The following is a 66,102-nucleotide window of genomic DNA, read 5'->3' as shown; positions in this document are numbered from 1 at the left end:
CAAGATCGAGGCTCATGGAAGAACAAGGTAACAGAGGGTAAACAAGAGCGAGAATTGCTTTGTAATACATGTCCCCTACCAATGTGATGTTTTCTAAGTCCAAAAAGAGCATAACTCTGTGAAAAATTGACAAAACACCCTGGAATTCGAACTTGTTCTGTAACTTATCATAATAAAGCCATGCACCAAGGGTCAGTTGAATATGTTAAAGGGTATGGGAAAAAAAATTCTGAAAAACCACGAGTGCGGTGGACAAACAGATAAATGGGTGAAACCGTTAGGGGACTAATAAAATGGCACTCGATAGAGGGCATACCTCCACCAGGCTGAACAGTTTACTTTTTGTGTCCCACTGAGAGGCTGGATCTGTATCCAGACCTTAACCAAAATCTCATCAACTTGTTCTTGTCACCTACCCAAGATATGCACAAAGTTTTTACATAGTCTGTCCACAACTTTTTGAAATATCCTGCAATATATTGTTTTTACCCCCATGGTCTAATGGTTTACACCCAGCATGATTGAACTGTTTTATGAAGTCAGTTCTACAAATAGGAGAAAGAGTTGAGGTGTGCCGTCCACCTGGATTTGGGGAGTTTAACTCAGTTGAGAGGGTTATGGAAGAACACATGCTGGGAAGAAGTCAGGGGGCAGAGAAGCAAGATCTGAGGAGAGGTGGTAAAAAACAGAGGCTTCCAACTGGTACACGATGTGCAACCTTTTGTAGTACTCCCATAGACACCACATTGCAGACACCTAATGATCAGATAGGCCATTATACTCAGAACAGATATACAATATAAAGTCACCTCTGTGTGTGTGCCTAGTGTTGGCTTAATGGTTTGGGTGGTGGGCTTTGGATCCTAGGGTCCTGAGTTCAAATCCCACTCAGATGTTGAATTAATACCAGGTGGGGTTAACTCGGCCTGTCATCCTTCCGAAGTCGGCAAAATGAGTGCCAGCATGCTGGTATACTGTGTTGGAGTGGCGACCCGTCCAGGATTGTGTCCAATAGCCAAGGAGACTGCTTAAGCAGCACAGAGTATGGTCCCAATCTCCTCCTCCTCCTCTGTGTGTACTTTCCTGTCCTTGCTTTAAATTAAAAATAAAACCCAGAAGGATACAGGTATTGGAAGCAAAACGTTGTGAACGAGCGTTTCCTCATTCCTCGACTGATCGTACTGTTGTACTTTACATGGTTCCTGCATAATCCATAAAATTCAGAACCCTTTCTGGTTATTCAGCTTTTGTAAAGTGAATATGTCGATGTCAAACATGCAACACGATTCGGTTATGTTTTTTTTATATTAAATCATTCCTCAACTTGTTATTGAGCGGCTTGTTGGTGGAGTGGGTAAAGCCTTGTTGCTTTGTCCTAAATGGTGTGGTGGGTTTGATTCCCGCTGCTGTTCGGGAGAAGACATGGGCACTACCGGGTCTACTTGCCCATATAGAAACGTCACTATGGCACTCAAACGACCCCCACACTGTTATGGACCACCACCCGTAGTATTCGAATTTTAATGTGATAATGGATCCTTTAAACTGGGGACTTCAATGTGGTTATAGACTATCAGGGTGATCATGCTTGTTGATTCTACACTGGACCCACAGGCCGAAATAGGGTCATTGTATGGTTCCAAAGACCTCTTCAATACTACATGCTCGCTAATGTCCAGTAGCAAGTGCAAGAAGAATCTTCAACCATCTTGACATCAATTTTACACCACAGCGTACCTCATGATGAAGCACCATGGTTCTCACACCCTGACTGTATAACTTAAATATGCACAACTTCCGTTGAGGTATTCCTCAAACAATAACAATAACATTCAAATTTCAGTCTTGTAAATTCCAATTCAATATAAATGGGACAGAAAACGAATAACCACCATTTTACTGATTACTTTTTAGTTAATGACCTAATTTAATATAATTGCTATGTAGGGTAATGAGATACACAATGCTTGCCAGCTTGAACAAAACACTGAATTTAAATGAGTAAAACAGATAAGTTCCTTAAGAAAATACAAAAGGGGGTGTGCTGGTGGAGAGACCTATGGTTGGTTGGAGGGTGGTGGAGTTTTCCGAGTGGTATCTTTCATCAGGAATGAAAAACTTGTAAAATAACTAATAAAATATGATTACAATTACAATGCAAAGGCATCCATTTTATTAAAATAACAAAAAACTTATCACTTGTTCTTGAAAAACTTAATGAGTGAAAAGTTGTTTATTTTCAGTTTATAATGCACCACCAAAAGCTTTCTCTTACATTAAGTTTGGCTTATTAAATAATGTTATATCATTTCATGGTATAGAATACCGGGCTGGTTGGTAATTTAACCCTTTGAACCCTGAGCTCCTTGGACTTTCAGATACCCAACCTTGGGCTCCCGGAAAAAAAATCAGACCACTTAAATATATGGATGTTTGAATAGCGACCGGTAAAACAGCTGCAAGGGTTCAAAGGGTTAATGATGATGTCACAGTCAGATAGTTTAAAGACAAAGCCATGTGATGGTGAGTGGAACTATAATGACTCATCTTGCAAGAGTTCAAAGCATGATTTCCAAATTCAAAGGTAAATGTAGGAGACAGGCAAGTGTACAGTAATTAAATGTTTTATGATTTAATTCAAATTCAAAATTGGCAGGAACTGAGTGAACAGAATTAGATATTAACCACGGGAATTGCAGAACCTTTCATTCCATTTATGATGTTGCAGGTACATCAAGACATACATTGCGCCCATGTCGGATTGCTAAAAAGTGAACCAAATCACTTTCGAGTAGCTCTCCTGATGTATCCTTATGTTCATCCATTCAACTATGATGCCATTTTCATAATGATTTCACTGCTTACACTTTTTATAGATTGCTAATATTATTTAGTTATTATGTAGTTAGTTAGAGCAGCCTGGTTAAGTCAGTTATTAATTTATTTAGTTTATTATTTTCCTCTATATAATTCTACAAGAGTGAAAGAGACGCACAGCCTTATGGGCCACTTAGCCCAAAGAGGAGAGATGATGATGAAAGAGACAAACCAAAACTTACTGAAAAATAAGGATCCTTTGGCTTCCAAGTTTGGAGGAAACGTTCTTCCAGCCTGTCACGTCGCCTTTTATACTCATTAAGTCTAATGTAGTTCTCTCTGGTCTCCTTTCTCCACCCTCTTCTCACCCTTCTCTCCACCACCACCTCCCCCTACAGGCCCACAGTAACTCTCTTCTGCCATTCCTCCCACTTCCCTTTTACGCTTGCTTCTCCTTCTTTTTCGGCTCTTTCCTTATTATAATTTTTTAAAATTTGTTCAAGATAAAATTTGTAAAACCTAATTCGTGCCGAAGTAAAAAGGTTTACAACAGACTCCAGACTTCACTTCAAATAGTGAAATGTTTAGTTTAAAATGGTCTCAGATGACCTCTTTGCCCTTTAGAACCAATAATTAAGACATAACATGGTTTGCAGAGAGGATAGAGGGGGAATGTCTATTGCACTTATCCATTATACATTTTTAAAGGCCTTAGGGAAGGCCTAATATAGCTTTTGATCGGATTGTCAGTATGGTCTCTAATCTGGGGTGGGGGGGGGGGTCTTACAACCAATTGGAACAAAATACAACTCGACAGCCTTGTCAAAAGTTGGGATTCAGTCCTTAATTCCTTGGTATCTTCATTTGGGCACCTCAATAGTGCCTGAGCCTTGTAGACCACATTGAATTACTCTTAACAAATATAAATGATCCACTTAATGGAAACAATCCACACTCCCATGCAGATCAAGTATTTTCATTGTGAATTAATTGTTTGCCAACCCTCACTTAAGTGATCCATGCATTTACAAATACATGTTGTGTGAGACAGCCCCTCCAGATGTGCTGCTGTAGTTCATTAAGCAAAGTGAGGGTGTGAAAACAAGCCTAACAGGAAGAGAATTTCCTTTGAACCAGTTACCAAACTCACACTGCCAACTTGACTAAGAGCGAGAAATGAACTTCCATAGAGTTGCACCAGGAATGAGTCAGATGTGGATAACAGTTTCATTGCTTTCCATTGCATGATAAGATTATTCTAGTAGATCGACTGTCTAATAGCCATGCCGTCTGGTCTGGTAAACGTACAGTATGTTTTGAGGGTTGTTTTGTCACACTAAGTCAGACCCTGTCTCACTTTTTTGTCCCTCTTTCTCTGTGACCATTCTTCATACCACCCACATCCTCGTCACCCTCATCCCTCTTGTCATTGACACCTGAACCTTTTCTGCCATGAATGCCTGCCTAAAACTAATGAATGTTTCCATTCAAATTATTACATTATATATTCAAAGACACGTCCGGTGTGACAATGCCATTGTATTATCAGGACTTATCATGCCTCGTGCTTTATCTCCTTTCACCTTTTTCCTTTCCCTTTGACTGTCTTCCTCTTTGGTGACATGCAAACATCCCCCAGACTATCCTTCTTCCCCTTTCGCTTACTGAGCTAACCTGACATCTGAGGTTTTCAGGAGGAAGTTCTGCTTACCAAGTGAATATACTTGTATCACCTGCCTCGATTCACCAGGAAGTCAATTGACCTATATGGTCGTAAAAGTCAGTGAAGTTAGCAAGCAGTGACTGCTTGGTCTTCTTGCCAAGGGCTATGCCGAAGAGGTCCGTTTGCTTGGATAACCGAACGGCATACCTTTTATGTGTTCTATCATGGGTATAAAGATTGCCATCTTGCCATTTATCTTACAGAAGGCTACATATAAGTGGCCAAACAGTTTACATATTTTACTCATCAACTAGGCCACAGCTCATATTTTATGTTCATGGCACAGTAAACAAAGTAGGGAATTACATTTGAACATGAAAAATGAACAAACACCATCAAGAAACGGTTTGCCATAGTTTTCTACAACCTGTGGTACTTGAGTCAGATTTGAGGTGCATTCATTTTTAGACGAATCTTTTTAGGTTTTTTTTTCTATTAAGAGGTATTTCAATAACAGTTATTTAATTCTTTCCCCAAATACTTAAATCTTTGTTGACCTAATTCACCTGCTCACCAATGCAGCTCCAGATACAATAATTTATTTCCCAACATACATCTGATCACGTTACCTTCCTTCAAGATTTTCCCTCCATGCTTTTCACAGGCATGGTTCATGTCCAGAAGATGATGGCCACTGCTTATGTACAGAATATTGCTTCCCCCTTGAGTCCCAAACTAGACCCCCAAGCTAAGGATCCGTATCAATCACCTTTAGCCTCGTGTTTCCTTCTGCAAGAGGTTTCTGTTTCCTTTTGTACTTCATTGCTACTCCAACAAATATAACGATGACATCTCAACTCCACCTCTGATGTAGACCCCTGATCTTATCAACCTACTTTTGTTTTCCCATTGTACTTTGCTTATCTCTGCCACCAAAGGTGGATGGAGGTTATGTTTTCACCCCTGTCTATTTGTCTGTCTGTCTCTGTCTGTCTGTGAGTACGATATCTCAAAAAGTTAAGAATAGATTCGGACGAAACTTGGTGAATAGGTTGGGTGTGTGACAAGGGCGAATTGGTTAGATTTTGCTGAAGATCCGGATACGAGAATTTTTCAAGTGATTCTTCACTATTGAGAGATAGGGCCAAAAACGATGTATAGCACGATATGTCAAAGCATAGGCTCCATTGAGTGCCGTTTTAGTTACCTCGACCAACAAAGGTAGACGGAGGTTATGTTTCACCCCTGTTCGTTTGTCTGTCTGTGTTTGTGAGCAAGATATCAAATTGTCCCATTGTAGTTACCTCCAACACCAAATGTTATTACTCCATCTGGCTGGGCGTTAGATCACTGACCTCTAATCACTAAATTTCTGCAAAGGCCTTTTGAGGGGCAACGGATCTCACATGATAGATCAACATCATGACCAAGATTCCTCTAAAGAAACTGCATCCACATCCTGCACTTGGAAATGTGTACCTTTCATTTTGATCCAACATGTTTATTTTATCCTGTTGGGTACTCTGTTTTTTATGGAAAGTGGTTGTAGGGTTATGTAGATTCATTGTCTACTGCAGGCTTGTCACTATGCCCCTCCATATAGAATCCATGAAGCACACATTTCCTATATAGTCCATAAGGAAGACCACTTTGTTACCCTTTTTCGGTTGTAAGAACAACAGTGCAGAAAATGCACAAGTATAACAAACTTTAGATTTTGTCTTTACTAACAAAACCTTAAGTTGATGGTGTTTTTGCATTTTCTGCATTGTTTGTGTACAAAATGAAGACTTATGGAAGAGTGACGTGACAAAAGGTGAAAAGGCAATGTAGTGAAAGTGGGGCAGTGTGGCCGCAGTTGGATACAACAAGAAAGGGAATTAACAAACAGCAAAAGAGAGATCGGAGAGAAAGAAATGCAGTAATCTGCAGAAAAGAAGGTTGGGTTAATGGGGATATAGAATATCATGGGTAATGGTGGGGGGTGACAAGATACCACCGACTTGGAGCTCTGGAGGGAAGAGTGCTGTTGACCCATCTCCAGAAGGCAGTTCGACAGACAGGAGAAAAAAAGGAAAAAAATAGTGCAGGTGTGTGGTATGCTTGGATTTTGAAGTTGTGTGGAAAAACAGGGTGCTGTTCTTGCAGCTTTTGTAATAATGCAATGACATCCCAGGTACAAACTGTTGTTGAAGGTTGCATCCTCTTATGATCTTGCTAAATATAAGTAAATACATTAAATTTTACATTCTATCCACGAGGTTGCCCTCATAAGATGCTCTGTCAGCCATGTTCACTACTCATAGATGTTAATAATAAATAAAAGATAGGACCACTGGACCTATTGCTTATCTGGGCTCTGGCCTAATGTTGTAACCGAAATTTGGTAGCATTGTGACTGGTGGTGTTGGAGAAGATTTTTGTAGAAATTTACTAAGTCGGCCATTTTGACCTGCTTTAAGTCATGTGACTGGAACGAGCTTTGCAATTCCTATTGACAGTCATGAGAAGAACGTTGTTGCCAAATTTCAGCCGGATCAGCCCAGCAGTTTGGCTGGAGAAGGTGAAAAAGGAGACAGATGAACGGATGGACTGTGTGTGATGACAATACCTTATCTGGAATGTAAATTTCAGGTAAGCTAATAATATGTCCTCATGGTGCATGTGGCAAAATATACTTGCTGTCTCTCCTTATGACAAATCATGTGTTCCTTTCTGGACCAATGGCTCATGATGCAAGAAAACCAGGATCAAATCCCAAACACTATTAATATATTTGTCCATTGTTTACTAATGTCCTTGTACTCATTTCAACAGTAACCCACTTCTTGCTAATGTACACTGATATTCTATGCCCTGCTCAAACTCCTCCATGATCCCTCCTCAATTAAAAACAAACAAACTCATTCTCCAAACTTAATCATTGATTAATGATGTCTCACAGTCTTTGATTGGAACACAAAAGTATCTCCCATTTGTTGATTGTTAAAAAGCCTTTGGCAGTGTGGAAACAAATACCTTCATGAAACTCATATCCGCTAGATATTTTAACTCGTACATAAATACCGTTGCGGGCCGGGGGTCGGATGAGAAGACCACTCGGGGGGGGGGGGGGGGGTTCCCACCAGACTCCCCCAGAATTGTCGGCCGTCGCACACGGATAATTCCGTGACGCGGTGGGTCGCTCTTAACCGACCGTGGACGCCAATAACTCAACCACGTGACTTTGAGTCCTCCGTCTAGTTAATCCGGTTACCTAAAACTAACCACGTGATTTAATTACTGGGGAACATGCCCTCAATACACCTTGTCCGAACTGGATCACTCTACTGGATCGGATGCAGCTGAGCGACACTGCCAAGAATGTACTGGCTAAGAGGAACGGATCGTTGGGAATAAAGTCCTGGCTAAGCTAGGATTTGTACCATGCTGGATCAATGGAGGAAAAGACAAAAACGAGCAGGGAACATTTCTAATCGTAATTTATTAACAATGTGGCGAGGAAAGGTATGTGGTACGATTAATAGATTTATTGGGGTGCGCAAGCAGAGATATGGGAGAGAGGTGTGGTGCAAAAAAAAACAAGCAACTTATAAAAGCGGACGCAGAGCGGACCTAACCTGAAAATAATAATAACAATCTTCTGCAGGCTTACTTACATAGACAGGTGCCAGGAAACACACACACACACACACACACACACACACACACACACACACACACACACACACACACACACACACACACACGCACAGACACAGAAAAACCTGATGAAGAGGGATTGAAGCAAGACAGGAGAGGAGTTGAGGCTACGGTCTCTCTGTACCTTTGTATAATTGATATGCAGTTCCCGAACGTGCCACTAATATGTTTGGGGGGAATGCTCCATGGTGCAGTAGCCCCACTGACAGCTGGCGCGTTGTCTCCTGCTTCGGGCAGCTCACGTCGAGACCGTGGGCGTGAAGGAGGGGCTTGAGTTGGGAGGGTGGAGTCAGCATCGTGTGGGTGGAGAAGAGGAGGAGGAGCCCAGCGATGACGACAGAAGGCGGAGTCGAAGTCCAGCTTGAGCGGGAGGCGAGACAGGGCAGAGAGGAGAGGAGGAGGAGTCCAGCGATGACGACAGAAGGCAGAGTCGAGGTCCAGCTTGAGTGGGAGGCGAGGCAGGGCAGAGAGAGAGAGAGAGAGAGAGAGAGAGAGAGAGAGAGAGAGAGAGAGAGAGAGAGAGAGAGAGAGAGAGAGAGAGAACGGACCCGCTCCGACCTTTATAGGCCCCGCAGTGTGGGGCGGGCCACCCTAAAGCATTGTCGCCACCTGAATCGGGCGCTCTGATTGGCCCCGACCCCCTCCGTGGCCTGGCCACGATGGCCGGAAAGATGATCCTACGCCACAAGAATATCTTGCTCCGACCTCACTACATGATACGAATTGCCCACACCGAACTCCGCGCCATGAATCGCCTTGCACGAACCCCTGGGCCATGCCCTGACGACCGGCCGAGAATGGCGTCAGTCGCGCACCCCCGCTTGTATGCGCCAACGTGGCCCGAGCTGTACAACATGCCTCCACCCGATAGCAGCTTCGCTGGCCGTAGAGGCGAGAAGGTAAGATGTTATGGTAAACCCATGCACAGACAGTAAGATGTGGCCATTCATGCCCGGCTCTGTACGATTACAGTCGAGAGCGGCGCACGGGTCTGCCTTTGAGAGCACGTTCCATACAACATCTTCTGTTCCAATCCACCATTACGCACGTGGCCAGCGCTCGCCCAATTCTGCTGTCGTGTGCGCGAGACGAAACCCGATCGATATAATTCATCCAGAAATGGGTTGAAAGGAACGCACCGCTTGCACCTTAAACACTCGCATCCCGCGCAACGTGGCGTGGGGTTGCCTTTCTATTATCGGCCTCGGTACGCGTTACGTGCATCGTGAGCGTTGTGCTAGGTGTGTTTCCTGTCCATTGGGTGGAAATGACTGCTGTGAGTGCGTTTGGCAGGCTGTGTTTTCTATGGAGGGGTGTGGGTGTAATGCTTGCTGGCCCTTTGCTGAGGACCCATCTCACAGCGTAGGGCGCACGTGGCTCAGATTTACTTCAGGATTAATCAGAAAAGAAGAGTAGAAATGACGTTGGAAATGAAATGAAGAAGAAATGATGTAAGCAAACCTAGCTCTGAGATCCTCGCAACGCACGCCCCTGTTGTCCCGCAAGACAAAAGGGAAGGGACTATCGACACATATAATAATGGAATAACTGTCTTGGGACCACTATCCGAGAACCGCAACAATACATTAAATGAGATATACAATGGCGGAACAATGAGTGCTCTTAAAACTGCACCGAAATCGTAAGAGATCAATATCGAAAGCGGTGTCAGACAGGGAGACAGTCAAAATTGTTCACTGCAGGCCGAGAAGGAGTGTTGAACAGCTAAATTAGGTAACTAGAGCGATAAATGTGAATGGAGAATGAGTAAACCATCTATGATTCATGGATGACTTTTAATTTTAAAAAATGTTTAATAATTGGAAATTGTGATGGAAAAGCTCAATTTGGAAAGTCATAAGATTGGATTTAAAATTAATACGACAAAGATATTGTGATGGATGTTGTTACAGATCACTCCGAAAAGTGCAACGGATGTTAATTGGCCGAGCGAACCAACATGATGTGCCGGCCGCACCCTATCGTCTATCAAAAACCAATGAAGCGCTCGCTATCTCTGGCCCAACCCGAACAGGATAAGTCAATGACGCAATGCTAAATCTTTCACAACTTTATTACAAGCAGGACAGAAATTTTCAGGAGAAAATGCGGTTTGGATTCAAACAAGGAATTGGTTGGAAAACACAGGAATAGGCGATGCAGGCAATTTTCAGGCACGTACACATTTCCCCTTGTCTCCTGCGTTGGAGATGAGTTTCAGGACAATGGTATTATTTCTGATAAGTGGTGGTGGTTTATCTTCGGCCCCAGCCAACAAAATCAAATTCCTGAACTCAGAAACAAGAAATCCCTCAGAGGAAGATGCCTTAAAGAACAAACCCGCCAGCAGATGCCTTAAATCAATCACTTAGCACTCTTAAAAAAAGGCATCAGTCACCTGGGAAAACAAATGAGAGCGTGAGGGAGGATGGATGAGAAGTGGTGGTGAGAAAGAAATAGTGTGGGGTCGTCTAAGTGCCCGACACTCCTTCCACAACCTGGCTGCATTGTGGCTGCCAAAAAATTTGGTGGTTTTGACATGCCTACCCCACACTCTCTCCCGGGTTTCTCCTTCCATTCCGTTCATGCCCTGGTCTTCTAGGGGGCCATCTTGGATTTACATTTCTGGACTTTGAGCAAAAAAATTGTAAGGGTTATACCTACCTAATTTGGAGTTATGGTCCAATACAAGGTACCCACATGAAAGCAAAAATAGCTTGCCATGCTGAGTGCGCCTATGTTGGCCCCCTGGATAACAATATGGCGTCGAAATGCATTGAACAGAACAGGTGTTGAGGGAGTTCTTGGTCCTGCAGCGGACTACATGGACTCGTTAAGTCACCAAACACAAATGAATCTGTGCATTGAACCGAATACATCGATGCCAATCGTGACCTTGTTTTATTTTATTCCCGTGAAATATTTTATTTTGTAAAAATTTATTTATTCAAGCATTGTGACAGATTTTCAAATCAATCTCATCAGCTTCTGTTCCATGAATGAGACAGTTCTACCGTTGTAGACTAGTTGACCTCTAGTTAAGAAGGCCCCTTTAAAGAGCAATGGCGAAGGATGACGCTACCTGTGACCATAACCGAAAGCGATGAGTGAGCTCATGGATCCCTGAGGGTGTTTACCTGTTTGTTCAAGTAGGTCGTCACTTGTGTCTATTTGTGATATTACGTACTGTCACTTTAATATTCATTTGCTTATGTACAGTTAACTTAACTTGCGTGTTTTAATTACTAAGTTCCTCGATGCCATAATCAATGAGAGAATTTATCCAGATCAAGCACACCTTTTGGAAATGGTTATAGGTGCATTACCTGTATTCCCCATTGTGGAATACTCTCATTGTGACTAACATACCAATAAATACACCACCGTAAGTGTGTAAAAGCAGCCGACATGGTATACCGTATGCGAGATGTGATGTAAAATGGAGCCCGGTTGGCGAGTTAACAAATAAGCCAAGTGCGGTCTCATATGTGCATGTTCAGGTGAGATATTTGGACACCGTGTTTTGGAAACTTTGAAATGAGAGAATTTTCACATCTTCAAATGGAGCTAACTTCATTCCACTTGTCTGGAGTCACCATCCTCTGATACGAAAACTGAAAACGGCATGCCATCTTGGTTTTTAAAGGTGAATGTGAGGACGATTGCTGGGAGGGTATGCGCTTCCCAATTGCTCTCGTTCGTTTCACTTCTCCTTCCTGTTTGTATCCAGTTTTTACTCATTTCAACTGTAACCAACTTCATCTGTTCCATCCGCAAGGCTGGAATGGCCAGTCTGTCCACACACTGGCCTCTGATCTAGTCATCCTGAATTTTTCTCTTCACATTAATATCATGCTTGTGGTACAGCTTGCACAGAAACCACATATGGAGGAGACAGACATGAATAAGCCATCAGTGTACTTTTACATGAATTGCAAGGACATGATTAGGCAATGGAAAAAAAGTGTATGGTACATGGAATTTGAACCTGGGTTCCCAGCATCATGAACCAGGGCTTCAAAAGGGAACGCCAAAGAGGCAAACTCTTCTTGTCTATTGTCATTCTTAAAGATCTATGAGATGCTCACACTTGATTTGTTTTCCACTTTCGTTTTTAATCAATGCAGACCTACATCAGGCCATGAAAAGAGTGAGATGATAAATCGCTTGCCTTGCAGGCCAATACACCAAAACCACATCCCTGGTAGTGGTGCAGAAGTAGATACAGTACCGAGTGTGTGCTCACAATGCACAATATATATTTCAAGTAGAAAAGAGACAACAACTACCAAATGTAAATTAGAATCAGACATCCAGACAGGATTGTGGAGGTTTTGGTGACACCCGACTGTGAAGTGTTTCCTTATTTGTTGTTTGTATAAATGTACTTCTGACCTTGTCAGATCCACCATAATCCACCCACACGTTATACTTCAATATATATGCCACCCACAAATTGTTTATTTTTCAGTTCAACAATTCTTTTTATCTTTACATTTAGACATTAAATGTTCGGTGACATTTTCTTTTTGATAGTTGGACAGCCCGAAGACCCACCTACTCTAATTATAAGAGACTCCAATACAATCTCCATTATATACAGTCCACACAGCTTGGAGGCGACGATACCAAATAGGCTACAACTGCACCCGGTGATGCCTCTTTTTCATAAGGTCATCAGCGCACATGGCTATGACTACAAATTTAACGGCCCCCATTATTTCCATATTGTTGGGTTGGTCGGTTTATAGTTGGGTCAGGAATTGAACTAAGACTGGACAAGTCAAGGGTGAATGCACTTATTATGTACCATCCTGTCATGACTAAAGTCAGCACACAGCCTTTTGTAATTTTTTTTTTTTTACCATTTAAGCCATTCTGAGCCTCAGCAATAGCTGTTTTTACATGTTTTGTCTGCAAAGTAGACATGATAGTAGAGTAGGCAAAGACATTTTTGTACACAAAGTGCAGCAGATAAGACAAAATTATTGTTGTTGGGTTGCTGTGGATTTCCTGCTTATCAAGTAACCTGTGGTTATCAGTGTTGTCTACTGTATTGTGCCAAAAAGGGATGTTATGTTTGCACTCATTACTGGACTGGTTTTGGGAACCGTTTTCAAACTAAATTGCAAAAAACATTTATAGTAATAAAAACATAAATACTTTTCGTTTAAATATTATTTTGTTTGTGTATATGGTACCTCGTCCCCCCTCTCTCCCTCCCTGTTGAGAATGAGGTCTGTGGCCTGAGATGGATGTGTTGGTCTGGTGTTTGATGTAGCACAGACATGATGGGCCAAAATGCCTCCTCCTGCGACAAAGTTGCTTGTGATTCCATAGATCCACCAGTTCACAGATGGAGTGATGGTGCAATGATGAGTTTCAGGATGATGGTATTATTTCTGATAAGTGGTGGTGGTTTATCTTCGGCCCCAGCCAACAAAACCAAATTCCTGAACTCAGAAACAAGAAATCCCTCGGAGGAAGAATGTGTTTGTGGAACAAAGCAGTACACCTGCTTCCCTAAAATACTATCATGCACACTTCCTGAGTACATGTTTTAGGACATATTAATTGAAGGACAAGGGTGCTTGAAATTTCACCTTAACTTTTTGTTTATAAAAGGCTGAGCAATGTTTGTTGATTAAAGATATTTGAGAGGGTATAGTTTTATAGTGTTTGTACACCACGACCCTTTATCACGTTTCCCTGAAATTCAAGATGGTGACAAATATGATAATGAAGAGGGAGGAACAATTGTGGAATTTATGGTTAACAGGCATTAATCCTGTGAAAATTATAAATTGGCTGTACAATATTGTGATTATGGCTGATGGAAGTCTTTTTTTTTGTACAATATCTAATATCATGGAAGAGTGAAGTGACAGAAGGTAAAAAGGTGAAGTAGTGACAGTGGAGTAGTGGGCCCATAGTTGGACACAATCAAGGGAATGAACAAATGGGAAAAGAGAGGAGAAAACAGTAACCTGCAAGTAAGAGGGTTGGTCTATGCATAGTTAATAAGGGGTAGAAAAGATCATGTGTAGGGATGGGGGATTGCATGAGATGGTGGTGCTCTGCAGGGAAGGGTGAGAGTGAACCACCTCAGGAAGGTAGTTCCACAAATGAGGGAAAAGAGGTGTGATGTGAAGTGAGCCTGGATTTTGAAAGTTGAACCATGAGGGTGTTAATGGAAAAGCCATACATTCTGGTGTAGCTGGGGACAGTCGGAGGGCTGAGGAAGCAGATGGAGCTAGACCGGAGGAGAGGCGATAAAAAGCAGAAAGACCACTGAATTCTTTGCGATGTGGCCTCATCACGGGAGATTCCATTAATATCGGGAACTTTAAATTGCACTGAATCCAGGAGAGACATGTGATATTGGGGCCTCAGCCTTTGAGCCTGGTGTTGGCTTAGCAATGAGGGTGGTGGCTTGGGATTTCAAGGTCTTGAGTTCAAGCCCCATTGGCTGCTGAATCAACACAAGGGTGTTGACTCAGCCTGTCATTCTTCTGAGGTTGGTGAAATTAGTACCAGTGTACTGGTAATAGGGGCACTGCATCAGTAGCATATCTGTGCCCCTAATCAATGATGCAACCAGCAGCCAAGAGGCTGCAGATGAAGGGAAGGGGTATTGATGGATTTATTTATTTTTAATCTGGTATTGGTGTGGCGCAAACATGATGGGCCGAATGGCCTCCTCCTGTGCATAATTTCCTTGTAATCCTTGTAAAGCCTGTAGGGAAGAGCAATACTCCATTGTTCTATAAACAAAGGCCTTGTAAACTGTGAGTAGTTCTGGTTTTTTTTGTTAAGAAATACTTGGAATAACGGAGGATGCCCAATCAGCGGCTGGCTTTGGAGGCCGGCTTTGCTATATGGTTGGCCCAGGAAAGGCCGTGGCTGATTTCTGAGGTCAAGAAGTTCAAGAGACTGAACGTTATCCAGTGGCTGGCCATGGAAATAGACAGGTGGGTTCATTTAATGATCCTTCTGGGGTGACAGGATGAGACTGTGAGATATTACAGGAATTAAATATTGTTATGAGTCAGGGTTTGAGTATGGACGAGGTCCCTACAGTGGTCGCCGGACCCGCCGCTCACCCTCTAACCCTGAGGCCACCGGTCATGGATAACTCCGTGGCCTGACCGACTGCCAAGCAACCATGGGGGCCTGCTGAATTAATTAAATTGGAACAGGGTCCACATGTTCAATTTACTGTGTTACCTTATTTTATTAATTGAATTATTTCAGCTATGGGCCACACCCTCAGCGTGCACTCGTATCACTGCCAAGCAGAACGAAGAGTGCAGTGCTGGCTAACCTGCGGAGCCAATCAGTGCGGCAAAAACTTCCCATCTATCGATTATGAGCATGCTATGTCAGATCATTGAAAGAAAGGCCAAATGAGCAGGTTTGAAAATGTAACAACTATTCACTCACTCACACACAAACACACACACAATCATCAAACATATCTTTATTTACACAGGCAGGCAATCAACAAGCAATCAAAGGTGAAAGGCAAAAAACACAAAGAAAAGACTTCCCCTAATACATATTTCCCTTTTATACACATTAACTTAGACAACAGATATGGCACCATCATTCATTCCGGAAAGAAGGAGAAGAAAAAAAATGAGAAAGAAGCAAAGTGGAGTATGGGCACAAATCCATCCACCCTTACCTCATGCAACCAAGCGGGGTTGCGTCGGGCAAAAAATTGTGAGGGGGAGGGGGGTGAGGGGTTGGGTGGTGGAACATTGGTGTTGTGGCGGAAGCATGTGGTGTGAGTGTATATGGAGCTGCGTGACATCCCAGGGACTTCACCGTGCCCTTGGCTCAATGGGTGGCTCGCCTCCGGTCCTGGCATGACTCGCTCCTGCATCATGTACCCCAGTGCAGCCGGGTCCAGTGTGACCTACACTCCAGCAGACAATCTCCCGACCTGGCAGTCTGAGACATTCTTGTGCATCTGGTGCATCACCAAACAGCCCCTGGGGCATTGACAACATCCACGGACCAAGCTGAGTCCTGAGCTTTATACATGCCACGCCAGGCCACAAACGTCAAGTCAGCATCTTCCTCATTGGTGCGTGTCTGATGGGGGCAGGTGCAACGATCGGGCCATGGAGAATCCCCATGTCGTTATGCCTGATGGCCACAGGCGCCCTCGCCCCACCTCTCTTGGCGTGGGTGCACCCATGGAGGCAACTATTTCTAATGTCCCCCATATGAGCATAATTATCCAAATGCTACTCCCCCTAACCCAATGCTATTCCCTACACTAGTGCTCCTGAGCCCCCATGGAGGAAACTGCCTCTCGTGCTCCCATGTGGGCATAACTATCCTAGTGCTACTCCTCTAACCCAGTGCTATTCCCTATGGCTAGTACTCCTGTGCCCCCATGGAGGCAATCTATTTCTTGTGCCTTCATGTGAGCATAACTATCCTAATACTACTCCCACCCCTAAACTCGTGCCCCTGTGCCTCAATGTGGAGCAGCCTTTCCCGCGTACTCCCACGTGGGTTCAAAAACTCTCCCCTCCACTCCACCGAGTGAGCCTCCCACATCTGCAGAGATGCTCGGCCTTGCCTCTGCCTCTGAGGCTGGAGGGATCCATGAGGACATCTCATCGTCCCTGTAAGGTTGTAGTCAGTCAGCGTGGATGAACTGGGGGAGGGCCCCTGGGCCCATTTTGATATAAAACACTATATTACAGATTTGCCCCAGGGCCCTGTCAAGGCGAGGTGAGCTTCGGGCATTTACTCTTTCTCCTTTGGGGATTTAGGAACCAAATCTTCATCCCCGGAGAGTACACACTTGCCTGGCTCTGATGGTCGTATCTGTGCTTCAGCTTTATGCCCGTCAGATGGAGTTGGCAGCATGCGAAGGCATGGACCCACTCCATGCCTTCCTCCTGTAACCCGACCCTAGCAGTTTATCAGAATGTTCGGGCACTGGGCCGCACAGTAGGTGATGGGAGTCCGTAACTCCTGTCCGTACATGAGCAGCACTGGGGTGCATGCGGTAGCTCTGTGCTGACTGGTTCTGTTGGCCATCAGCAAATACAGGAGATGTTCATCCAAGTCATCCTGCAGGGTGGCAGTAAGGAAGCCAATTGTTGGATCAAGGTCTTATTGAACCTTTCCACCATCCCGTCAGATTATGGCTTCAAGCGTATTGTCCTGGTTTTCCGAATTACCAAGAGACTGCACACCTCTTTTAGTAATTGGTTCTCAAAATTTCGTTCTTGACCCGAGATGTTGTTTTTGTCCTGCTCAAATGGCCGCTGGGTCAGGTACTGTGCACCTGTTTCAAAATTGTGGTCTTTAATTGGTCCGGGACTATTACAAGCCAACAAGTTTTCTCAGAGGGAATATCCACCCATTTGCAATACAAGATGTTATCTTTCAATTCCAGGGTGTTCCACTGACCCCAGTATACCTTTGTTCGTGCTCCGAGAGGGGTGACCTCCTTCACACTGGGTCATTTACCTACCCAGACCCATTTGCACACCGGTCCCAGTATGGGATCCTCCCGCTGGGCCATACTCCATGCCAAAGTTCCAAATTCCTCACTCGTGGTTCCTGGCAAAACTGGCCCCATCACCTGAGATGCACAGACTACGATCTTATGGGCAGGGTCTGTCAATGGTCCCTGTCCTCATGCCTTGTGCATGATTTATAGTTTTCCCCCAGACAAGGAGAGAGTGCATCGGCATTCAATAAAGCCTTCCCAGCTCTATGGACCACTTAAAATGGGATTGCTGCAATTTCTCCAACCACTGTGCAATCTGGCCCCAAGTTTCTTCAACAGTAAGAGCCATTGCGAGGAGGAATGGTCAGTTCTCACCAAAAATTTCCACCCATACAAGTATGGGAGGGAGTCACTCGTAACAGACAGCATAGCCATACCTCTTTCTGAGGCTATTTAAAAGTTAAAGCGATTTAAACATGTATTTTAAAATTTAAGCTATGTAAATATATTTTAAAATTAGAGCGACTTAAAAATTAAAGTTATTTAGACATATATTTAAAATTTAAAGCTATTTAACGTATATTTCAAAATGAAGGATATTTTAAAATTAAAGCTATTTAAACATGTATTTGAAAATTAAAGCTATTTAAACATATTAAAAATTAAAGCTATTTAAACATCTTTTAAATTTAATGCTATTTTAAAAAATATTTTCAAAATCAAAGTTATTTAAAAATATATTAAAAACATCAAAGCTATTTAAAAATTAATGCTATTTAAACATATATTTGAAAATTGAAACTATATATATATATATAAATTAATGCAGAAATTTGTGATTTCATCAAATAGTGTGGATTTTAGCTTGTACTCAGCAAAACAGCACATTTTACACCAGGAACGTTAGTCATGCATAAACAGTTTTATTTGCCGAATACAAACGTTTTTAACACCAGACGTTGATCTGACCGTGTTTGTTGTTCCAGCTTGCTATTATAATGCAGAAACATGCGTTTTTAATTCAATCATGTGTATTTTAACTTGTACTAAGCAAAACAACACATTTTACTCGAGGAAGCTTAATCATGCAAAAACGGTCTTCAAATGGCCTGCAAGAGTATTGTCGTGGCCACGCCGGTTAAGTTAATTCCCCTGACCCAATTGTCGTGGTAGGGTGGTAACACCAACCTGGCTGGATAGCTGAACGATTTCCCTTGGAGGCGAACAGCCAAGTTCCTTCGAGATTATAGCGCATGCAGGACAGGAGGCGTCAAAGCATATACCAGAGGCGTTCACGAAGTCGGCAGCACAAGGGTTTATACTCGAACCCACGACAAATGGACAACACAAGCAACTTAAAATAAACACGGGAGTTTAATGAAAATAAATCAAATATTTACAATAGTAATAATTCAAATTGTAATAATACACCGTGAGGTAAATTAAAGCCAAAAGTCGAGGTGCATCTCCACACAAACTTTAATACAGACAAGGGGAAAATAAAATAAAAGCAAGTCCTCCCTTTATTCTGGCTCTTAGCTTTTCCCAGAGATGGTCTTTTATGAACTTGGCTGTCGAACTGTAGCATCCTGTGTGGGAAACAGCACCCAAAACGGCACCAAGCTGCTCTCTGCGGTCAAGTACATGAGGTAATTTGTGAGGCAGTATTCAACGCCAGGTCTCACCAACCGCCAGGCGGCTTCTTCTCATGAATGAACATGCCAAATGTTCCTCTCTTCCATGAGGTCTGCTCACAATGATAGCCACCTTCCTCCTTGAACACACAATGGGATAATGCCAAGTTCACTGAGGTGCGCTCCTCTTCCTCCCTCTCTTATAATCGTACAACTTTGCAGCTCAACCGAACAGGAATGGCGCAGGTCTTGCTCAGCACATGGGAAAATTCACACGGCACGAAGACGAGAATCACACAGCCTTCTTCACCATGTCGAGAAGCAACCGTAATGCCCTTCTCTTCCAACCGCCATCTCCTCACTCGCTTCTCTCTGAAACCTACTGACGTCCACCACTCAATCATAAGCCTCGAGGCGTGGCTTGTTGGCACAAAGCCGAGAAGGCGGGGTTTCTGCCTGCTCGGAATGTGCAGCTTGGTTGTTGTTTTAAGGATGTGATTCCTGTTTATCGCCGGTCTTGTAAATGCAACATAGGAAAAGATCACAGGGGGCAATCACATACTGGGAGAAATTGGCCTTAATCCCCACCGAATTAACACAGCACCGCCCCCGTGCAGTGACACGTAATAACTTAAGCTGACAGTTTCCCTACTTAAGTTACATTGAGACGTCTTCTGCTCATCCACGGGCCATGCTACTCTATACAATCCTACCTTTGCTATGAAATTCCTCCATCTACCCTGACTACCGTAACACAGCCCCCTCCCCGGAACCGTAGCTCCTGCAACGTTCAATGCAGGTGTTTCCATTCCAGCTTTACCACTCACCAACCCACACCTAATTAGCCTGTGAAATAAATTAGGAGGGGCTGTGGGAAGCAAGCTGCAGCAAACTTACCTATTCTCCTTAATGTTCTACACCCCTTAAACACAACAATTCAAATATTTGCAAATCTCTTGGTTCCTCGCTCCTGGTACCTAACTACTGGGGCAGGTAGAAAATGTCAGAAAACACATACAAAAATCAACAGTAACAGACAAAACCTTATCCAAAAACTTAACGTTTAAACAACCCCCTTCCTAAAGACTGCGTTCCCCGGTGGATGCCACAATAACCAACGTTACCTGCGGAGCCATCCCAATTTATCGAATCCAAATTTCCGTGGGCCCTGTCTTTCTGGTACAGGTTAGTGACATGGTTTGGGTGGACCTTCCCTCACACAAACCCAATAACTGATCATTCATTCCAACCCTGCAAGACCATGGCTTAAATGTTATTACACACATGTGTGATCCTCAATTAGGCAGCAGGGAGGTGCCACACAACAAAGATGGTGGGGGCGCTTCCGGTTGTGGTGCCTGCAGTCCAAAAATAAGTCGCCCGACTTACGACTTCTTTCCCCCTCCTCCCCCCTCAACTATTCGGTCCCTGACAGCCAAATAGCTCATTTGCTGTACGTCCCATGGGGAGGGTCTCCGCACCATCCAGGCTCTCTTGGCCTCATCTGGGTCGCCAGGAGTCTCCTTACCGCTGGTCACCCAACCAAACCCCCCTCCTGACATTTCCCATTTCCAGACACTACCAGCGGCCAGGGACAAATTACCTTGGGGGGTGGGGAGGGGTGCAGTCTCCGCTTCTCCAGAGCTTAATCCATTCCTGTGGACCCACATATCTTCCCCAACCACACAATCTAACATCTCATTTCCTCCACTGTTGCCATTCAGTTCTCAAACATTGCAATGCAAAATGGCGATTGTGTTCCTATTCTGCCATGGCCTGCTTACATGTTATAATCCACATTCATTCCCCAAACACAACTCGGTTCTTTACACATAACAGACATCAACACCAAAAGACAATTCTGATTTCCAAGTCGATCCTTTTACCGACCAATGAGTCACTCTCGCCCGCTCCCATCCTAATTGTCCATGTCCCAATTTCTAGCAAAACTGAACCCTTGAGAGAGTAAGCACCAAGGCACCTTGCCCTAAGTGCAGGTCAGCGCTCTACCAAGTGCCATTCTAGTTTCTGACTGTCACACAAGGGAAGATGAAGGATCCTTTTGGGATCAAGCTGGAATTCCCAGTCGAACAACCCAGATTCTGTGAGTAAAGCAGACTTGTCCCGTCGTGGTTGTATTGGGAACTGGCAGAGTCACAGTTTACCCAACCTTCAGGTGGATTTTGTATCTGATTTATTTGCTGAATAAAGTACATATGCCGTATTGCAATGAAACCTGATGGATGGACCTGTTGTACTTCCGTGCATGCAAAGTACCATAATCGTGTGAAACACCGCTTCCTATGGGAGAGTGAAATAAGGATCCATTGGCGATTCATGGACGATTCAGTGAGTCCAGCTTGTCCCTTCATAGCTGTTGTGTTGGAAATGGAGTTCCATCGGTGATTCATGAATGATTCAGTGAGTCCAACTTGTTGCTTCATGCCTGGTGTGTTGGGAATGGAGTTCCCTTGGTGATTCATGAATAATTCAGTGAGTCCAACTTGTCCATTCATGACTGATGTGTTGAGAATGGAGTTCCATTGGTGATTTATGAAGGATTCAGTGAGTCCAGCTTGTCCCTTCATGTCCAGTGTGTTGGGAATGGAGTTCCATTGGTGATTTATGAAGGATTCAGTGAGTCCAACTTGTCCCTTCATGCCTGGTGTGTTGGGAATGGAGTTCCATTGGTGATTTATGAAGGATTCAGTGAGTCCAGCTTGTCCCTTCATGTCCAGTGTGTTGGGAATGGAGTTCCATTGGTGATTTATGAAGGATTCAGTGAGTCCAGCTTGTCCCTTCATGCCTGGTGTGTTGGGAATGGAGTTCCATTGGTGATTTATGAAGGATTCAGTGAGTCCAGCTTGTCCCTTCATGCCTGGTGTGTTGGGAATGGAGTTCCATTGGTGATTTATGAAGGATTCAGTGAGTCCAACTTGTCCCTTCATGCCTGGTGTGTTGGGAATGGAGTTCCATTGGTGATTTATGAAGGATTCAGTGAGTCCAGCTTGTCCCTTCATGTCCAGTGTGTTGGGAATGGAGTTCCATTGGTGATTTATGAAGGATTCAGTGAGTCCAGCTTGTCCCTTCATGTCCAGTGTGTTGGGAATGGAGTTCCATTGGTGATTTATGAAGGATTCAGTGAGTCCAGCTTGTCCCTTCATGCCTGGTGTGTTGGGAATGGAGTTCCATTGGTGATTTATGAAGGATTCAGTGAGTCCAGCTTGTCCCTTCATGCCTGGTGTGTTGGGAATGGAGTTCCATTGGTGATTTATGAAGGATTCAGTGAGTCCGGCTTGTCCCTTCATGTCCAGTGTGTTGGGAATGGAGTTCCATTGGTGATTTATGAAGGATTCAGTGAGTCCAGCTTGTCCCTTCATGCCTGGTGTGTTGGGAATGGAGTTCCATTGGCGATTCATGAATGATTCAGTGAGTCCAACTTGTCCCTTCATGCCTGGTGTGTTGGGAATGGAGTTCCATTGGTGATTTATGAAGGATTCAGTGAGTCCAACTTGTCCATTCATGACTGGTGTGTTGAGAATGGAGTTCCATTTTTTTTTTTTTTGTATACCTTGGTCGAGGCTCGTATGAGAGCTAACACACAACTCACAGCAAGGACGCATGAGACAAGAGGGGCGGGAGTGGAAGGGACAAAACAGTGGGGAACAGACACATTAGGTGAACTGTGGAAGGGAGAGGGATGGGGATGGGACGGGGAACATGGCGAAGAGAAGATGGACATTTCAGGGACTTTCAGGAAGGAGAGCAGGAGAAATGAAGGAAGTGGGCTTGGGTGGATTATCGGGAGTAGAAAAGATCGAGGATTTGGATGGGGGAAGATAAGAGGTGGTGGTGAACAGCTGTTTTGAAAGCCTGGAGGGAAGAATGGGAAAGAATAGAGTGAGGAAGTTTATTCCAAAGGCGGGAAAAAAGAGGAATGAAAGAGTGAAGATGAGCAGTGATTCGTGATTTTGGTAGTTTTACCAGAAGGGGGTTGTTGGCGGACCTTGAGCGCCCTGTGGAAATGTGGTGGGGACAAATCGCAGAGAGAGCAGGGGGGGCAAGGCTGGAGAGGAGTCGGTAGAAGACAGAAAGACCACCGACCAACCTGCGGTGATTGAGTGAGAGGCCCAAAGACTCAGCTTCATTGCGGGAGATGCTGATGATCTTAAATGCCCTGGTTTCGACAGCGTGAAGCCGAGAAAGGTGGGAGGCAGGAGCACCAGCCCAGAGGGGAGAGCAGTACTCCATCAGTACTCAATCAATCCATAGGTGATTTATGAAGGATTCAGTGAGTCCAGCTTGTCCCTTCATGCCTGGTGTGTTGGGAATGGAGTTCCATTGGCGATTCATGAATGATTCAGTGAGTCCAACTTGTCCCTTCATGACTGGTGTGTTGAGAATGGAGTTCCATTGGTGATTTATGAAGGATTCAGTGAGTCCAGCTTGTCCCTTCATGTCCAGTGTGTTGGGAATGGAGTTCCATTGGTGATTTATGAAGGATTCAGTGAGTCCAGCTTGTCCCTTCATACCTGGTGTGTTGGGAATGGAGTTCCATTGGCGAATCATATAAGGGATACGTGGTGCATTCAAAATGTTCTTTGAGAGAGATACAACAGTGCAAGAAATGCAGTTAATTTTTTTCAAAAAAGTGTAAATATTTAGTAAAGCAATAATCTTGCATGAATTAGGTATTTACTGAACGACGTTATCTCGTTCTGATGAGTGTTTAAACCTTAAGCGGCTCTCGTGTGACGTAGTTCTGAAAATGGACATTCAGTCCCCATGAGATTCCTTGTGATTCTTCTAACGTTTTGTCCCAATCGTCTCAGATCGTCCACTAACCTTTTGTGTCGTCACCCTCACATCCCCCTCCCCCCACCTTTCCCCTGCAGGGACATCAGCTTCCAGGCCATGGGTTGTGTGCTTTAGACTTGCACTGTACTTCAAGTGATGTTGAATAAACAACGAATAAACAATTATGGACTCTCTTGAAGTCCTCCCTACACATGACTTCCTTGCGTGCAAACTCCTGCAATGTCACGAGCCCCCTGGTGGGCAGCAAGGGGACCATCAGGAACGTGTGTGTGTGTGTGTGTGTGTGTGTGTGTGTGTGTGTGTGTGTGTGTGTGTGTGTGTGTGTGTGTGTGTGTGCGTGCGCGCATGTTTTTAAATGCTCCAGGCAGAAAATACTGCATAGTTAGAGAGGAAGAAAAATTTTGAGAAATTTAAGCTTATTTCATTTACAAGGAATAACAAGGAAATTTGACGTAGGAGACTATTCGGTCCATCATGCCTGATTGCCTGTACTACACCAACACCAGCTTAAATGAATCCTTCAAACTGACAACTTCATTTCATTGGGGAGAGGAGTGGGGATGAGAAAAGTGTGGCAGGCTCAGTGGCATCACCATAAGGGTGTGTTCAGTCGCATAGTTTATTGTAGAGCACTCAAGCAAGTAATCCATTCGAAACCGTTGATAAAGAACGGCTGGTTTGGCAAGTGCTAGATAGCTGCTTGGTAACTGATAACACCCCCCTGGGTGTTAAAAATAATAATAAAAAATAGGGGCAATACTCCTTGGGCACTCACCTGGTAGAATAATGACACTGAGGACGTCAAAGTGGGACGGATTCAGCAAAATGTACCAATGAACCAATGTTATGGCAACAATTTTTTAATGTTGTGAACAAACTTTGGTGCATCAAGTGTGATGAAGGTTGTCGTCAAGTTTCATTGGAATTGTGTGTGTAGTTTCGAAGAAAACAAATACCACTTTTGGGGGGCAACCCCCCATAGACCCCATTATGGGCCGAGTTTTTTTTTAATGCCGTGAATTAACTTTTGTCCATAATGGGTGATGGATGTTGTGGTGAAGTTTCATCAAAATTGTGTGTGTAGTTTCAGAGAATTGCAATTGTTTCTGGACAGACAGATGGACAGAGGGATGATGCACCATCCCGTAAGCTCTCAGGAACTACGTTCCAGGTGAGCTAAACATGGGGAAATGTTTGTTTTAATATTATTAAAAAATGTGGGGGGGGGGTTGAAGGCGGTTTTCCATCCATCCACCCATACTATGTGCAGAGCGTTGGTGCTGCCTAAGCAGTCTCCTTGGCTATTGGGCACAGTCCTGGACGGGTCACCACTCCAAAACAGGATACCAGCAAGCTGGCACTCATTTTGCCAACCTCAGAAGGATGGCAGGCAGGGTCAACCCCATCTTGTATTAATTCAACAACCGAGTGGGATCACAAGCCCACCACCATAACCATTAGGCCAACGCCAGGCAAGGCGGTTTTAGTGTGAGGAATGTACAACACCGACCACATATGATGCCTTGACGAGACCCTATCACAGACATCACACTCAGCATCGATGTCCACAATCACACATCCATACTCAAGCTGCTTCCAAATTCTGCCAATATCCCTGTACCCCTCTATCTCCAACGTTAGTAAGTACCTTTCGCATTCCAATTTAAACTTATCTACTGTTTCTGCTGCCATTAATTTAATAGGTGGTTGAATTCAGTGACCTGGTGTGCAAATCTTCAAATTTCAAGTCAATTGGATGAAAATTGAGGATTTTAGAAACCTCACTGAAGTTGTTGACCTTTGGCCTATTTTGACCTTTTGGCCAATGTAGACCTCAACACTAATTGGTGGTTGAATTTTGTGACCTGATAATGCAAATCCTCTTCAAATTTCAAGTCAGATGAAAATTGATGATTTTAGAAATTCGACTGTTGGCTTTTGGCCTATGTTGACATTTTGACCTTTTGACGTCAAAATCAACAGGTTTCTTGTTTAGTATGTCCAACTCTATCATTTGGTGAAGTTTCATGATGATCGCAGCTTAAAATTGTGATCTGTTGGCAATTGACGATACAGACATACAAACACACAAACAGCATAGCACATGTGGCCAACCAATATACTTGCTCGTCTTCGATTTCGCAAGTCACAAACAAACAGACAGGGGCGGGCGCCGAGAGCGGGGCGTGGGGGGCAAGCAGGGAAACGACCCCGTGGCCCAGACCAAATAGGGGCCCGTAATTATTCCTTCATGTTTTTTTTTTCTCCTTCCGATAATGATTGTTTGTGACGATAAAACAACGGGAGCAGCTTTATTTTTGTGTCTCCCTCCAAAGCCACTCAGGGCAATTCCTTGGCATAGGCAGTGACAACCTCCTTCATAAAATAAACGACTGTGGGAACAATTCCCACGAGCCAAACCCGCGCTGAGCGCGAAGTTTCTAAAGTGAGGGTTCGTCAGGACGTCGATATATCCAGTGTTCACAATGTGATTTATAGAATTTCTTTATATACAATGTTTCTTGTTACATTTTTTGTGTCAAATGCACCTTCTGAGGAAGTCAGCATGTGCAGAAGAGGGTTTTACATTGCAGACGCTGTTTTCTAGGAGTGGCATTACGCCTCTCGGAGGTGACAGTCTGTCGACGACAGACGTAGTGACGTCAGCGAATGCCCGATGTCATGACGTCATTACGCCTCTTAGCGGTGACGCCACACGTCGCCATGCAAACGAATGTAAAAAAAATCGATAAAAATTCCCAAACCTGTCCGTCTGGCGCGATCTCACATAGCCCATTCTGTTCATTAGACCACAGAGCACCCACATGCCGAAAGTGGCGACAATCCGTCTAGCAGTTTCGGTGGAGTTACGTCCACAAAATATGGCTGAGCGTATTAATATAATAAAAATAATCCCGATCGCGGGGTAATGACGTAATGACGTCAATGAACACAGGAGTGCTGACCAGTGGTGACACCGCATTCAGGTGAAGTGTGTCGGAATAACTAAATAACAGCCCAATTTCCCTTAAACACAGCATGTGTTTCTGACGACGAAAATACGGAAACCTGTGTGGAGGTTAAAAAAAAAAATTCTCCCAGGTGTAAACGAGCTAAACGCTGAACCCTCTCCACGACAGATATGTGATAAAAAAATATATATATTTAAACAGATTATCGGAAAAAAGGCACAAAATATTAATTGATATCAATTTGAAAATACAAAGCCAAGCAGGTTGACCCGAAGTCCCGGATAATTTGATGTGTATCGTTGTTTCCGCCCTTGCCTCAGGCCGATTGGTCAGAATTATGCAAAACGTGGCAATAATATTACGATCGATTCCAACGTTGCGAAAACGGTTAACATCATTGATTGCGAACAAACACGTGACTAAAATAATTGTTTGTTCAAGCACAACGTCACGGATGTAGTTTACAGCGATCAAACGCGATGCAAACAAGCGGAAATAAGGAAAATATTACACAAACTGCATACACTGTACACGTGTACAGTGTTCTCGACAACATGGTGGGTATATCCTGTCACGTGATTTAAATTCAGCCAATCAGAACGCACATAGCGAGAAAAGGACACTTGTGTCACGCGGGTTGGATACAATATTATTATAATTATAAAATCAATATAACGGCCTTTGTCATAACTATGTTTCGATAATAAATAGGTCGTGCGGGAATTTCAATGAAAAAGACGAAGTAAACCAGAAAAAAAAATAACGATCACGTGGCGCCGCAAGCGAGTCAGCGTGAGAGGGCGTGAGGCCTTTGTATCCTGTTCGAGTCGTGACGTTTTGTGTTGAACAGCAGTTTTATTTTCGCTTCTTCGTTCGTGTTCAACGAGTTTCTCTTTATCGTCGGCTGTATATAATATAAATATATATATATATATCGATTATTTAACGGCCGTCTTTACCACAGCCCCTGCGTGTCTGCAGCAGATTATTTATTTATTTATTTATATATATATATATATATATATATATATATATATTTATATATTTTTTTTCTGTCCACATCTTGCTGGGTGTCCACGCATCCGCGTCTCGTTTTGTCCGAATGTCGCTCTGCCCAGCCCTCCTCGGTATGCATCCCCTGCTGCTGTTGCTGCTCGCCCTGGTCGCCCCGGCCCGCTCGTACTTCGTGAGTGTGGACGCGCACGCATCCGAGTGCTTCTACGAGCGAGTGGCGCCTGGAACCAAGCTGGGCTTCATGTTCGAGGTGGCCGAAGGAGGGTTCCTGGACATCGACGTGGAGGTGCTGAAGCCGTGGCTGTCGCGCGTATAATCTTTAATCGTGACTCGTGAGTGCGATGGAACCGACAGTGGACCGATGTAAATGTATCTCTGCTCCAGCCTGGCAGAGCACAATAAGGACACGCACTGCAAACGATTACATCCAACGTGGCGTTTTATAGTATCATGTGTGTCCAGAGGAAACTCCAATCCAACAAACGGAATTCTTTATGCACCCTTTTCCCATAAACCAGTCATCCTTCTGTTCTGCACTTAAAGTGTGGACTATTTGAGCCTCAAACTTGAAATGTGTACCTTTTGCTGATTATGTTGTGTCATCCGTTTGGCTGAATCGGCCAAATTTGTCAAAAATATGATGACGAGCCCAGAGGCGACGATGGTTCGCGGGCGTTATTGAGGAAGCCCGACCGTAAAAACCTATCTCTTCTGTCAAAATTGACCGGATCAAATCGGATTTTTTTAATATGTTGTATTTATGGACATTACGCACAGCTTCTAGGAAATTAAATTGCGAGAAAAAAAAAATCGATAAAAAGTTTAGGTGGGCGTGGGACGCCCCTCATACAAAAAGACACAACTAGACCATGATATCTAGCTTGTGTCCAAGTTTCATCAAGATCACATCAAACCTCATGGAGCTATGCTCTGGAGAGAGTCACAAACAGACAGACAGACACAACGAAAATAGTGGTCACTGCTGGCGCCCGCGAACCGACTGCTGGTGCCCGTGAACCGCAAATCTTAATGCCTCTTTTGCTTATGGCATATGACTTTTTTGGGGGGAGATGCAAGAAGCTGGCCTTGCCTAGGGCGCAAAATAGTCTTGCACCGGCCCTGGGTACCAGCAATAGCACTTCTTTTCTCACCGCACTCAAAGGAATTTCCTCCTCCCCACGTATGCCAATCGATGCAGAAAGCGGACGCTCTTACTCTAACGCTCTAAGCGGACAAACCCAGATTCAAAGCGGATGCTCTAACCCTAACCATTACACCACTGAGTGTTTTTTGGTTTTTTTTGGTCACATAACTTTAGGTATAACTTTCTTAAAAGGAAAGTTTACAGATACGGAAAAGTAAACTGTCCTTTATTTCCAACAACTGCAGTGGTCCTATCTTCTGAATATATATTCTGTGTAGTAGAAAATTTGATCAGCCATTTGTGGACACTTCCTCTCCACTTTTCACTCTCAGGTTATGACCCTGGTCCTATCGGTGTCTATTCTGCTGAAAAAGTCTTTTCATTCTTTCAATTCCTCAGCAAGGTTTTTAACCAAACTCCACTACTTCACCAAGAAAGTTGTTGCCCTCATGTTCCATATTACATCTACCCAATCCCCAAGTTTGCAGTTGTTCTGCCTTTTCATTGGGATCATCTAGTCTAGTGATTTATCCATGGATTCTAGAGATTTCATGGAAGCATTGATATCATCTTTGGGTTGTTCTTTGATTGAAACCTGCTTCAATTGGAGGGAATTGGATATATCGGTAGCAAGCAGGTAATGTGACTCCCTTAGCATGACAAAGTTAATTTTCTGAGTGTTTGGAACAGGGAGGATGCTCCTCCAATGAGCCTGCAAAATTTCCCATTTCTCTTCTATGGCGTCCTTGGAAATGAATTGTACGTGAATGCTTGCGTTTTGTGTAACTGCTGTTTCAAAGGAGGACATTGGTGTTGCAGCACGTCCGATCCCACTGCAGACCTATCGCCAGACAGAGGACTTCTAATCTACCATCCAGGCCATCTACCATACGTTCAGCTTGATGTCGAAATCCTGTTCCAATACAGCAAGGTTTGAGAAGAGGAAGCATTGTTTGAATTGTGAGCTGGTGCAGACAGTGAAGACTATTCTTTCTGCTTGACGTGAGAGATTGTCTTCCATGCACTTAACTTGCTTTGTTGAACCACATCTAAAATGATGGCGATGCTTTATCTGTCTTTTTACTGTGCTTGAATCAAAGCATGGACTGTGATTAGCATTACTTGACCTTGGTTTCAGTGGACTGGTTTGAATTTTGTTCTGGTTGTACAGACCAGCATTCTCAGAGAAGTCCACATGCAAGACAACCGGTTCCTAATCCACTGCATCATTCAAACGATCCATGTGCGCAGCTTGCTTCATATTGACATACACATCACTTGACAACTGTTTCAATTGGTGTTTCAGTTCTGAAAAAGCCTTTTCAGCACTTGCTGTGTTTTCAACTTTGTGTACTCCTTCGCAGGTTTGCCACTGATGTTATGTCATTGGCAAGTCATGTTGAGCAGTTGCACCAAATTGTTCAATTTTGTCCTTGCAAGCTGGACACTCCACTCATGCATTCTTTGAAATTGGTATCAAAAAATCGTGCCTGTTAAAGCAGATATGTTGTCTGTCGTTTGTGCAGGTTTTGTTTGAGAGAGGGGGTGATGAGCCTGACATTTTCAAGGGAGATATAAACAGGCACATTGTGTGGGCTCTTGACAAACAACTTCACATGTTTAGACCGCAATTCTCCAAACTATCTCACTGAAGCCATGCAGATGTTTCAATGTCCTTGCAGAACAGTTTGTGTGCTTCTGAAATAACGCAAGTTTTTTTTTTTTTTAATGAAGAATGCAAGGTCTAATTGAACACCAGTTTGGCCTTTGAGTGCATCATTCAGTGGTGAAGTTTTGTCATTCATCAAAAACAATATAACCAAATTGTTTAACAACTTTGATTTCTAATCATATACTGAGCGCGCAGCAGACTTATTGCAAAATTTATTTTAACATGAATACATCCTGTATTGTACAGACTGCTGTATGGAGAATTTATTGCACATTTCTTGCAACTTGTACACCCACTCCAGACGGGAGCGAAGGAAGGATCGTGTTATTCTCCTCTTTGGGGTATTGGTTCACGAAAAAATATTTTCACGAAAAAAATAAGTGACCACTATATTCGTTATTGTTGTCTGTCTGTCTGTCTGTCCCGAGCATAGCTCCGTGGGTTTTGATCCGATCCTGACAAAATTTTGGTGGGAGGTTTATATCATGATCTAGTTGTGTTTTCCTGAAAATGGGCGTGGTGCGCCCATTATTGGTGGAGCCACGCCCAAAAAACATGTGTTTTGACATAATTGCGAATTTTGACATAAAAATCATACAACCGTCCAAACTTTGAGAGCCAGGAGGACAATATTTTTTATGCATAATCTTGAGGTCATTCCCCACCTAAAGTCTTGAAAGCATTTTGCTCTATCTCGAACACCTTGCCCGTGGCGCCCCCTTCAAATTTGTTTTTTACGCTGATTTCATCAAAGTATGGATAATCCGAGGAGTGTGAAATGCCATATAGCCTATATGGCGTTATATTGTTCCTGGAATGTTCCAGAGGAAGTTTTGCACCAATGGTCATAATCCTTGACCTTTGACCTTTAAAGTGCACAAAGGTCAAATTTTCAAAGTTGTGGGAATCTAACCGGGTTTTCGACCTTCTTCGACAAACTTACTCCAATAAGCTATTGCACGTATCCTGTTTCCTTATTTTAATGTCCACAACATTGTTTTGTGACCTTTAAAGGTTATGCAAAGGTCAAATTTTTAAAGTTGTTGAACGAAACTGGGTTTTCGACATTTTGCAGCTAATAACCTGTCACTCGCACCACATCATGTTGATCATTTTTATAACTTGGTCAAACATTATCACATTGTCTCATCCTTGACTTCTGAAACTATCTACATCGTCAAATACCGCTCGTGAACCATCGTCATCTTCAGACTTGTATAGATTTACAGTTGATCTAATCTTGGATCCGTTATTCTGTGGTGAACATGATAAGCATAGAATGCCTCAAGGATGTCGGGATTCCTCCAGATTTCTTTAAGTTTAGTATTCAACAGTAGTATATGTGACTGTTTAAAATTTTACTTCAAAAAGAAAAATCATTTGCGAAGACCACTTCGAACCTTTGTGTTTTCAAACGGAGCAATAAAGACAGGCCGATCAATGAGGATATGACGTGAAATACAAACCAATGGTCTAAAATGTGTATCAACTATTCAACATAAAGCTCCGAAAACAAATGTAATACCTGTTCTGCAAACTATCAGGCACCAACTCGTCCGATGCGGTCTACATCAATATATTAATTAAAAGAGCAACTAGAACGTCTAGGTACACCATTCTATATTATGGACCCTTGGAATTAAAGGTACGCAAGAACCGTTCTTTTCCTTCAATTTACCCAATGGTAAATTCCTGTGTTGTAGGTATTCACAATGTGCACATTCACACCTGTCTCAGCTTTCCATGACCACAACATATCTCTTCCACACAATCACTGTCACTTTGTTTCTCTGAAGTAGATGCAGTTTTAATATTCTTTTTTTCTTCTTCATTGTGTTCCGGTTCAAAAGAATATAGTTCTATAGCAGCATAAAAATCCATTTACTGCGGTGAGGCGTGTTCCAGTGTGGCAACTTGGTAACAGTCTCCTGGCGCTGTGATGTTACTGCCACCGTGGCCCTGGTCAAGCTGGATACGCCATCTAGACCATGATAGATTTGGTCTAGACCGTTTGAGGAGGACGCCACATCACGACGTCATGCCATAATGCCGCAAAGTATGAGGCATTATCTGCCGTCATACTGAGCATGACATTACTCGGTATCAGAAATGGAGCTTTTTGTCAAACCATGTGTTCCACTCGCCACATTGCGAAAAATATTTTGTGCTCGTTTGGATAAAATATATTGAAATATCTGATGAAGTCAGTATTTAGTACATCAAAAGTGTTGTACTTTAAGATTTCTCACTAAGAGTGATGAAAAAAAAAATCGAAGTTCACATGTGCATGTATGGAGGGTTTTAAATACGTTTTTAATCTTGGTTTTGGCATTTTGTATTTTTCTACAAGTCGGGCAAATGCCTTTTTTTCATGTCTGACATACAGCGGCAAAGTGGTTATTTGTAAAATTAATAATCTTGTTGTGGGGGTGGGGGGAGAGGGGGGGGATAAAAGTAACATTTATTATACTGACAGAAGTTACACACTATGTTAAGAAAAATCCTATCATCATCAAATGATTGTAATCGGTTAGATTTATTATTTTATGCTCTGCAAAATATATTCATAAACCAAATATCTGGAAACTACACTAACTTTAAAATTATACCCTATTTGGACCATTTTGAAAACATAACCCTTTAGTTTACATGTTTGTGGAATATGTAACTTTGAACATTGCTTGCCCAGTCAGTTCACTTGTAATGTTTTTTTTGTTGTTTTTTAAAATCTATATCTAAAATGGAGCAGATGTGTATGTATATGGCTATTTATATATTAGCGCCACCTTTAGTGATATCCGGTATTGCAAATCATCTTCCTTTATCTTATATTAGGGAGCATGATATGCTGTGATCAATAAAATTTCTTTTTAAAATTATAAAGTGCATTTCCAAGACTGGCATGGTGCATTGTCTGCCAAAGGTGTGCTGAGAAGGGTGCGCACGCCTGAAGGGTGGGAGTACCTGCTAGTATAGATAATACTGTATTATAGTCTGACATTTCCTATCTCCTCTCTCACCACTTTATACATCATCACCAAACCTCATTAGCATAATTAACGATGTCTTAAAATTCTGCTTATGCTGTCTACATTTACTTGCAACTTTTATTCCGTCGAGGCCAGTAGAAAGTAGACTTTTGTCACTGCTTGCTATGCCAGATAACATCGCTGCATTCTGGTGGGTGGCGCTTCAAGCCCGACTCACGGGATTGTTGGCTCTGTTTATTCGGTTGAAGGAATTGTTGTTTTTCCCCCTTTCTTCTTGATGGACATATCCACTAAATTTAAACAATTATGTTGTTTGTGTTGTGCAGATAACGGGCCCAGATGGTCGAGAGATCTACAAAGGTGACCGTGAGTCAAATGGAAAGTACACGTTTTCAGCGCATGCAGATGGCGCATACCGCTTCTGCTTCGGAAACAAGATGTCTACCATGACTCCCAAAATCGTTATGTTTTCTATTGATGTGGGTGAAGCACCGCGTGAAGAGGGTGACACGGATACTGAAGGTACGATCGGTTGGACCTTGTTTTCATCCTTAACTGATCAAGAACTCGGTAGATTTCTTATCGAGGATTGCCTCAATACTCCATTGGCTCAATACAAATTAAATCCTCAAAATAAATCAACCAAATAAAACTTATAAACCTGTTATCTTCCAGTCATCTATGGAGAATTCCCCATCCAGTAACACTCATTAAACTTTGAGACATCATTGCTGGAACAAGAAAAATGAGACACAAAAGTGCCCTTTCTTATTCTTATTCTTTGATGACACCCTAACTCAAAATTGGTTGAAGCTACGAACTTGGTTTAAAGACCATTTTACTGCATTTTATTGTGGGAAGGTGCAAACTGATCAAAATTTTAATAGCTTGAAGGGATACCACAAAAAGTATGCAACACTGCATTCCTTTATAAAGGGATCAGAGGGGTTGGCAGGATTTTGACTGTCAATCGGCCTGATGGGCCTGGGCACGAGAAACATTTACCCAAGGGCCAATCAGACCTATATGAAGTTTGGTGGTTAGGGTGGCTGGCTTGGGATCTTAGGGTCTTGAGTTTGATCCCCGTGGGCCATTGAGTTAACACCAGGTGGGGTTGATTCAGCCTGTCATCTTTCCGAGGTCAGCAAAATGTACTAGTAGAGGGGCACAGCATCGGCGGCATAGCCACGCCCCAGCAAAATGATAGTTACCTGGCAGCCAAGCTCGCAAGAAGACCTATATGGCTGTGGTTAATGGTGGAATATTATCAGCCCTGTTCGTGCAGGGCAATCACGGGGCCAATCGAAAGCAAAAACACATTTCTATACAGTACGTACTATTTAGAATGTTAGTTCATATATAAAGTATGTATAGTACCAATACAATGTGGGCACCTTGATAAAGTTTGTAAATCGATCATAGAACATCTCGTTTGTGTACATACACACACACACACACACACACACATACACACACACATACACACACACACACACACACTGATATTGGGGCACAGAATCTTACTGTAGGACTCCACTATTCGCAGTGGATGTGTTCCTGAAAATGCCCTGAATGTTGGGGCATTGTTTGTTTGTTTTTTTCTCATTTTTATTTTTACATGGTCTCGGCTTGTGAAAGAGCGATAACACACAACAAATCAGGCCACAACATAAAAAGGGAACAGCAGGAGAAAGGAGAAACACCAATCGCAGGGCGGAGGGAGAAAGTCGACTGAGACTGCCAAACAAGGGATGCAGGTAACGATGAGGGGTAAGGGAGAATGCAAAGGGTGGACAATGTGGTTAGGGTTAGGGTTGTGCAGATTCTACAAGTGCTCGTTTGTGTTAGTTGTGCTAAATACCCCATAATTACACATACAGAAGCAAAATTGTGTTTGACCAGTTTGTGATTTTTGTCAAGGTCTCAGGGGAGAGGCTGCTGCCTGTCTGTCAGAAGGATGAGAGATGTTACGGCAGAGGGTGGAGTCATCAGCAAAGAGATAGATAGAGGGTTTTCCAGAGTCGGTGAGATCATTGATGCAGATTAGGAATAATATGGGGCCAAGAACACTGCCTTGAGGTACTCCAGCCTTGACGGAGAAGAGATGAAAGGGTTCAGTTGAGAGGCACACATTGTTCATGAGAGTTAGGGTCTGGTGACATCGATATAATTTTTCATATTGATTATACCGGTATACTAAAAAAAAATCGATATGAAAAAAAACCTGGAATATCACCAACAAATCAAAGAAAGGTGTTTACAATCTTTAAATACTGTACATGATTTTAAAACCTTTGATGCACTCGGCATCTCAGTTAAACATGGAACTGGAACAGTGAAACGTATGACGTCAAGACGTACCAGGAAATAAGTACAGTATCTTTTTTTAAAAATTAAAAAAAAACTTTTCACCCTCAACGTCCGAGCACCGTACAAGCAATCACATTTTTCTTTGCCCTTATGGCTAGTTTTAAAGCAATTGGTTATTATTTATATGAATCGGATGTGCTTTGGAAATCCTGTGCTAAATCATTGATCTGCAATACTGGTATGATCATACCGGAACAGTGATCGTGATGGATTCTGACCTATGCCAATTACAAATACTGATCTCACTTTAAAACAAAATAATTTTTATTACAAGTTTAATTTGGAGGTAAAATATCCATTCTCATCATGGGGGGGGGGGGAGGAAGCAGCCCCATGTGCGAATGCTTTGAAAAATTTCCGTGTCAATGATGTGTCTGTCGTATATGAATATGTAATGGACCATTTTTTTTTCATTTAATTTTAATAATATTGATTTACCAGTATAACGAGATGGAGCCTAATGACAGTGGAGTTGTCCTTGGATTCCATAGGCAGACAGTTTGGAGAGTGGGGCAGGATGTCAGACTTTATCAGAATCTTGAGATATGTCCAGAGAGATGGCCCTGATTTCATGTCTGATATTGAGGGCCTCCACCATTGTTGGGAGAGTCGAAGCAGCATGTCCAAGGTAGAGTGAGTGACCAGGTCTGAATCAGAATTGATGATCTGAGATCATGCTGTTGGAGAAAAGAAATGATTTTATGTTGACTGTGATGATGGATTCCATGACCTTGCTGATGATTGAAAGTACGGCAAGCAAATTGGGCTGTCGTTAAGGAGATATGTTTTTGCACCGTTTTTATGTAATGCTGATTTCCAATTTCCCAGGTGAATAGAGGATACCAGTCCTGAAGTATCAGAAAAGAATATATATATATATATATATATATATATATATATATATATATATTTTTTTTTTAACGCAAATACATGAAGCGTGAATGTAGATGCAGCTCACACTTTACATCTCTGGTCTTCTTACAAAATACAGATTATACTAATACTTCTTTTCAGCAAGTAATGCATAAATTCGACCACCCAGTGTGTGGGAGCTTTGCTCGTAGTTAATAAAGACGCTCTTGTCACATACTCTTGGCAGGACATTTTAGTACCACAAATTACCGTCACATCAATTTTGTCACTTGATTACCTTCAGCAAAGATTGTACTTTACTTCAGATTCCCATTCTGTACCCATGTCATTCCACCCAAGAGGGGGGGGGGGGTGGGGTTAACAAAGCTCGTGTTTAATGGAACACAAATCCTAAGAATAAAAAAACAAGAATAATAATTCTGTGTAATTTCAACAGCATATAAACGCATTTCTAAAATAAAGTAAAGAAACCAGTAGTAATAACATCTGTAAAGTGGGAGGTAGTGATAGTACAGTGGCTAAGCACCAGAATCTTTCAGTTTTTGCAGAAAGCATGAAACTTTGCACAGGGATACTACTACCCTGAGTGATCTTAAAAAAATGGACCCCAAAAAGTCCATGCCCTCGAGTGGCCACCATCTTGACTTTAAATATGGCTGCCATTTTAATTTGACTTTTTGTTATAACTTCAAAATTAAGCCAGATACGAAAGTTATTTTAAGGTCTAACCCTACATTTTCAGGATCAAGGAACTCATTTAAGTCATTTCCATGCAAACCTGATGTCGGCCATTTTGAAATTCAAGATGGCGGCCACCAAATCGGAAAATATTGAATTTCTCTGTTGTTAATCATGATAGAAACATTCAAACAGCAATTGCAATGTTTTCAGTGCCAATCAACCAGATGGCATCTTTTTCAAGGGCATCAGATGCATCAAATATCATGCTGTAAGAGGCATATCTGATTGTCATACTTGATTCCAATATGGGTATGAAAGTGAAAAAGGTCAATATTCAATATTTCAGTTTAATGCAAACAACTCCTGAATGTATCAAACATTTTCGGAACAAACCTTGACACCTGGTCAAGGATGCCAGAGATTAATTAAATGAACCCCTATATATGCCCCCTAGTGGCACAAAAATCACAACCATGCCACCTATATAGGTTTTTCTGGTTTCTCATTGTTGCTGACGACGCAGTTACCTTGATTTTCCTGTGAAAACAGTTGTACTTCATAACAAGTGCCACCACATATGCACATGGCAGTGCAAACTGGCTTTATTGTGGCATTTGTTCTATAATATTTGCAGTTCCCCCTGCAGGACTTGGTACACTTGCATGCAATAAGCTCGAGGCAAGCTTTCTCGGCAATAGGTATGTCGAGATCAGGTTTTCACGGCTGATTGAAATCAAGCAATGTCTACACCGATCGTAGTAGAGAAGAGCTTTTAATACACACCAAAAAGTGTATACACGAGAGTAAGTAAAGCACAGAATACCTACAGTATACCAGCTCAGTCAAACTCTGGCTTGCTCAGCAGTTTCGCTTGATATATATATATATATATATATATATATATATATATATATATATATATATATATATATATATATATATATATATATATATATATATACATACACACACACATAGACACATACACACACACATATACTTCGTTCTGCTCCTCTTGTGCTGTCATCTGTTTTCATGATTTCCCATTTCATCAGGTTTCTATTTGAGATGCCATCCTCAGAAATCTTTTCCCTTTGAGGTAACAGAAAAACTCTCCCCCCCTCCCCCCCCCCCATACTGTGTTCTCTCCCTGGACTGGCAAAGCATTGATCTTTCATCAGCAAGAAGATCTGTTTTTGGTTAATGTGACAGGCAGTTCTTTATCACATATATATATATATATATATATATATATATATATATATATATATATATATATATATATATATATATATATATATATATATATATATATATATATATATATATATATATATATATAATCTTTTCATTCTGATAGCCAGATGTTCCATTCTGAAGATGAATAAATAGAATGAAAACAACATCTTTTAATACTTTAAAAGGTTACTTTCGATTGTTTAAAGTATTTTCACCAACAATGGCTGTTGTTCAGTGTTGGGAGATGTTCAACAGCTCCACAATTGCCCCTCTGTTACTTAGAAACATAATGGAGAAGGAACACCACAGCCACACAATAACTTTTGAGAGATGGCGTATCCATGGATCGGCAGGATGGCAGGCAGGAGTCTTTTCTACAGGTGGTCCACTCTTATGATCAGCTCCAAGTGGCCATAACGTCATGGAGGCTCTGCCCGCACCTTCTAACCTCATAGCAAAGCCCCCTCTCCACCATCCTAACCGGCCCACCAATACCCCACCCCTCTGTAAAATAGTGGATACATTTCAACAATTATGACTTAGGTATAGGTCATGAGGAAGCAAAATTACTTTTCAAAAACGACTCGCACAAATTTATTTTACACACGAAAAAGATGCATATATTTTTAACTCACTAGGGTTCGTGATGAACAACAAGTAAGAATATTTTTTGGCTATCTATTGTTCTTTATGAACGACAGGAAAAATATAATTCGGCTAACTATTGTGTTCTTTATGAACAACAAACAAGAATATAATTTTTATAACTGCAAGCCAGAGTAAAAAAAAAAAAAATAAGAAAGTTTAAAAATCCCAATATTTTCCAACAAGGCAATGTTTCGATAATATTTCTTTCCATCCCCTTCATTGGTGCAAGCTATTCGAGACACTCATCCAATGTGAGTTTGAGCAGTGGGTCAACAGTCCCATCAAGTTCACAGTACATTTCAGGTTCTATGGGTTGGGGAGAAAAAGAAGAGTGAATTATCGGGGAGGGTAGAGGCGGCGGAGGTGGTGGCAGCGGCGTGACCACAGCAATCACAGCAAGCTTCCCCAGGACCGTCTCCGTTTTTGTTGTTTTCTTTGCTGCGGAAGAACATCATCTCACGCACTCTCTGATTAGATTTTTAATACAAGCAATGACAACAATCACAGCTACGAAGATCATGATCCCTATGAACAACCAATGGATTATCCAGGCTCCCCAACTACCCAATATTCCCTTCAACCAACATCCCATTGACCATCCCTTGTTAAAAATCATGATACTTTGCACCTTCAGCTTTAATTTTTTCAGCCAACTTATCAATTTCTTCTGAATTATCTGGAATGTATGTGCAGCATTCCACCCCTATGACCGCACACGTCCCTCCTTTTTCTGCTAAAAGCATATCCAAAGCGATGCGGTTTTGCATAACGGTTGTCCGTATAGCTACCAGCTCGGCACTTATTTTGTGAAATCCTTCGCTAGTGGTATTAGCCAGTTTCTCCAATGATGCTGCCAGATTGATAATTTCTCTTGCACTCCATAAACATTGCCAGCTCCATAAAAGGGGAATGCAATCATTAAAAACCTCTCAACTTCTGAAATGGCTCTTTTCGATCTGGCCTGTGGTATAAAAGGCGATTGGTCAGTGATCCGAATCCTGGGTAGTACAAATCCCAAATAGCATGATCCCCTCCATTCCACTGGTAGCCATGAGTATGCCTTTTATCCGCACACAAAATATGTACCATTCAGGGGTGCCTGAGGTTCAATGAGGTTATTTGCTTAGATTTTTCACAGGTATGGTTGTCCCATTAACTCGCCCTTTTATGGTCACCGTCTCATTACCATGTCTAGCATAGTACCGGCATGTTGATTCTCCTAAGTGGGGTTCCCCCCTGTCTTCTAACTCGGCAAATCAGTCCAATTTGTTTGTGCATGAGTTGAAAATGTGGGGGGTACTTTTCTAATCCCTCCCCCCTTCTTCAATCCATCATAGTTCGTTACTTTTGTCATTCTCGCCGGGCCCTGTCCCACGGCTTTTTGCTTAATATTTCTGTACTTAGGGTAGTACCAATGCTCATAGTTCGTACAATTATAACCCCCCTTCTCCCAATTACTTTTTATTTCCGTTATTCTACCTTCCACTGATGCCTGGTCTATCCTGTCTACGGACTATGTACCCACACATGTCCTCCCCCTGGAGTGGAACTGCAAACAAGGGTAATCCGTGTTTTGAGGAGTGTGGAAGGTGCGAACATGCCCAACATTTCTTTTTGTTCACCGCCCGAGCGTACTGTCGAGATAATGCCAGGTAGGTGTTCAGCGGATGATCAGTCAATTCTTTATATAGGATTATTTCTCATCTCTTTCTTTGACCACCCCTTGAGCCTGCCTGATCTAATCTTTTATTCCCTTTTTCCCTAATCATAGTTCTCTCATCATCAGTTTTCCTTCGCTATCACGCATGCAGCTCGTATTGTAAAATACCCACGTGCATCCAAGTGCGCAAAAATTACGGTCATGGTAAGATAGGTGTTGTTCATGTTGTCCCTGTCTCTGCTGGTATTGCCAGTTTACAGTGTGTGGCATGTGTCCAAGCCATCTTACCCTCGCACTTTACTGCAGTCGGAGTAGTCGGCAGTACCTGAAATGGTCCTTTCGACCGAGGTTCCAAGGCTGTTTTCCTCGTGAAGTGTTTTATCAGCAGGTAGTCTCCCGGCTGGGAGGCGTGGTATGGCTTTTTCACTGGTTCGGGTAGGGCCTCTTTTACCCTTGTGTGTATCATCCTTGCGATCCTGCAAAGCTGTTTACAAAATGTCAGCAAGTTCTCGTCCATCATTGCAATATCCAGCTTATTCATGTTTGTGGGGGCAGTCATGGGCAGCCGCATCGGCCTTCCCATTCGTATTTCATGAGGGGATAACCCTGTTTTCCGGTTTACTGTCGATCGCATGCTCATTCGTGCCAGGGGTAATGCCTCTGGCCATTTTAACCCCATTTCCGTTATTATCTTTGCCAATTTGTTCTTTAGGATTCCGTTCTGCCGTTCCACAGCACCTGCTGACTCTGGGTGATGAACACAATGAAAGGCTTGTTTAATTCCCAGTGTTTTACATGCTGCCCATGTTACTTCCCCCGTAAAGTGTCCCCCTTGATCGTGGGACACTTTTTATGAGGGATACCAAATCAGCAGAAATTTTTTTTAGCAGGTGCTTTACCACGATAGCGGCATCAGCCTTTGCACATGGGTACGCCTGCCTCTACCCACTTAGTAAAAATGTCTACCACTACCAAAACATTGCTGAAACCGCATGATGGAGGCATTTTTATAAATTCTATTTGAAGGTACGCGAACGGCCCCCAAGGGGTGGGTGAGCTCCCAATTACCGTGTTTTCCCTTTTTTCTGTTGGTTATGCTGTTGACATACCTGACAGCTTTTACTAAATTGAAGTGTATTGATGGTGTCAATACACTTTGAAGTGTATTGACACCATCAATACACATCAATACATTGAAGTGTATTGATGGTGTCAATTCCTGGTGCATACCAGGATTCTTGCACCTGTCTCACAGTCCCCCTCTTGCACACATGTCCATTTAAATGGGCCATGCGTGCAAGCCACGGTAGGATTTCAGTAGGTGCTATGACCTTTCCCCTGTTAGACCATAGTCCGTCTTCATCCATTGTTCCTCCTGCAGCTTGCCATTTGTCACGATCATCTAGCGATGCTGCAGCTTGAATTACAATAATATCTGACAAGCTATACTAATGCAGCTTAATTTGTTCCTTCGGTAGTCGTGCTGGCATTACCAAAGGAATAGGTAGACTAGCTGCCTCTTTAGCAGTTTTATCCGCCTTGTCATTTCCTTTGCTATATCCGTAGTCAGTTTCTGGTCTGCGTCGCATTTAATCACCGCGACGTCCGCTGGTGCTGAGATACTTTTTAACAGCTCAGAAACGAAATCACCATTCTTTATGGGTGTTCCTGCAGAGGTGAGAAATCCTCGCATTTTCCATATTGCACCTTTGTCATGTACTACCCCAAGAGCATAATTAGAATCAGTGTATATATTTACCGCGATGTTGGCAGATAGTTCACATGCCCTTATCAGGGCACACAGCTCCGCCTGCTGGGCATAAACATGTGCAGGCAGGCGTCTCGCTTCAATAACTTCACTATGGGTGCACACGGCGTATCCCTGCATGCCCCGATCCGTCTCGGCCTCGATAGGCCGAACCATCGATGAACAAGGTGAGGTCCAGGTGTTCCAAGGGTTGATCCTTTAGATCCGGGCGCACGGTGGAGACTTCTTGTATTTCCTCTGTGCATTCGTGAGCATCGCCGTCTTCTTCCATTGGCAGCAAGGAAGCAGGATTAAGAACATTACATCTCTCAATCTGCAAATTCGGCTGGTGTAGGAGAGTCGTCTCGTACTGCATCAAGCGTGTGTTGGTTAAATGTTGTGTCTGCTTTTGGGTTAATAAAGCCGCGATGCAATGAGGTACCCTTAGCGTGAGAGGGTGACCCATTACAATCTCTGCCGTGCAGTTAACTGCATAGCTGGCTGCGGCCACTACTTGCAAACAAAGGGGTAGGCTACGTTCGACCTGGTCCAGCTTTCGGCTGAAATATGCAATTGGTTGCTGCCGGTCACCGTGAGATTGTGTCAGCACAGCCTGCGCAAATCCTCTAGTTTCGTGAGAATAAAGGAAGAATGGTTTCTCATAATCTGGCAGCCCCAACGCTGGGGCCGTCGAGAGGGCCGTTTTTAGTTTGGTAAAATATTCCCCCATCTTCTCAGTCCACTCAATTACATTGGGCTGGTTTTTGCCCACCACAACATACAGTTCCTTCGTCAGAATTGTATAATCGACAACCCACTGTCTACAGTAGGTTGCCATACCTAGGAATCGCATCATCTCTCTCTTTGTGCGAGGGCGGGTACTTCTGCAATTGAAGTTATCCTCCCCTTATCCAATTCCCTCTTTCCGTGTGAAATGTGGTGTCCCAGATACTTAACTCTTTCCTGCACTAATTGCAGCTTGTCTTTATTCACCTTGTGGCCTTTTCTTGCCAATGCCTGGAGCAGCTGCAGCGTATCTGTTTCACACGCTGCTTTGTTTGGGGAGCAAATGAGCAAATCATCCACATATTGTAGCAGCACTGATTTACCCTTGAAGACAACATCTTCTAAGTCCTTATCCTTCATCTTCTAAGTCGCGTACCTTATTCAAGGTACGCGAAAATAATGTCGGACTATCCGCAAACCCCTGAGGAAAGATAGTCCATGTGTATTGACTGCCTTTATACGTGAAGGCACATAAAAACTGGGATTCTTTATCAATGGGTACGGAAAAAAACGCAGAACATAAATCTATTACGGTAAAATGAGTAGAATTTGCAGGTATAGATGTCATCAACCCCTCTGCACTCGGTACCACCGGGTGGACACCTTGAATCACCTCATTTACTTCCCGTAAGTCCTGGACAAACCTACACTTATTTTTCTGTGGCGCTTTCACTGGCAGTATAGGCGTGTTACATGGGCTTGAAGTTTCTACAATTATACCTTGCTCCTTCAAAGACTCAATTATGGGTGCTATCCCCGCCTCAGCCTCCTTTCGAAGGGGGTATTGGCGCACATTCCGCCAAGGCATTCCCGGTTTGAGTTTAACCACTAGGGGCGTTGCCCCAATGATACGGCTCACATCATTGTCATGTCGGGTCCACAATTCTTGTGGGACCCTTTCTATCAAACCTTCTACGTTTCCTCCTTCATTTACCATTTCCATCACCTTCTCATGCTTAGGTGGTAGATTAACCTCTTCCATCAATCCCAATAACACCTGTTCCTCAAAATCGCAAATCCACCCTTCATAATTACAAATGCTGATTTTCGAACCTATATGCCATACGTACATGTACATTATTGCTCATATCTCAGAAACTATTGGAGTGCCCATCATAAAACTTGTGGAAGCTTCTTGACATCATAAGGTACCTCTGGGATGAATTTGAGGAAATTTGAAGGATACATTTTTTTGGGGGATTCACGATTGAAGTTTATATTTTGTGATAACTTTTTTGTGGTTGGAGGTAGGAAAATGTTGCCCAGACAAATTCATAGGGCATGAAAATACCTTTAAAATGACCAAAACCAGCTCTCTAGGTGTTATACTTTTAGAGATATGGCCATTTGAATTTGTGACGTCGTGCTAATTAGTCCAAAGTTAGTTAGTCTGTATCTCACTAATTAAGAGGCTGTTAGCAAAAATATTTGAGTTCTTGCCGTTTTTCATGGGTCCCAATTGGTTCCCAAAGTTTTACAAAAATCTGAGAGATGACGGCAGATTCTTTGATTTGACATGGAATGACCCACATGTAGAAATGCAAAAACAAAAATTCAAATATTTTTTCAAAATGGCCGCCATAGCGGCCATATTGGACTTTGGACCAAGTCCAAAATCTAATGGCATTATCTTTGGACCATACCTAATCCCCCCATCAAGTTTCGTCGAAATCCGTCAAGGAGTTTTTCCGTAATACTGTTCACAAACAAACAAACAGACAGGGGTGAAAACAGTAACCTCCGTCCATCTTCGATGGTGGAGGTTAAAAAGGATTTCTGTGAACTATGGGTTTGTTCGTGATGCTTGTCATCAGCATCGTTACCATCATTGCGATCAAACTGTTCTTCAAATTCAGCTATTATGGCTGACAACTGAGGGCCAGCCACCATCCATCTCCGTAGGGCACCAGGGTTTTCGGTGAGGCCGATGGCACCCCCATCACCTTTCACACGCGCATTCAGATGTTCTTGGGCTTGGTCAAGTCCTATGGCAGAGAATGAATGTCCTGTTTTATTTGAAGTAAAGGCACCACGCATGAACTGCTCATAAACATCTGGACATCTTTGGTGAAGAGTGGTCATGTCGCATACGTGCACAGGAACCCATCTAGCATAGTGTACATGATCCATTGCGAAGAACCATGGGGCCAATTTAGTCAAGGATTCTGTGTATAACTCTAAATCAGATGTCCAAAGTGCTCGAATGAAAGCAAGCAATGTTAACTCAAGGTTCTTTGAATTTCACTGAGTTTGTTTCAAATGATTGAAAACCTGTTCCAGTCCCTTCGACATGACCTCGTCCTCGTCCTCGTCCTCGTCCTCGCCAGGGCTGTGAAAGTGATTCAGATGTTGTCCTACTACAAAGAATGCACAAGGTCCAGTCTATTGGTGGCCTCTGGACTTCAGTTACATCACTTTGTTAATGAGCTGGAACTGTTTCTCCATCATTCACACCATGTCATTGCAACCTGAAAATAAATAACTTTTATTAACCTCTGCCATCTTCGAAGATGGATTGAGGTTATTGTTTTCACCCCTTTCTGTTTGTGACTTACGAAATCTAAATATTTCGTAAGTATATTGATGACTTCCGTTTCTGTTTGTTTGTTTGTTTGTTTGTTTGTAGGCACGATAACTCGAACGGAAGAAGCTACCAATGTCAAATTACACCACGTGATTCAGGAGGGTGATGGCTAGTGCTGATTAGATTTTGCTCAAAATCGCTCAAAGGTCAAGGTCACAGTGAGGTCAAAAATTCAATTTTTGATGGTTTGGTACAGAATCATGGTAGAAACTTCTGGTTTGCGTCGCTACCTTCTCCAGAGACAGCTTTTATTAGACAAAGTCAGAGGTCAAGTTGACTATTTCGTAAGTACCAGTCTATGACTGCTTATTTGTTTGTTTGTTTGTTTGTGAACAGTATTACGGAAAAACTCCTGGACGGATTTCGACGAAACTTGGTGGGGGAGTTAGGTATGGTCCAAGGATCATGCCATCAAATTTTGGACTTGGTCCCCCCCCAAAAAAAAAAAAATTGTAAGAGAATTTTTTTTTTGCATTTCTACATGTTTTAAGTGATTTCCAACCCCCCCCAAAAAAAATTGTTACCCCCCCCCAAAAATTGAGAATTTCTTTTTGCATTTCTCCATGTTTTAAGTGATTTCCAACCCCCCCAAAAAAATTGAGAAATTTTTTTTTTGCATTTCTACATGTTTTAAGTGATTTCCAAACCCCCCCCCCCAAAAAAAAAAAAAATTGTTCGAGAAACAAATTGTAAGAGAATTTTTTTTTTGCATTTCTACATGTTTTAGGTGATTTCCAACCCCCCCCCCAAAAACTTTTGAGAAAAATATTTTTTTTTTGCATTTCTACATGTTTTAAGTGATTTCCAACCCCCCCAAAAAAAATTGTTAGAGAAAAAAAATTGTGAGAATTTTTTTTTTTGCATTTCTACATGTTTTAAGTGATTTCCAACCCCCTCCCCCAAAAAACTGTTGGAGAAAAAATTTTTTTTTTTTGCATTTCTACATGTTTTAAGTGATTTCCAACCCCCCCAAAAATAATTGTTGGAGAAAAAAAAAAATTTTTGCAACTTTTTTTTTCAACAAAATTTCGCTTTTTTTTATTTTTTAATTTTTAATTTTTTGCATTTCTACATGTTTTGCATTTCCAACCCCCCCCCCCCCCCCCCAAAAAAAAAAGAAATATTGGAGAAAAGAATTATAACTGTCAGCACTGTTGACATCATATTTAATGAATAAGATATAAGGTTCACTTGAGTGACCCAGCAGTATTGGCGGCGGAGGTTTTGCACTCTCCCGAGTGCTCCCCCTCTAGTTAACCTCCGCCATCGAAGATGGACGGAGGTTACTGTTTTCACTCCTGTCTTTGTTTGTTTGTTTGTGAACAGTATTACGGAAAAACTCCTGGACGGATTTCGACGAAACTTGGTGGGGGGATTAGATATGGTCCAAGGATCATGCCATGAGATTTTGGACTTGGTCCAAAGTCCAATATGGCCGCTATGGCGGCCATTTTGAAAAAAACATTTGAATTTTTTTGCATTTCTACATATTTAAGTGATTTCCAACCAAAAATAAATAAATTTGTCAGAGAAAAAAAAAAACTTCGAAAATTTTGCAACTTTTTTTCAAAAAAATTTCGATTTTATTTGAAAAATATTTGAATTTTTTTTTCATTTCTACATGTTTTAAGTGATTTCCAACCAAAAAAAATGTTAGAGGAAAAAAAAAAAACAGATTTTGCAACTTTTTTTTCAAAAAAATTTCGATTTTATTTTTTGGCATTTCTGCATGCACGTTGATCTAGTTTAGTTTATTCAATCGTGGTTCAGTGGAGTCTGATCCGTTTTGACCTACAATTAATTAGACATCAGGTTCACTTAAGTGACCCAGCACTATTGGCGGCGGAAGTTTTGCACTCTACCGAGTGCTCCCCCTCTAGTTTAGTAATGTTATCTCAATGTTTTCAATTATTTCAATGCTAAATTTGTGCCACATGCCTTGAGATGCCAATTTTCTCACAACAAAGGCATGAAACAAAGAATAAGAAATGAAAAAATATTATATAGACACATCATATCCTGTGTTTAGAGAAGTATAATACAACAAATATAGAAGAAATGCCATATTTTGGTGGCCATATTTATAATCAAGATGACCACTAGGGGGCACGGATTTTTGGGGTCCATTTTTTTTTAAGATCCCCAGGGGTAGTAGTATCCCTGTGCAAAGTTTCATGCTTTCTGCAAAAACTGAACGATTCTGGTGAAAATCCTGCCTTAGCCGCTGAACTATGAGCGTGTTTGCTAGCATAATGTTGGGTGGATGTCGTGGAGGTGTGAGAAGATTAAGGCCTTGATAAGAGTGAGTTAATTTTTATGCCTCCGCTGACAAAGTCGCTGGAGACATTATGTTTTCGGGTTGTACGTACATATATACGTCCGTCCATCCATGTTGATTTTCTCTGTTTTCTCTGTAACCGCTTATCCGATTGACACAATTTTCACCATTGGTGCGACTACTCATGTAGAATATTTTATGACAATTATGTCATCGGTAATGTGGTGTGGCAGCCATATTGGAAACAAAGGAAAAACTTTTAACCTCTGCATCTCCGAAACCGCTCCATGGGGAAAAAAAAAATTGAAACTTGGCACATGTCAAGTACTCCCCATGGGAAATGAGTGTGATTTTATTTTTTTTAATTATTATTGTTTTTAATGATTTAATAGGTGGCTTCGTTATGACATAATTGCATGACTACGTCATTATGACTACGTCAAATGCTTTATCTGATCAGTACGGACATTTTTGAGGGTCATCAAGGCCTAAATTGTATGGGGCAAAACATTGATGATGTCATTGGTCATGTGGTTTGGCAGCCATGTGCATATATATATATATATATATATATATATATATATATATATATATATATATATATATATATATATATATATATATATATATATATATATATATTATTATTGTTGTGGAGATTCGCAATACACCATAAAGGGCCCTCAGGTGAGATATCTCCATAGGTACATGTGTAGTTAGCCCAAACCCATTGTATCGAGGGAATTTATGTGATCCATCCGGGCAGCGACGCTTTGAGTTAGCCATTTTTCTGTTCTATCTTTTATTTCAAACAAACAGCATCTCAACAACCACGCCATCCCCACCACAGCGCCAACCACACTACAACGACGCCACCTCCACCACCTACGCTACCACATCATCGCTTCTACAACCATTCGCAAACACCACCACCTTCGCCTTTACCTTCACAACTTCATCCCACATCATCGCTTCTACAACCATTCGCAAACACCACCACCTTCGCCTTTACCTTCACAACTTCATCACACATCATCGCTTCTACGGCCATTCCCAAACACCACCAGTCAACACCAAACGTCGTGTTCCCGGAGCCGTTCGGCAGTGGAGGCCGAACGCGTCTCCGCGGATCAGGAATGCTTCACGCCCACTTCTCCTCCGTCCAATGAGCAAGCGCGAGGCGGCTTGGCCCCACCTCCAGGCGCGTGTCGGCGAATTTCGTCTAGGTCCGTCTATGCAAATTTTAGGATCAGCGGAGGTTCACGCCCATTTTTTGCCCGACCAATGGCTGACCGGGCGGGGGGGGGGGTGGTTGAGGGTAAGACCTCGCAGACCTGGCCGCTCCTCTAGGTCCTGCGCACATTTGGCCGACGGGCCTGTCTGCCTCCTTGTCTGTGAGGGTGGCTTCTTTCTTTTGCTTTTGTGTAAATGTGTGTTGGCACGTCTGAAGTAAAACTCTGTCAGTGTTGCTGTGTGTACATGTTAGTCGGTTGTATTACATTTGCTTTTTGTGCATAATTGTATGGCTGTAAATACGTGCCTGCCGTGCTTGTCTGTGTGTGCGTGTGAATAAAATGCTTGCTTGTTGAACTGTGCCCGTTTCGCTTCGTCTTTCCTCTATTGACTCTCCATCCTGCATCACGTAAGGGGTTCGTAGTGGGTGCAACATCCTGGTAATTAATCGGAACCGTCAAGGCCGACGATAACACCGCTCAGTTATCACTATAGCACGGAACGGACCACTTAAGCGGTTCGTGTCCGGAGTCGGCCTGTGGCGTGGTACGATCGCCCGGTCGACCATTCGCGCAGGTACTTAGGTAGATCGAATTTGGCGAACAACCCTATTCCACGCGGGGGGCCGATTGGCACGATCGTGGTGAGGTTAAACCCCCACCCGTGACTAGCTCCAGGCATTGTTCCGAGAGGGTCACGACTGAATTGTCCGTCCGGTGGGCGACGTGCCGCGATTCGAGTTACGTGGCCGTTCGCACGCCGGCGGGTGCGAATTCGCAACAATATATATATATATATATATATATATATATATATATATATATATATATATATATATATATATATATATATATATATATATATATATATATATATATATATATATATATATATATATATATATAATATTTTTGTTTGTCTGTTCTTTTTTTTAACATAAAAATCTTCAAAAATTTTCTTCTCCGAAACGGCTGAACAGATTGAGGTGAAAATTTACAGGGATGATCGCCTATCCATGAGGAACAAAAGGTTCTCCACCGATGACGTAGGTAACATGGTTTGGCCGCTATGAATTTTTAAAGAATAAACCTTTAAAATCTTCTCCAGAATGGCCTGACAGATCGAGGGGAAACTTCACACACATGTTCACCAAGCCTTGGGGATATAGGGTATTCATGATTAATGAATAGGTCACATGGTCTGGCAGCCAAAGTGGATTGAACAGAAATCTGTATTAAAAAATTTTTTTCTCTTGAACCGCTTCATCAATCGACATGAAACGTCAGTTATGATCTCCTGTTGTGAAAGTAGTCATGGGGAATGCATGTGTTGAATTTCAACCTGATTGGATACATGGTCTGGCAGCCAGAATTATTTAATGTTTTGAATCTGGGTTCAGGGATTTATATCAAACTTGATTCAAGTATATAATAATGTTGGCAGAGGCATATGTATCCACGTTATGACATTGAAGAGTGGCATTCTAGTTTTTAGCTCGCCTGTTCGAAGAACAGAGAGCTATAGCGATACCCCCGGCGTGAGCGTCAGCGTCAGTGTCAGCGTGAAAATGTTAAAGTTTTTGGTGCAAGTTATTTTTTCCTTTCTAATGTTTTTATCTACCACACTTTATTTTTTATACGCCATATATATACACATACACACACACACACACACACACACACACACACACACACACACACACACACACACACACACACACACACACACACACACACACACACACACACACACACACACACACACACACACACACACACTGGGGAGAACAAGTATTTGATACACTGCCGATTTTGCAGGTTTTCCCACTTACAAAGAACGTAGAGGTCTGTAGTTTTTATCATAGGTACACTTCAACTGTGAAAGACGGAATCTAAAACAAAAATCCTGAAAATCACATTGTATGATTTTTAAATAATTAATTTGCATTTTATTGCAAGAAATAAGTATTTGATACATCAGAAAAACAGAACTTAATATTTGGTACAGAAACCTTTGTTTGCAATTACAGAGATCAGACGTTTCCTGCAGTTCTTAACCAGGTTTGCACAGACTGCAGCAGGGATTTTGGCCCACTCCATACAGATCTTCTCTAGATCCTTCAGGTTTCGGGGCTGTCGCTGGGCAACACAGACTTTCAGCTCCCTCCAAAGATTTTCTATTGGGTTCAGGTCTGGAGACTGGCTCGGCCACTCCAGGACCTTGAGATGCTTCTTACGGAGCCACTCCTTAGTTGCCTGGCTGTGTGTTTCGGGTCGTTGTCATGCTCGAAGACCCAGCCACGCCCCATCTTCAATGCTCTTGTTGAGGGAAGAGGTTGTTGGCGAAGATCTCGCGATAAATGGCCCCATCCATCCTTCCCTCAATACGGTGCAGTCGTCCTGTCCCCTTTGCAGAAAAGCATCCCCAAAGAATGATGTTTCCACCTCCATGCTTCACGGTTGGAATGGTGTTCTTGGGGTTGTACTCATCCTTCTTCTTCCTCCAAACACGGCGAGTGGAGTTTAAACCAAAAAGCTCTATTTTGGTCTCATCAGACCACATGACCTTCTCCCATTCCTCCTCTGGATCATCCAGATGGTCATTAGCAAACTTCAGACGGGCTTGGACATGCGCTGGCTTGAGCAGAGGGACCTTGCGTGCGCTGCAGGATTTTAATCCATGACGGCGTAGTGTGTTACTTATGGTTTCCTTTGATACTGTGGTCCCAGCTCTCTTCAAGTCATTGACCAGGTCCTGCCGTGTAGTTCTGGGCTGATCCTTGAGGCTCCACGAGGTGAGATCTTGCATGGAGCCCCAGACCGAGGGAGATTGACTGTTATCTTGAACTTCTTCCATTTTCTAATAATTGCACCAACAGTTGTTGCCTTCTCACCAAGCTGCTTGCCTATTGTCCTGTAGCCCATCGCAGCCTTGTGCAAGTCCACAATTTTGTCCCTGATGTTCTGAGACAGCTCTCTGATCTTGCCCATTGTGGAGAGGTTGGACTCTGATTGATTGAGTTTGGACAGCTGTCTTTTATGCAGATAACGAGTTCAAACAGGTGCAGTTAATACAGGTAATTAGTGGAAAATGGGAGGGCTTCTTAAAGACAAAACTAACAGGTCTGTGAGAGCAGGAATTCTTACTGGTTGGTAGGTGATCAAATACTTATTTCATGAAATAAAATGCAAATTAATTATTTAAAAATCATACAATGTGATTTTCAGGATTTTTGTTTTAGATTCCGTCTTTCACAGTTGAAGTGTACCTATGATAAAAATTACAGACCTCTAAGTGCTTTGTAAGTGGGAAAACCTGCAAAATCGGCAGTGTATCAAATACTTGTTCTCCCCAATATATATATATATATATATATATATATATATATATATATATATATATATATATATATATATATATATATATATATATATATATATATATATATATATATATATATATATATATATATATATATATATATATATATATATATATATCGGGGCGTATTATGTGATTCCTTCCGTCCGTCCGTTCCTGTCCACACTCTAACTCCCAAAGTTTTCAACTTTTACGTTTCATATTTGGTACATAGGTACAGACTGTGGATACGGTGTGTCGCGCCATACGTTCGTCATCTAAAGTGGTTGCCATGGCAACCAGGATGCTGTTTTCCATGTAGTAGCACAATTCTGTATATACCTTCTTGTTTGGGCGTATATTGTGCTCACTTGCGCTCTTGTTACTGATTACAACATACAAATACATATATTGCTTTAAAATTATTTGGAGCAGACTTCACTGCAATGCTTTATAAAAAAAATATTAATTACTATAACTAGTCTTTTAAAAACGATAAATGTATAAACAGGCGAGCATTGGGTGGCTTTGACACCAACTCTGGTTATTTTCTTTCCCAGCTCACCAGAACAAGCTTGAAGAGATGATCAATGAACTTGCAGTGGCCATGACTGCGGTGAAGCATGAACAGGAGTACATGGCTGTACGGGATAGAATTCACCGTGCCAGTACGTTTTAAATGTTCTGAATGGTTCTGTGTTTATATGTGGAAGGGTGTTAAATTGAATTTGTATTCCTGTTTGGATAAAGTACTTCTCGAGTTGTCTGAGGTAAATTTGTCCTGTCTTGTACACCATGCTCAATACAGCATGTCAGTTCTGCTGAAGCAATTTATTGGCTTTTGTTACAAGATTGATTGATCGCTCAGATTGATCGCTACTTGGACGCAGGATGCTCCAATGAGTGGGTAGAATTTAGAATTTGGCCAGCATACCGGCGATAGCTCGCCGACAGTTCATATAAGACATGGGATCTTTGACGTCCATATAAGATACGTCTTCATACAAGACATGGGATGGGATATTTGACGTCCACCAACTAATGCTTGCAGACAGAGCACCCAGTTTAACATCAATGTGATGGGTGGCACATACATTGAAGTCTCACCCTGCCTGCGTAACACCAGGATGATGGTTTATAGTTGATCCGGGATTCAAACCCAGGCTAGACAGCTCAGAGGTGAGTGTGTAGTATACCTTTTAGAATGTCCTCCCAGCCGAGGTAAATCTGGTCCATTGTGCATGAGATGATTTTTTTTTTTTCACCAGTGGACACAACATTTTGGTGGGACCCCTTCCCCCGCGATTAATGGAGGCTCCTGTTGTGAAAGAGTCTTGCTGTGTGTATGCCTTCTCCTTTTGATAATGGTGGTATGGCTGACATGACTTGAGGCCATATTTGGTACAAAGGTTATTTATGAGATTATTTTCTTTCTTGAGAATCCTTAGTTGAAAGTGAGTTTGGTACGCACTCTGCATTCCACACCTAAACAGAACTGATAATATTTTGGACACTGAAAGTGTCACAAACATTTGGTGGACATCAGGCATGTCACAACACCTTTTGATGACTTAATACAAATGCTTTGAATGTGGTTGCAAATGTCACATTGTGATGGTCAAAGCAAACATCACAAAGGCAGAAGTGGCTCTTGCAGTGCCTTCAGAAAGTGTTCACACCCCTCGACTATTGTCACATTTTGTTGTGTTTACAGCCTGAACTTATAATGGATTAGATTTAATTCTTTTGTCACGAATCTACACAATATACGCCATAATGACAAAATGAAAACATGTTTTTGGAAATTTTTACAAATTAATTAAAAATGAAAAGCTGAAATGTCTTGTGTCAATAAGTATTCAACCTCTTTGCTATGACACTCAAAATTGAGCTCAGGTGCATCCAATTTCCTTTGAATGTCTCTTCAACTTGATTGGAGTCCAACTGTGGCTAATTCAATTGATTGGACGTGTTTTTGAAAAAAAACACCTTTCTATATAAGGTCCCACAGGTTGACTGCATGTCAGAGCAGAAACTCTACCATGAAGTCTAAGGAGCTGTCAGTAGAACTCTGAGGTAGAAATGTGAGGAGACATAGATCTGGGGAAGGGTATAAAACAATTTCTCGAGTCTTCCCAAGAGCACAGTGAGCTCCATTGTTAGCAAATGGAAAGAATATTGAACTACCCATTCTCTTCCTACAGCTGGCTGTCGAACCAAACTGAGCAACTGGGCAAGAAGGACCTTGGTCAGGGAGGTGACCAAAACTAAATGACTACTCTGACAGAACTACGGAGTTCCTTGGCTGAGATGGGAGAACCTGCTAGAAGGACAACAGTCTCTGCAGCACTTCACAAATCTAGGCTTTATAAGAGAGTGGCCAGACTGAAGCCACTCCTGAGAAAAAGGCACATGACAGCATGCCTGGAGTTTGCAAAAAGGCATGTGAAAGACTCTGAGAACATGAAGCAAAAGATTATGTTGTCTGATGAGACAAAAATTGAACTCTTTGGCCTGAAAGCAAAGTGCTACGTCTGGAGGAAACGAGCACAGTCCATCACCCATCTAACACCATCTCTACCATGAAGCATGGTGGTGGCAGCATCATGCCATGGGGATGGTTTTCAGTGGCAGGGACTGGGAGACTTGTCAGGATAGAGGGAATAATGAATGGAGCCAAATACAGGCAGATCCTTGAGAACCTTCTTCAGAGTGCAAAAGACTTTAGGCTGCGGTGAAGATTTGCATTTCAACAGGACAATGACCTTGAGTAGCCCAGCCAAGCCCAGACTTGAATCCCATTGAGAATTGGTGGTAAGACTTGTAGATTGCTGTTCACTGGCACTCCCCATCCAATTTGACAGGGTTTGAGCAAATCTGCAAGGAAGAATGGGAGAAAATCCCCAAATCCAGATTTGCAAAGCTAATACAGACATACCCAAGAAGACTGGAAGCTGTAATCGCTGACAAAGGCACTTGTACAAAGTATTGACGCAAGATATTTCAGATTTTCCTTTTTAAGTAGTTTATAAAAAATTCTAAACATGTTTTCCTTGTGTCATTATGATGGGGTGTTTTGTGCAGATCAGTGACAAAAAATTTTATTAAAAAAAAAATAAAATAAATCTAATCCATTTACAATTCAGGCTGTAACACAAAATGTGACAAAAGTCAGTGTGAATACTTTCTGAAGGCAACAATCTCCACAACAAGGGTGTGAATCTCCACAACAGTTTATGTAGTTACACTACATGTGCACAGACTTTTCTCTTGAAGATGCATACCCAATGCATTGTCAAGGAAGTGTTAAATGGAGATGTCATCGCAATTTTTTTTGAATGATTGTCATACAGGAAGTCTGATGGGGAACAAAATGGACATGTCCATTGTTATATCAGTAGTTGGTGGAGAAGAAATCCGAAATTCATTTCCCTCGACTTGCATCCACAACATGGATATTCAGTCCCGTCCCCTTGTGAACTGTGTTGACACCGAACTCTCACATAATTACCTCCCCATCAACCATTTGAAAATTGAACGATTCAAATTAAAACGTCACGTGTCATGCACTGCACTTTTGATCCGAAGTGACTATTCACTTCGTGATGGGGAGTCTTTATCAGATGAAAATCTTTTTTCGTGTGAAGGAAAAGGAATGAGAGAGCAGAATTTGTTTCTTACTGCACTTCTCTCCCTGTTGTGTGCGTGTGCGCAGTCAATGATAATACGAACAGCCGTGTGGTCATGTGGGCCTTCTTTGAAGCCCTCGTTCTCATTGCCATGACGCTTGGACAGATATACTACCTCAAACGTTTCTTTGAGGTGCGCCGGGTGGTTTAATCTCCTTTCTTTTATGATTATTATTTTTTTCTCAACTCGAATTACCGCTCGTCTTCTGTCCTGCTCACCACTTCCCAGCCTCGTATGTGTTGACCGGTGCTTTTCCCCACTTCGCTTTTCCTGTTGCAGCTCATGTCATCCAATCATTTTGTCCGTATTTAAAACCGAGAACTCTGATTTTGATCCCAAAAGGTTACTTACCAACCTTTAAACAATCCATGCATCACAAAATCAGCTTGCTGTGCACGGTTTGGTGTGGGGGTGGGGGAGGTGTTGGAGGTGTTAGAGTTATAAGCAACCTCAGTGTTCATGCTTTTGATCATTGTTGAGTGTTCCTTTCCAACCTAACTTCTCTAACTTTCCACAATCATTGAACCTTTGCATCATTCAAGTGAGTCAGTGTTTATCATTGTATGTTCCACTCCCTGGCTTGTGATCTAGTTAACTCAAACAATAAATTTTGATAATTAGTTGCAGAGCATTTCTGGGATGGGTCTAAGGTTAAGTTTGAGGTCTGTTGATGGAATATGAACCACCAGTTGGAAGGTTTGTTCCTTGCTTGAGGCTCTATTTCTGTAAAATTAATTCCTTTTTCCTTTTATTTGTTTTGTGTTTATTTTCTTATTTTCACTTATTTTTCTCCCTCTTATTCGGAAACAATGAAATTCCATTTTGTCAAAATGCTTTGGTATCGAGTTGCCATTTTCACTTCATCTCATCTCTACTCAACTTAAGCTTGTGCTGATTAATGGAGGTTCGAGTTTGTGCACAGTTTGGGATTTACTGAAATGCTTAAGATTTACTGCAATTATTATTCATTTTTTTTTTCTGGTGTTTGTTTCTGCTGTTTTGATTGGATGAAATAAATTTTTTCTATTTATTTGTCTCTGGCTGGATTATTTTATTATCAGGGGACCAAGCATTCAAATGGTTGGTTTCCTATTGTTATTGGTATTTTCATTATTATTATTATTGTTATTCTTCTGCCAAATTTTTGTGGAAGCTGTAGCGTCGGTACCACTGCTCTGATTAAGTTGAAACGTCACAGCAATGTCGGGGCGAATGGGAACTGATGCATATTGATTCCGAGTTTTGATTTTGCAATCACCATGGCAACCGGCTTGGATTTAAGCAAAAACTTAAAAAATCTCCTCCAAAACCACAAATGCTATCGATTCTTCACAGGTTATGATCGACTACCCATGTTGCAAAAATTTTTTTTGCATCAGATGATGTCATTGGTGAAGCGGTTTGCCAGCCAGAAACATGAAACATTTTTTGTGTCATCTATACCTTGATAACTTTAATAGCGATCGCAGTGAGCTTCATACTTAACGCGTGCACGTGAGAGAATAGGAAACAACAACAACACAATACCCCTGGCTGTTTGGAATCCGTGTCGTTAGCTATGACCTTTTGCTTCCGGTTGTTGTTAAACGCTGTGCGGTGTATAAACATAATTGGGTTTTATTTCTATCTTGTGAATATTACTTAACGCGTGCACATGAGAGAATAGGAAACAACAAAAACAACAGAATACCCTGGCAATTGTGAATCCGTGTCGTTGGCTATGACCATTTTGCTTCCGTTTTTGTTTTGTTTCTGGTTTTTGTCATGGGGAATGATGCATGCCGGGAGATCATTACCGGAAGTGTTTATTTATTTATTCAATTATTTTTTTCCCAAAGTTAATTTTATACTTCCAAAAGTGATTTTTTTTTCATGACAGGAAGTGTTTATTTTGTATTTAACATTACCGGGAGTGATTTTGAAACTCTTTCCGGAATTTTTAATTTCTTTTATTCTTGACCAGAAGTGATCGTTTATTCAATTAATTTTTTTCCCAAAGTTAATTTTAATAAAGATATCTCCCGCATCATCATAAAATAATTTAATCGTGATTTACATTATTTGAAAGCTGATCCCGAATCCAGGCCGAAGTAACCGGAAATTGCGTCAAAATCATCAGCTCTGCGGCGCTTACACGTACCATGGTATCGTTGGTAAGTATACAGTTGTGAACACGTAGGTAAAGTCAGAAGCGAATGTAAGAAGAATTCCATATTATGAAATTTTGTTTTCATCGGTCACATGGTCTGGCAATGACAAACCAAAATTGGTGATTTCATTGGTGACATCATCTTGTACTTTTCCATGTTGGTGTAACCTCAAAAAAGCTATTTCTCCAGAACTGCTGCTCGGATCAAGTTGAAACTTCCCATTTAATGTTGGGACATATGGGAACTAATGCCTTCTTTTTTTGTTCAAAATTTTGGTTTTGCAATCACCATGGCAACCAGATTGGATTTTGGCAAAAGCTTAACTCCTCTCCGAAACCACAAATGCTATTGATTAGATTCTTGTCAGGTTATGATTGACTAGCCATGGTGCAATTTTTTTTTTTTGTAAGATGACATCAGTGAAGTGGTTTGAGAGCCGAGTCACAACAGAGAAAAAATACAAATTTCTTTAACACAAAACTTTTTTTTTAATGTCATCTACACCACAGCACAAACTTAAATATGAAATTTCGTTTTGATCAGACACATGGTCTGGCAATGACAAATAAAACAAAATTGATGATGTCTTGGAGTACTTTTTCATGTTAGTATAACCTTAAAAAAGCTATTTCTTCAGAACTGCTGCTCTGATTAAGTTGAAACTTCCCATTTAATGTTGGGGCTAATGGGAACTAATGTTTTCTTTTTTCCAAATTTTGATTTTGCAATCACCATTGCAACCAGCTTGGATTTAAACAAAAACTTAAACTCTTCTCCAAAACCGCAGGTTATTGATTTGATACTTAGCAGGTTATGAAGGACTACCCATGGTGCTAAAAAGTTTTTTTTTTTATGATAAAGTCATCAGTTATGTGGTTTGGCTACCATGTTGGATTGAAGGTGAACACCTTTTAAAATCTTCTCCTTCAGAACCGTTCCACCGATTGTTGTGAAACTTGGCACACATGATCGAGTACCCCTGGGGAATATATATATGCTATTTAATGATGACGTCATAGGTCACGTAGTTTGAAATTGCCTTGTATTGAATAAGGGACACTTTGTGCCCTGCATCACTCCTCGCAGTTTTAATGTTTTATTTTCTAAAGAGAGCACATCTCTGGCTTTCAGATTCATCGATTCCTTCATGTCTTTCTTTTTTTTTTCATCTTTTTTTTCATCCTTTAAAAAAAAAAATTAAACCAGTCTGGTAGCTGAGGAGTGTGTGTAGCATTGGGATTCTCATGTGTGTACTATGTGTGAACATCTTTATAATTATGGAGGAACTCTGGGAAGGGTTCGAAACGGCAAAGCGCATACCTTTCGTAGGCCTTCTGGGGTTGATTTCTGCAGCTTCTTGGGCTGTAGGAGTATGGGAGATGTCAATTATTATTTATGTAATCCTAGCCACCTAGCTTTAGTTGATTAGGTGAGAGCTGATTGGCTATTCCCTCCATTCACAGGTGAGAGATCTAGGTTGGCCTTTCTTTATTTGCATATATACATACGTACACACATAGTTATTTATTTATACCTCTCTATCTGTATCTATCTTCATTCTTTTTTCACCATTGAATGTTAAGGCCAAAAACCATTATATGGAAGGATTTGGATGAGAAATCTGGCAGACACTGGAGAGGTTGGGTGTGGGTTGAGATCGTGCCGATTCGATTTTGGTTCAAATCCTACTTATTGGTGGATACAAAATGTAAACTGTTCAGCTTGATAGAGGTATGCGCTCTATTGGGAGCTGTGCTAGTCTCTGTATTCAAACCAATATGATTGAAATTAGGGAATAAAGGGGGTGTTGAGCTTATGCACAATAACTGCAATGTGATGTTGCATGTGTATTGCTTAAGTTATCAACGTGTTGCAGAGTTAAGGGGTGTGGTAATCTCTAAAATCGGATGGAGCTATCAGTGCAGGGTGTTGGTCAAAGTGTGAGAAAACAGGTTTTGAACAGGGTGGAAAGTTGGTGTCTCCCTGTGCATAATGACAGGCTTTATGAGTGTTTCAGTTTAAGTTCTCGAGAGAATCTTCTCGTCACAAAGCCACAGGAGTATATGGGTGTTGATTTTATCTTTTGTGATTAATTTGAGCATTTTGTAGTTTTATACGAGACTGCTTTGTTTTAGCTCCTCCATGAGGCTCGAATTTGTACTAAAAAAAATGAAAAAAGTGTTTGTGGTTTGTATTGTGTGTGTTTTTTTTTTTTCCTAATCCCTCTCCCTTTACCAACCCCTCCTAGGGTGGGGACAGCAATACTGTTGTGGTATTTTGTCTCCAACGCTTGGAGTTGTGGAATTTCAACATTTTTATAACGAACACCATAAATCGATGTTTAAGCGGCAGCATGGTGCTGTGGATAAAGCACCCTATTCCGAATCCTATTCGTCCAACAGGTCTGTTTGCTGCAACTTTAAACCCATTGACTAATTCTGTCTGAGTCAGTGCTGTGATGTCAAAGTTCAGGACTAGTAAGCGATTTGTGATCTGTGTGGAGCACATTTTAACAATAACCAAGCAATTTGTGCCTCAGGTATTAATTCGCCTTTAGGAGTAACAGGTGTTTCAAAAATCCCCTCTACAATGGTCCCCACGTAGTCCAGATTTAAGGCCATTTGACCTTTTTTTTCTTCTTCTTCTTCTTTTGGTTCACCTAAAGTCAGTGGTTAATACCATAAGAACACGAAGAGCTAAAGAATGAAATCAAACGAATGTGCTGAAATCGATGTGTCAATGTTAAGGAATATTCAAAGAAACCCACATATGAGAATTGATTTGTTTATGCATGTCAGCAGCTCACAATTTGAACAGTTTATTATAAAATAAATATTCCTATGAATCTGGACTTTTGAAACGCCTATAGCCTCATCGGATTGGAGCAGGAACGAAATACATAAATCTTCATACCCTGGCCACAAACCACAAGGGTAAATAAAAGCTTCAGAACAAGCACACACAAGGAGATAAAACATAGAAGAGACTCGTGTTCATCTTTGTTTAACAGAAAAACTGATTGTCGGACAAACGGGGGAAGGAGAAGGGCAGGGTGTGGTCCCTGTGCCGAGTTAAAAACACCAAGCCGTGCAGGGTGTGGCTCTTAGTCTTCACTTGGACAAGTCTACGAACCGTACACTTTCAGGTAAAGTCTTGATTTAAAGTGTCTTATTTGACTTTTATACATTCATGTACCATGTATGACTATATGTATATATAAGTAAAAGTACCCGTCCTCATTGACGGGAAAGCAAGCAAAACTACCCATACGCAGTGATAGAAAAAGTTTAAGTTCATCTGTCCATTTAACTTGGTTCATGGACTTGTAAAAAGTTAATTGTGTTGAACTCTTGGTTTCACTCAGAGCCAAAGCTTTGAGCTACTTATACCACCCACCGTAAAATGGTGGTGCAACATCGAGTGTCAGAGGTTGGATTTGTCCAAAAAGAGGGCAAAATATAGCTATTTTAAATTGTTACTCCATGAAGATCTGTGTTAAATCTACTTTAATCCAGATGTTCATATTGAATTTTAAATATTACTGCAAGGGGTGATAAATTAATGATGAGATTGCATCAAGAAAAGTGAAATCTTCGTCGTTTGTATGCAACACAAAAGTGTGGGGTAGCATCATTGGCTGAGGGTGTGGCTATGCTACTGATGCAATGCCCTCTGCTGGTTAGGGTAGGAATTTGGAATTTGTTCATGGTGCTGGCGATAGCTCGCCTACTCATCATGAAGACCACCATGATGTCTTTAATGTCCATCAATGAATGCTGGCAGATGAGACACCCGTTTAACGTCCATCTGAGGGATGGCACACACATTGATGAATAAAAGTGTAATGGAAATGCAAAATAACCAATCGGTCGTTTTTGAAACGCAGCACAGGAAGCATCCACAGTAAACAGAAGACTACGGCGGAGTCGGGAACCAAATGGGTGGAGAAGGAGTCGAGAGCGAGTGAGCGGAGTGGTCGACAGGACCAGGTAGGTGGGTGGAGGCTGAGTCGCAAGTGATGACGACAGAAGGGCGGGTGAAGAAGATCGATCCCAAGCCGGGCAGAGAAAGGGACGAGCTGACAGCGATGGCAAGACACCAAAACCGGAACTGGAGCTACGGACAGCCTCACGACCCGTCCTTTATAGACCCTGGAGTGCAGGGTGGGGCATTACCCCGAAGCGATGTGTCTTCATCCGAATCGGCTGCTCTAATTGGGCCCGGACCACTGCGTGGCCCGGCCATGATGGCCGGAAGCGGCTCCACTCCACTTTCGGCAAGATAATTCCAATCTGCAGAATCGTCTCTCTCTGAGCCCCATGATATGAATCGCCCCACCCCGAACTCCGCGACGTGAATTGCCTTGCACCAATCTCCCGGACCGTGCCCCGGCCGAGGGTCGTGTTGGCCCCGCATGCCCGCCCCGGCACCCCCCATTAGCGCTGATCAATGCCTGCTCCGCGATGCGGCCTGCGGCCCGAGCGATCCGAACTGCACAGCACGCCTCTGCCTGATCGTGGCTTCACCGGGCGGAGAGGCTAGGAGATGTCCGCCATCCGTGGGGAACACCCACGGCCGCCAGCAACGACCGACGGTAAAGTGTTTGGGTAAACCCATGCACAGACGGTAAGATGTTAGGATAAACCCATGCACAGACCAGAACAAGATGTGTGCCATCCGTGCCCTGCTCTGTACGATAATAAGGTGTCATGGGCTAAGCACAGGTCCACCCGCCATCGAGCACATTCTGTACAGTACGCACGGATCCACCATTAAGCATGTGGCCAGCGCTCGCGTTCGCCCAATTCTGCTAACGTGCGCAGGGCCAACCCCGATCTGTCAGGAATTGAGGGGAACGATCGGATATAATAATTAGATGGAGGTTTGGAATGAAAAAGAATATAGATACAAGTAACAGATGGAGGGAAAAGAGGTTGCTGATGTAATTAAATCCAGAAATTGGTTGAAAAGAATGTGTTGCCCGTATCTTGCACTCTTGTGTCCTGTACAACATGGTGTGGTTGTTGTTTTTGTATTATCTGCCTCTGACGATGTAGTTATTGGCACCAAGCTGCCAGCCACGCTCTCGCCAATATTGGGTCATTTGCTTCTGTGTTGTGAAAAACCACATCCGTGCAGCCTCTTTAGCAGATATTCGTTTGTATGCCTTTTCAATGCAACCGGCAATCTCATCCCAGATCATTGGAAACATCTCGAGCTTGCGGCAGAGGTTCCTTCGATATCGCTGTATCCTCGCAGCTGCGCTATCGATGCTCGTGTGGTGTCGTTGCGGCTTTCTATTCCCCTCCCCCGGCCGCACACGTGCTGCACGTGTTGGCCACGCAAGGACGCATACGTTGAGGACATGGCTGCAATTTTTTACAGGTTGCTGTCTGAGTGCAGTGTCTGCTTTGATTTATTTCAGGAACAAGAGGAAAGAGTAGGAATGACGATAGAGATATAATCAGACCTAACTATGAGATCCACATAACGCACTGTCCCGTTGTCCCGCTAAACAAAAGGGAAGGGACTATCTAAACGTATATTAATGGAATAACTGTCTGGGGACCGCTGTATGATGGTTGCTATTGTTTTGGAGGGATTCCGTTCCTCAAACCACAAATATATTGTTGTGGTTACCAGATTCGCAAACCACCATTCAGGTCCCTTAGGTGAGGTATCTCGGTAAGTGCATGTGTAGTTAGGCCCAAACCCGTTGTCTAGTGGGAATACATGTCATTTATACGTGCTGCGACTCTTCAGGATAGCCGTTTTTCTTTTACTATCTTTATTTTGGACCAACCGCCAGGATTACCATCACAATTACAACCACAACCACCGCTTCACCACAACCGCCACGACCTTCCCGTCACACCTCGCCACCGTAGCATCGCCACCGTTCTTGCCCCGCTGTGGGTACCGGTGTTGGACTCATGCAGAACGCGCGTCGAACAGCGTGTACAAAATCACGGATTTTGTGCTTCAAAAAACGGATCAAAAACGACACACGCCCACTTTTTGCCGTCCAATCGGTGAGCGAGGAGCGGGTGGCCCGCCCCAAGGCGATCGATATATGCAAATTTGTGGATCAAAAAGCCTTCACGCCCAATTTTTTTCGGGCCAATGAGGAGCGAGGTGAAAGGTCAAAGGGAGGGGGGCAAAGGGGAAGATACGGCGGGATAAAAGACGGTGTTTGTCAGTCAGAAGAGAGTCGCAAACGAGAACGAAAGAAGTCTGGAGCCCGAAGCCTGCAGTGGCTGGAGAAGCTGAAGAGAGTCGGACGAGGGGGTGCTCGCGTCGGTGCCAGGAGCTGCACGCCCGAGGGAGGCCGGCAGCGCGACCTGGCCGAGGTGGAGACGCACACCAGGGATAATAAAGATCCTCTATACCCCGAGCATCAGCAACCCCTCCTGTTTCCCCCCGCGCTGAGATAGTGCGACCAAGGGGGCCCCGTTCCCACCCCCTGCCAGGCACTGTCCACGAGGCCCGCGGGTTGCGGGGCCATCGCCGCTCCGCGTCTCATCACCAGACGGGTAGGCCCGACCCGGTCTCGGCCTCAGGCCTACCTCATTCTTGGGGGATTTCTTTTCCTTGGTTTTGGGTATGTGTTGTCGGCGCCGTCTGTGAAGTAGAATTGTATAAGTGTTGCCGTGTGCTCGGTAGTCGGTATTAGCTCTGCACTGTGTTTTCACTTTTATGTTTGCTTTTTGTGTAAATGGAATTGTGTTTTCTTTTTTTTTGTGTGCATTTGGTGGAATTGTATTTGTGTGCTTTCCGTTCGTCGCGAATAAATGTGCTTTATTGTTGAACTGTTCTCCGCTTCGCTTCGTCTTTTCCTCCATTGAATCCCCATCTTGCTTCACGTAAAGGGTTGGTAGTGGGCTGAATACGCCCGA

The 66,102-nt window shown here is 42.4% G+C and overlaps 2 protein-coding genes across 4 annotated transcripts in view; both read left to right on the top strand.

The window, feature by feature from the left end:
* Positions 1-27,870: 27,870 nt before the first annotated feature.
* Positions 27,871-58,086, top strand: TMED2 (transmembrane p24 trafficking protein 2). 2 transcript variants are annotated; one of them, XM_085897661.1, is made up of 5 exons: positions 27,871-27,889; positions 28,206-28,387; positions 34,234-34,429; positions 53,927-54,034; positions 57,082-58,086. In XM_085897661.1, exons 2-5 carry the CDS (start codon positions 28,217-28,219, stop codon positions 57,204-57,206), a joined length of 600 nt encoding a protein of 199 aa, XP_085753787.1. In that variant the 5' UTR covers positions 27,871-27,889; positions 28,206-28,216; the 3' UTR covers positions 57,207-58,086. The 2 variants fall into 2 exon arrangements, with proteins under 2 accessions (XP_085753787.1, XP_085753786.1); XM_085897660.1 differs by having other exon boundaries at positions 27,886-28,387.
* Positions 58,087-62,213: 4,127 nt separating this feature from the next.
* Positions 62,214-66,102, top strand: part of LOC147018194 (annexin A2-like) — a 104,156-nt gene continuing 100,267 nt past the window's right edge. The window contains exon 1 of one of the 2 annotated variants that reach the window (XM_085897655.1): positions 62,214-62,351. The gene's annotated coding sequence lies outside the window, so the exon portion shown is untranslated. The remainder of the gene's footprint in view (positions 62,352-66,102) is intronic. The other variant, XM_085897653.1, reaches the window with a different exon arrangement.

Source organism: Eptatretus burgeri, chromosome 10 (genome assembly GCF_056783735.1).
Source record: "Eptatretus burgeri isolate ZD-2024b chromosome 10, Ebu_testis_v1, whole genome shotgun sequence".
In the NCBI taxonomy this organism is placed as follows: Eukaryota; Metazoa; Chordata; class Myxini; order Myxiniformes; family Myxinidae; genus Eptatretus; species Eptatretus burgeri.
The sequence above is the reverse complement of the archived record's forward strand: the minus strand, read 5'-3'. Positions and strand labels throughout refer to the sequence as shown.

What these genes read in the sequence shown, in the direction of transcription:
- TMED2 (XM_085897660.1), top strand. Translation starts at nt 28,190, where the DNA reads ATGTCGCTCTGCCCAGCCCTCCTCGGTATGCATCCCCTGCTGCTGTTG. An exon ending in TCCTGGACATCGACGTGGAG is followed by an intron (nt 28,388 to 34,233) that starts GTGCTGAAGCCG and finishes TGTGTTGTGCAG; the next exon opens with ATAACGGGCCCAGATGGTCG. An exon ending in GGATAGAATTCACCGTGCCA is followed by an intron (nt 54,035 to 57,081) that starts GTACGTTTTAAA and finishes GCGTGTGCGCAG; the next exon opens with TCAATGATAATACGAACAGC.